Source organism: Phragmites australis, chromosome 15 (assembly GCF_958298935.1).
Source record: "Phragmites australis chromosome 15, lpPhrAust1.1, whole genome shotgun sequence".
NCBI classification, from domain to species: Eukaryota; Viridiplantae; Streptophyta; class Magnoliopsida; order Poales; family Poaceae; genus Phragmites; species Phragmites australis.
Window position 1 is genome coordinate 29,510,466 of NC_084935.1, and position 68,642 is coordinate 29,579,107.

The 68,642-nt window shown below is 43.1% G+C and overlaps 7 protein-coding genes across 13 annotated transcripts in view; 3 read left to right on the forward strand and 4 right to left on the reverse strand.

The window, feature by feature from the left end:
- The first annotated feature begins 9,114 nt into the window (after window positions 1-9,114).
- Window positions 9,115-21,982, forward strand: LOC133892296 (mitogen-activated protein kinase kinase kinase 5-like). The gene is made up of 11 exons (XM_062332979.1): window positions 9,115-9,809; window positions 10,641-11,291; window positions 11,372-11,459; window positions 11,847-11,909; window positions 11,986-12,149; window positions 12,235-12,310; window positions 19,374-19,433; window positions 19,946-20,065; window positions 20,769-20,978; window positions 21,089-21,162; window positions 21,259-21,982. The coding sequence occupies exons 1-11, from the start codon at window positions 9,115-9,117 to the stop codon at window positions 21,470-21,472; spliced, it is 2,415 nt and encodes an 804-aa protein (XP_062188963.1). The 3' UTR covers window positions 21,473-21,982.
- A 7,460-nt stretch (window positions 21,983-29,442) lies between these two features.
- LOC133893518 (uncharacterized) lies at window positions 29,443-33,435 on the reverse strand. The gene is made up of 7 exons (XM_062334545.1): window positions 33,168-33,435; window positions 32,972-33,067; window positions 32,203-32,243; window positions 31,207-31,318; window positions 30,701-30,781; window positions 29,924-30,130; window positions 29,443-29,705 (listed from the first exon to the last, which is right to left on the reverse strand). The coding sequence occupies exons 1-6, from the start codon at window positions 33,375-33,377 to the stop codon at window positions 30,065-30,067; spliced, it is 606 nt and encodes a 201-aa protein (XP_062190529.1). The 5' UTR covers window positions 33,378-33,435; the 3' UTR covers window positions 29,443-29,705; window positions 29,924-30,064.
- A 9,276-nt stretch (window positions 33,436-42,711) lies between these two features.
- LOC133892399 (pentatricopeptide repeat-containing protein At3g06430, chloroplastic-like) lies at window positions 42,712-47,668 on the forward strand. 5 transcript variants are annotated; one of them, XM_062333146.1, is made up of 4 exons: window positions 42,712-43,414; window positions 43,583-46,044; window positions 46,879-47,064; window positions 47,144-47,668. In XM_062333146.1, exons 1-2 carry the CDS (start codon window positions 42,923-42,925, stop codon window positions 44,690-44,692), a joined length of 1,602 nt encoding a protein of 533 aa, XP_062189130.1. In that variant the 5' UTR covers window positions 42,712-42,922; the 3' UTR covers window positions 44,693-46,044; window positions 46,879-47,064; window positions 47,144-47,668. The 5 variants fall into 5 exon arrangements, with proteins under 5 accessions (XP_062189130.1, XP_062189133.1, XP_062189131.1 ...); XM_062333149.1 differs by having other exon boundaries at window positions 43,583-45,197; window positions 45,899-46,044; window positions 46,879-47,668; XM_062333147.1 differs by having other exon boundaries at window positions 46,869-47,668.
- A 1,380-nt stretch (window positions 47,669-49,048) lies between these two features.
- On the reverse strand, window positions 49,049-51,807 carry LOC133892470 (uncharacterized). Of its 2 annotated transcripts, XM_062333278.1 has the most exons (3): window positions 51,692-51,807; window positions 49,877-51,096; window positions 49,049-49,784 (listed from the first exon to the last, which is right to left on the reverse strand). In XM_062333278.1, exons 1-3 carry the CDS (start codon window positions 51,718-51,720, stop codon window positions 49,747-49,749), a joined length of 1,287 nt encoding a protein of 428 aa, XP_062189262.1. In that variant the 5' UTR covers window positions 51,721-51,807; the 3' UTR covers window positions 49,049-49,746. The 2 variants fall into 2 exon arrangements, with proteins under 2 accessions (XP_062189262.1, XP_062189261.1); XM_062333277.1 differs by having other exon boundaries at window positions 49,049-51,096.
- On the reverse strand, window positions 50,997-54,304 carry LOC133892471 (uncharacterized). Of its 2 annotated transcripts, XR_009904380.1 has the most exons (3): window positions 53,107-54,304; window positions 52,476-52,601; window positions 50,997-52,133 (listed from the first exon to the last, which is right to left on the reverse strand). XR_009904380.1 is itself a non-coding variant. In XM_062333279.1 (2 exons), the coding sequence occupies exons 1-2, from the start codon at window positions 54,176-54,178 to the stop codon at window positions 52,546-52,548; spliced, it is 1,128 nt and encodes a 375-aa protein (XP_062189263.1). In that variant the 5' UTR covers window positions 54,179-54,304; the 3' UTR covers window positions 52,251-52,545. The 2 variants fall into 2 exon arrangements, 1 of the variants encoding a protein (XP_062189263.1); XM_062333279.1 differs by lacking the exon at window positions 50,997-52,133 and having other exon boundaries at window positions 52,251-52,601.
- Window positions 54,305-55,922: 1,618 nt separating this feature from the next.
- Window positions 55,923-58,091, reverse strand: LOC133892866 (putative disease resistance protein RGA3). The gene has a single exon (XM_062333848.1). It carries the CDS (start codon window positions 57,969-57,971, stop codon window positions 56,487-56,489), a length of 1,485 nt encoding a protein of 494 aa, XP_062189832.1. The 5' UTR covers window positions 57,972-58,091; the 3' UTR covers window positions 55,923-56,486.
- A 9,446-nt stretch (window positions 58,092-67,537) lies between these two features.
- LOC133891960 (putative disease resistance RPP13-like protein 1) overlaps window positions 67,538-68,642 on the forward strand; it is a 2,742-nt gene continuing 1,637 nt past the window's right edge. Inside the window, exons 1-2 of the mRNA XM_062332682.1 lie at window positions 67,538-67,744; window positions 68,532-68,642. The exon at window positions 68,532-68,642 is cut by the window's right edge and continues 1,637 nt beyond it. Coding sequence (XP_062188666.1) covers window positions 68,555-68,642 — 88 coding nt within the window. The 5' untranslated portion in view covers window positions 67,538-67,744; window positions 68,532-68,554. The remainder of the gene's footprint in view (window positions 67,745-68,531) is intronic.

Consider the following 68,642-nt stretch of genomic DNA (forward strand, 5'->3'; position numbering starts at 1 on the left):
GGATATATATTATTTATTTGTTCTATAGTCGGTTAAAATAGTTTTAATTAGGACCAACTCACCTTACCTCTTAGACTATTCGACCCTTCCATTCGAAAAAATTAAAATTCTGACCTCACGAAACAACTTACTCTGAAGTGCCCACATACGTCCATCTCAATGCCAGCCTAATAGCTGCACACAAGCCATGTATATTGCAGCTAATCAATTGGATTAGCACAGAAAAATGTCTTACGACATGCTACTAAATCAAGGAACATGGCTGCATTCCTCTTGAACTTGGCCCTCTTCACATCCATGTTTATCACATAGGGAACCTTATCAATTCCCTTCACAAGCAAGAAGCCTGCCCTTATCCTAAACTATTTATACTAAACAATGTTTTGACCTAGAAAGAAGAAGGTTAGCTTATGTCTTAATAATTGTGGACCATCCCCAACCCAACCTAAAACATTATAATAAGTTTTTTCAAAATCTATTGACTTTGCACAATGTCACCAAGAACCAAGTCCAGAAGCACTACTGCACCTGGTCTGACGAAAAAGAGCCATTTTTCTCCTTGTTAGTTCAAGTAGGCAGAAAGAAAGGCATGCACTACTGTTTCAGACTTCTTTTGATCTTCTCGTTGGAAAGGGCTTTTGGCTTTTGCAGGCCGGAAAACGCCATCAAATCTCCACGGCACACACCGGAAAAAGAGCAGCACAAAATGGGCAGCACTGCGCTTTACCAGTTTATCCTGTCTGATCTGCAAGTGCTGTGCAGATATTTACCTACTCTGACGATCTCATGCCTTTCTACTTTCTATCTGATTCTGGTCCCCAGTGTTTCTGTTCTGGCACAAACTTTCCCATGCATACATGTAGGATGTAGCTGCTGCACCATAGTCCATAGTTAGGCTAGAATTGTAGCTGCATGCACCATAGAGTTGAAAACAGCAGCAGCAATGTCAACACGCCTTTGAGAAATGCGCCCACGGATCGATCAAACTCTATCAGAAACGTGCATGTTTCTTTCAAGAAAAAAAAGAAGGGAACCGATTCACAAAACGTTTCAGTAAACGTTGCAGGGATAGAGTAGCCTGACTTTATATGGATGAATGGGGTTCAGGAAATAGTGGCAGGCAGAGTGATGCCTGTGTGCTGGAGCAGATGGTGACTGAAGATAGCTAGCTGGCAACCTATATGCCATGGAATTTGAGCCTTCTTTTCAATTATCATGCATGGCACAAGGAGCTAGCAGTAGAGCATTTGTAGCTTGAGTTCAGTTGTTCAGATGCTGGAATGCCAAATTCAGAAATTGACACGTACGGCTGAAGAACAGAATCAGCTAGTGCAGCTTGCTTCAAGAACCGGAGCCTGCTAAATTTGATGCTCTGCTTTACTGAACCCAACTTGAGAGACTGAACCTGTTCTGCAAGTCATTTTCGCCATAAAAATGGGCAAGGAGAATCTGGAGCACTGCAAATAGTAACAGAACAGAACCATCACAATTCACAAGTTAATCGAGGAAACAACATATAATCAGGAAGCAGTGTGCTGGAATTGCTATGGACGGCCATATCGTGGAACACCTGTACGGCGGGAGCGGCTTCACCGGTCACTTGCAGGCTGCAATTGGAAGTGATCGATTTTTCACTGGTTTGTGTTTTCCTCTTTCTTTTTTTTTGTGATGATAGGTACTGCATCATGATTCACGTTCCAGAGCTCGATCAATTTGGGAATTTGGAATCTGCCCCAATCTCTAGTGACATGGACGGCAACTAGAATCCATCCGCTGCTCACAGCGACCCGATCGCGACACCCTGATCATGATCTCAACTCCAATTTTATGGCGTCTTCGTTTGGCCATGTTCCCTTCCATTCCAATATGCAGATGCATTGCTCTCCAACGAGAGAGAGAGAGAGAGAGAGAGACGGAGCCCACTTCACGTGGGAGACAGCACCACTTTGTGCTCCTCTGACCATGACTGCATATGAGTGAAAATGGCAGGCCGGGAACGCCAAACGCAGACTAATCTAGATTTTAATGATAAACAATTATGTAGAAGAAGACATAATATCGAGAAAAAAACTTCTCTATTATTTATTTGTGTTTTACAATAGAGAATTCACCCATGTATTTATATACCAAAACTCTTAAGAGATAAAATCAACTACAAGAGATAAAGACCTATGCCAACAAGACTAAACTCTAAGAGATCGAAACGAACCCACATTCTATTATAAATTTTTAGATTTTCTAACACTCCCATTTGGCCTCTTCTCGTGAAATACATGTCTCATCAAAAACCTCTAAAAAATCCGATGGACAAAATTAAGAGAAAAAAAAAACATAGTTTATGATATGATCATATGAATTGCCTCATTAAAAATCTTAACATGAGAAACTTCAGAAAAACTCATTTAAGAAAAAAAATAGTACAATCCACCTAAATGCTTCATATAATCTTCGTAATCAACTTCAAGTACTTAATCTTCTTGATTAAGATTTAATTCTTTGTGTCAGTACTATATGAAAATTCTCCCTCTAAAATATATAGCTCTCTAACCCTCATCATCCCAATATTACAGACACATTTTTTAAAACTAAATGTAATGAGAGACTTATGAATAAATCTACTAGATTTTCACATAATTTGATATGTATTATATTTATTTCAATCATTTTATGCAATTCATGAGCATAAGATAACTTAGAATTAATATGCTTCGTTAAGTTTGTTTTCACATATACTAATTGCACTTGTGTAATACATGTAGTATTATCTTTATAAATAATAGTGGGGTTATTAATAGTATTCAAGCTACATGACTGTTAGATATGATTGATCGCTCTTTTAAGCCACGTGTATTCTCGTGCGGCTTCATATGAAGTTATTATTTTTGAGTGGTTCGTCAAAATAGATAAAAGACTTTGCTTTGATAATTTTCAGGATATTACGGCTCCACCACATCGGAAAACATAATCAGTCTGTGATTTTGTTTTATACGTGTCTAATAAATACCTGTCATCTGTATATCCAAACAGACTTAGATCTTGATCCTTTTTGTAGAATAAACTCAAATCTTTGCTACCTTGCAAGTAAGGCAGAATATACTTCACGCCCTTACAATATTTTTTAGTAGGTTCTGCACTGTATCATGCAAATAGATTCACTGCAAATGCTATATTTGGCATAGCGTAATTAGCCAGATATATTAGCGCACCTATTGCACTTAATTATAGAAATTCTGGTCCCAATACTTCCTCCTTCTCTTTTCTAGGACTATAGGGATTTTAATCTTCTTGTAATGACCTTCTGACCATGGAGATTTTAGCAGGAAATAATTTTTTAAAACCAAACCGCTCTAACACTTTCTGAGTGTAGTTTGATTGATGTACAAAAATTTCATCTGTCATGTGCTTTAGCTGCAAGTCTAAGTAAAACTTGATTTTACCTAAATCTTTCATTTCAAATTCAAACTTCAAGTACGAGCTTGCTTCCTTTATTTCTTCTTCTGTACCGATAATATTCATATTATCTATATATACAGATATTATGCAAAATTCATCATAGGACCTTCTTATGAATACACAATAACAATCCGTGTTATTTGTGTAGCCTCATTTTTCAAAAAAATCACTCAAACGATTGTACCACATTCTACCTGACTATTCAACTCATATAATGACTTCTTCAATTATACGTTATAAAGGTATCTATTTCTTTTCTCCTGATTCGGCAATGGTATTCCTTCAGATACCTTCATATAAATATTCGAATCAAGACTCCCATAAAGATATACAGCTACATATCCATCAATTTTATTTTCAATTCTAGGTTGACTGCCATTGAGATTAAATATCTAAAGGTAATACCACCCATGACCGGGGAATATGTTTCTTCATAATCAACGCCTGATCGTTGAGTGAAACCTTGTGCAACTAGTCGTGCTTTGTACCTCATAATTTTATTTCTTTCATTTGTCTTATGAACAAAACCCACTTATATTTTACTAGTTTGATGTAGAAAGGTGTGCAACATACTGGCCTAAAAACGTCTCTTTTGTTCAGTGACAACAATTCAACTATTATTGTCTTCTGTCAGTCTTTCTAATATGATCTCATTCTACATTCAGTGAGCGATGTAGGCTTAGAGTCATGATCTATAACTATGATAATTTTATTTGTGAAATATATATCAACTATTGTGGTTGCTCTGTTCTAAGATTTCTCTGAATTCACATAATTTATTGCTATCTCATCATGGGTTGTACTTTCTGGTGCTTCTATATCTTGCCCTTCATTATTTTTTACTGTAGGAGCAAGGTCCTTCAGTTTACCAGCATCAATTTCAGCGCGCGTATTTTTGCTAGGTTCTTGCTGCGTGGGAAGATTCAAATCTGGTATGCCTACTTCCTTAGGTTTCATACCATCATTAGGTCTCAATTGGCTCCCTTTCTTTTTTCTTTGCGGCATTTCTATGATCGGTTGTGACGTTTCCAGCTATTTGGGACTTAAGGAACCGGATTTCTTATCCTTTTATTATTTTTTGGAGCTCTTAGGACAAGATAAAGGGTACATTCTTTAGTTACTTTCACCCTCTCCGATGCATTGTGTGCAGGCACATGCAACTTAGTCACACTCTTCAAATCACAAAAATAATTAGGCAGATCGTTTTCTAATTTTTGCAAATCGATAAATTTTCTGTACTTCATCATTTGCTTCACTAGTGCGAGGATTATGTGCTATAATTTCTTTAGCTTGTCAAATAATATCCTGATATTTTTCATCTAAGGGTATATTTTCTCACCCTAATGGTAGAAAATTCTTTTTATCAAAAATGCAATCAGCGAAGCGGGCCGTATGCAAATTTACAGTTGTTGGTTCTAAATATCGGATTATGGATATAGTCTCATAACCGATATATATTCTAACTTTTCGTAAAGTTCCCATAACTGTTCACTGTGGTAGTGGTATTGACACATAAATCATACATCCAAATTTGCGTAAATAAGAAATTTTCAGAATTACCCCTTGCACTAGTTGCATAGGTGAATGGATGTTATAGGAGAATGATCTATAATTAATAAGAGCTGCTGCATTTAAATGCATAATAGACAATTTAAACTATAACAATAATAGTATAGAAATAATAATAACAAAATTAAATACTGCATAATTGCTAAAATAGAAGCAAAATTTGAATTCTAGAGGTACTTTTATGCAAGAAAAAAGTATTTTCGGGGTTTATATGCAAAACTGTATGATTTATGTAATTTCTAGAAACCACATGATCTAATATGCAAAATCAAGACCTCTGTATAACATTTAGAACAACTAGGGGCCTAAATACAAAAGAAATAGAGACTATGCTCAATTAATAGAACATCTGGGGGGCTAAGCGTAAAATTTTAGATTTTTATTTCCACCTGTTTCTTCCTTTATTGGGCCGTCCTGCTGGCATTTGGGCCGGTCTAGCCCATTCCGGCCCACGCACCTTATATACATAGGGCAACTCAGGTTTGGAAACCCTAGCTGCCACCCAGTTAGGTGGTTTGCCCGACGGTGGCAGTCAAACCCAAGGCGGTGCAGTGGCCATCGCCCAATGGCCAATGCACGACCGGTGTGAGACGTCCTGGCATGGATGCGCCCGGGCGCAACCCACGGCCAGTGCTCCTGTGCGGCCATCGATCGATGCAACTGCCGGTGCGCCCAGCACCGGCGAGCAGTGGCGATCAACGGTCGCGACGGCTACTGCTTAGATGGCGATGTCTAACAAAGGATCCTCCCCCAGAGTAACCTCACCCTCAAGACGGCCGGCATAGCTCGGCAACCACCTAGTCGAAGGCCAGCGTAGTGGCCATCGGCCAGTCGGGCGCTGCGACGCACCGACCTGCCGGCACGACATCCATCAACGGTGATGTGATGCTCCCTCTGATGGCCTTGGTGGTTGGGGGAAGTAATAGCAATGTGGCACACGGCGACACCGCTTCAGATGGCGTAGAGGTATTGTGCCCCCTTTTTCTGTTTTTTTATCTATGATATGTGGCGGTGGCCTTCAAGCCATCACATTCTGTGCGGAGGACGGTCGCCAGTTTTTGGTCGGTGGCGTGGTGATGGCTGTGAGCCCCACTAGATTAGCTACGTAGTCATATTATTCATATTGCTATTCACACTGTTGTTTATTGTGATTTACAGATCTGACGCAAAATAGTAGTAGCAAGAAGACATTCCAAACCGATTGTCCCTTACAATGAACCAGACGATCCGATTCCCCTAACAACATGTAGATGTCAGTGTAGTTCGATCACAAGCAGATTCATTCTGCTAGCTTGGTCTCTAGCAAAGTTTCGTGCTGATAACGTATTGAGAAACCTCTATTACCGGGTATGGTCTAGAGATTCTAATGATAAACAATCACACAAAAAGAGACACAATGTAGAGAAAAATCTTTCTCTATTATTCATTCGTGTACTATAATGTGGATTTCACCTCTTATTTATATATAAAATCTCTAAAAGATAGAATTAATCTCTAAGAAATAAAAGACCTACGTCAACAAAACCAAACTCTAGAAGACAGAGACAGACCTATATTATGTTGTAAAATTACATATTTCCTAACAGCGATAACTATCTGTTCATCCGCGACACCGGACTCTTTCCGCCGAGCAAATTCGCAACCGACAGCGACTCGCCGCATACACCCTCCACGGAGCATGTCACTGTTCACTGTTTCCCCTGCTGCGCAGTTCCATTCCATGGCTGCTGCAATTACGGATCAGAACAGAACATAATAGAACAGAACAGAAGGTGTCGCTTGCATGGTTGCATGCAGCACAGAAAATGGCGAAGAACAGGAGCATCATTTCATTTTTTAAAGAGGAACCGGGTCTGTATTTCATTGAAGAAACATAAATATTACAAACCACCAGTTATAAAGGAGCCCATGTAGAAAATCAAAATTACAACATAGTCCCTGAGAGGTCCTGATCTTCTGTTTCATCTCTGAACCATCCAACCATACACGACACCAGTTCGCTGGAGCTGGATGTAGAACCACACTGAGAAAGGAGTCATAAATTGTGCGCTCAACTGGTGAGGAAGCTTCAATTAGCAGGACAAGAGACGGCTAGTCACAAATAAGCATTGATAACGCTGAACGTATAGGCTTTGCGAATTGACTAACGATACCCCACTAAACAAGAAGCAAACATGCATCTTCAACTTCAACATCATTGCCGCAACCCACGTCGGCAATCAAATCTGCGAGGGAGCATGTTCCAAAACGAGAAAGAAACACTAACAACCTGTCCTCCCTAGACTATGATAAACTACAAACCTTTCAAAGTTGTCGCCGGAGACTCCACCGAGAAAGAAGAAGACATCATAAACAGCTTAGAGGAACAAAAGCTGGCCAAAAATCATTAACTATAACTCCACCGAAAACCTAACTCGAAACTGCTCAAAACACCAATAGATCTAGATACTAAAAACTAGATTATAAATTACAAATACTACTAACGAACGGGGTGGGTCACCCTCCTCCTCTGACGCCCGATGGCCGACGAAAGTGAGGGGGCTGGCCGAATCGGTGGCGAGGAGCTTGTTCCGCTGGAGTCTCCTTTTGGTAGCGTCTGACCGAAACGAAAGGAAGTATCATTTCATTTGAGAGGAAACTGCAGAGATGGATCAGTTAATTGTGCCCAACGCCATGGCCCATCGGGCCTCGAAAAGCAGAGTTTCAGAGTTTGAGCCCAGGTGTCAACGCAGGCCCAGTGGCATCCTGCTAAAGTTTCATGTAAAGAAGAGTAAGCCCATTTAACTGATCCATTTTAAAAAGGTGTGCCTGCAAGTTTAAAAAATGATTTCCAGAAACTAGCAGAGTGGTAGTTTAAAACATAGAAGCACCTTTTTTTTTTAAGAAAATGAAACTTGTTCCATCTTCTACCTCATGTGATCCAAACATATACTTTTACTAGTTTTTTCCCGTGCTTTGCACACGGCGGGAAACGTGGCGGGATGCGGGACGCTGCACGAGTGGGAGGGCATAGGAGCGCACGTGGAGGCATGGGACGCGGGCCCACGCCGGAGACACAAGCGCGTGGGACGGAGGGACGGTAGACCACGCATGATGATAAGGAATTAACAAATATTTTAAGTAGAAGAGATTAATCTATGAGTTAGTAGTTTTACTACTAGTAGTTCAAACGTAATGTAACACCAATTTAGATTTCTGAAGCCTGATTTTTTGTTGGTAGTTGATTAATTTTAACAAACTCGAGGCATCATGGATGTTCATACACGAGAAGTTGTTGTCTCAATTTAAAATCTTAGTTCCTAACGCTGTTCGCAAGTCGCAACAGTATGGGATATAAATTTAAACAAGGGTAGGAGAAATCATTGATGGTTTCATAAGCTAATGTTCTGTGAAATCTTGACATTCGAGACTATGGAATCTAAATATCTAACATGCGAAGATATGTTGCTATGGAGCATCGACATTGGCCAATGCAGTAGTTATTAAACCAGTGTAGTTCAAGTGAAATGCATTCTTGGGTGAGGGACTGGGAGATCTCCGAGGAGGCTTGGCTCGTTTCACTTAAAGAGAAGGGCGGAAAAGGCAGATGCAGAGGAACGGGGCTCATCTATTTCTCTTCTTCTTCTTTCTATTCTTTTTTCTTCTTACTCTCCATCATTAATGATAAAAAATTATTATGAGAGTTTTCATTGGCTACAAAGCAATAGGGGGTTGAAGCCCCTGGATCCACCGTGAGACCATCAAGAAAAGCTGATGGTTTCTTGGTCAAGATCATGGGATCTATAATGAACAGAACCGTCCACTCGTGTGTTTACCTACCCTTTTTTGTAAGTTTAAATTTTTTTTCTGAATTTTTTTTTAACTCTATATATAGTTGTGAAAGCTTTGAAAATTGTAATTTTATATGAAGTACTTTTAACGACAAATCTAGTGTTATATAATGTCTGGTCTTGACAGTTTGAAAATCAACAACGAAATTCTGGAGTAATTGTTAAAATGTTTGACCAGAAATTAAGAGAAAATGGACGGTGGGAGTAGACGGGTTTGACTGGTTGGACTTTCTTCTAATATAAGATTTTCTTGCTCCCTGAAATGTCAACCCAGATTAACGGAACCCGCGAAACCAACGACCACCTCACAAAACGACAAAAAAGAAAGAAAAGGCACCCCAAATGGAGGAGGTCGTCGCCGTCGTCGTCGTCGTCGTCGCCGTCCTCGCTGCTCCTCTCCGCGTCGAATGTCATTAACCCTACGCATACGGCTAGGGTTTCCTCCCCCTCCTCCTCGCCCTCCGTGACGATGCCGTCGTGGTGGAAGCGCTCCAAGTCCGCCTTCCACCGCTCCGTCGTCGCCCCATCCTCTACCCCGGCGTCCCCCGCGCGGGCGTCCACCTCGCGCGCCCAGCCCGGACGCGGGGGCCGAGTAGAGTATCGGGACCTCCTCGCGCCGCCGCGGCTCACGCGGCAGCGGAAGCTGCGCCACGTCGACGACATCGATGTCGGGCTCGGCGACCTCGGCCTCGACGTCGCGTCGTCCTCGCCCCCGCCGCACAAGGGCCGCGTCTCCGCGTCCGAGGCTGTGGGGCCCCCGAGGTCCACCCCGATCTCGAGGTCCGCGAGCTCCAGGGAGGCCGTAGCCCCGCCGCCGAGGTCGGCGTCGTCGCCCGTGCTGCACCCGCTGCCGCTGCCGTCGCCCAGACCGGCGGACTTGGAGACGCAGGAGCCGCCCGGGGTCGCCGACGGGTGGGGCGAGAAAACGACGCCGGCACCGTCCTTGCACGCTCCGAGGTGACGTGATTGCCTCAAAACTCCTATTTTGCCTAACTTGTTCTGAATTAAATCTCTCGTGAATCTCTGATTGAATGTGAAATGGACATGATTCGACCGCTTAGAAATTGTATAAGGTAGCTTTGACTGTTATCAGATAAATTTAGCCCGTTCGTGACGATGTTTGGGGATGCAGACGTGTAGGAAGTGCAACATTTTGTAGTGAATTTGCCATCTGGACATTGGACTACGGCAATATACTAGCATAGCTCCTGCGTGATTTAGCACACACACACTATATCAACCAGGTTAGGATCGTTCTGGTGAATCATACATTCAAAGGGAATTGGAATGCATTTTCAAATTGTATGGGAATTGTGAGATGGATGAATGATTGAGGTAACATGCCAGATTGTGTATACCGGAAGGTAAGAAAAGGAAGGGTGACAAATCAATTACTATTTATTAAGGCAAAATTCGTGTTTTTAGTTATTTGAGTTACTAGTCGGCTAAAGTGCATCTGAGATGGTATTATTGCTCTCGAAAAATCGGCTTAGCTCAGTTGCACACAAGGAACCCTTGTGGATCAGGGAGTATGGTGATGTAATAAAAATTTGTTGGTGGTTAGATTAGACTACGGTAACTAGCAAAACAGTTGTGTCGCCTTATATCCTTTTGCTGACAGGTCCTTTTCCTTTTCTTGTATAATCTGTGCAATTCTTTGTATAGATTGTTGGAACACATAGATTCTATCTTTTTGAAGATGCTGCATACGTCCTTAAAGTGCAGCTATAGCTAAACTTGCATTCTCTTTAAGTTATTTCGTGATCCTTGCAAGTCCTGTTCTTACAGGGTGACAAGCCAGATCGTGCAAAAGTTTCCTGAACATAATGAATTGTACCCAAATGGAACAAAGCGGGCTACCTCTGGTCACCACAGGAATGCATTTCGTGAAAAGTTTCAGGATAAGAGTTCAGCTGAAACAATGAACTTTCGGTTGAACATTCCTGCTAAAAGTGCTCCAAGCAGTGCCTTTTCAAGTCCTCAATGCAGTCCTCGAAGATTGAGCAATGCTGATTTCTCATCTACCGTGCCATCTACTCAAGGTCCCCACGCATGGTCGGCTCCATCTATCCGCTCTATGGATTTTATGGGAGCTTCATCCCCTCGAACTTCACCTGAAAAATATATAGGGGGTCCAGAGCGATCTCCTTGCTATAGTGCATTGAGAAGTCCTATTCTTATGCCAAGAAATACCAGTGCCCCTCCATCACCTATGCACTCTAAATTATTCCCAGAAAACCATATTTCACGCACTGAAGGGAATGGGAGTATCAATTTTCACCCATTGCCACTCCCTCCTGGTGCTCTAAGCCCAATGCAAACAACATTTAGTAACCAGCCTGCTCCAAAAGTTGAAATGCCCTCAGTGGCAGGTCAGTGGCAAAAAGGAAAACTTCTTGGTAGTGGTACATTTGGTTGTGTATACGAAGCTACCAATAGGTATGACAGTACATTTGGTTATCACTGTGACCGGGCACTTCATGTTAAACTGACTGTTATTTTAATCCTTTTACTTGTAGGCACACTGGAGCTCTGTGTGCAATGAAAGAGGTCAACATAATTCCCGATGATGCTAAATCTGCTGAGTCCTTGAAGCAATTAGAGCAGGTTATTACATTTGACAGTGTATCCTAAAGAAAACACATGCTGGTCATTTGCAAAAATAAGGAATATTTATATTTTGTTATCTATGCTTTTTGTTTCTCTATTTGAGTAATTTTCTATGTTATTATTCCTGTTGAATGTTTTTATGCCAATAAATAGATTAAATAGCTGCTTGTGTTCATCGACTCTTTTAACTATTACTACTACATAAATCAGTAGCATGTCATATCCAGAGCACTCCAGTTATACCATCTCTATGAGTATGTCATGTTAATTCTCATAGTAAGTTGTAACAATCGGTTATTACAGGCCTTTTCTCATCTGTTATTCTTGATGACCCATATGCAAGTTTTACAGTTGCCTTTGTTGACTTACTTTCATATGTTTCAGGAAATAAAGTTCCTAAGCCAATTCAAGCATAAAAACATAGTGCAGTATTATGGCAGTGACATTGTAAGTTCACCATTGTAATCTGGGTTAAGTAATTCTGCTTGTTAATTCGTATTGTAACCTATGAGGGATCTTGCAGATTGAAGATCGCTTCTACATTTACCTGGAATACATCCATCCAGGTTCAATTAATAAGTATGTTAAACAGCATTACGGAGCAATGACAGAATCAGTTGTCCGCAACTTCACACGTCATATTCTTAGGGGTCTAGCATTTTTGCATGGCCAAAAGATTATGCATAGGTGTGCCTTTCAGTTCACTTTTTGCATATACTTTTGCAATTAATTTCACTTTATTCATGTAATGTAAATGAATCTGCACTTGCAGGGATATCAAAGGAGCAAACCTGCTTGTTGATGTTCATGGTGTAGTCAAATTGGCTGATTTTGGAATGGCCAAGCATGTGAGTATAGCATCATATGGAGTTTGCTTTTTTTTTGGTATGGCACTGTACTGTGTCTATCCATTTTAAGGGTACATTTGCCACAAATTTTTGGAATGGCTGAACACCATCTGAAGCAATCATGTAGTATTTTTCTGATCTTGACTACAGTAGGGCAGAAAACCCCACCTGAACATTCTATTTTAAAACAGAAATATAAAGACTGTTTCAGGGAGAATTTAGGAAATAGCAAATAGAGAGGGGTGGTTATTAGACAAAATTGGACAGCATTCATTAGAGTTTATTGCATTGCCATGTATATTAGTATCTTGCCTAGATTAGCCCTCTAATTGAGGCTCCTATAAAACTTCCTAATCTTGGGCCTTGACTAACTATATATGACATGCCATCCTGGCCTAATAGTTGTGTGGTGATTGCACCAAATCCCTTCCTTCTACAGAGGTGATACAGTGAAGCCAGACTATCATTATTAGAGTGGGGAAGTTGTTCGATTGCCATAGTACTAAGTGCTATTGTTGTTGGAATATAAGACACTTTTATGTTTAATTTAATCCATAAATAATTCATGAGCAGAAACTGATAAACTGATATGATCATATTATCAGAGCATAATCTAGATATGTGTACAAAAGCACATCAAATGACTAGATCTACTATACTCGAAATTAGAAATCGCAGAAAATAAAATACGAGTAACATGATTTTTACGTACTCGTCCTGCGCTGTGGAGGTTGCTGAAGATGCTAGTTGCACCGTGTTGATGGCACGATCGATCCTGCTGACGATGCGTCGAAATTGTTGACGATGACAGCAGCAGCGTCCAAGCGACCAGGAAGACGAGCCGTGGTGAAGAATTTGAGCAGTCGTGCGGAGCGCTTCCTAAAAACCTTATTTGCCCTCTCCCAGTGCAAGATCTCAAGAGCGAGTGTTTTGGAGACCTGCTCTCCCGGTTGCCGGTGCACGCCGACTCCAGGATGGAGTAGACTACAACGGCAGCACAACAGAAAGAGAAAAAGGCAAAAACCACAACTTTTATATAGAGTCACATAATGAGAGCGTTCCCAATTTTAAAGCTACTCTCAATTAGCAGTTTATGTTTTCGTGTACCCAAAGAGGTGGGGGGTCTTGCATATATATAGGGGGAAACCCCCCACCTCCACCTCCATTAGTAATATGGTACTAATAGAGAGCGGGTCTCAACATGGATCACCTCTCCACAATATGGGCCTTTGAGATTTATTAAGAATTATTACATGGACCGGTTCCAATAATTCTAAAAATCCCCCATCAGATCTCAAAGTCCCATTGAGAGTTACCAGTTTCCCACTGTTATTTGATATACCAGTGTTTCAGTGGAGACTGTTAAGTTGAACATCCACTTAGAACATCAAACTACACTCATTCACAACTTGAACAATGGATTATGCCTTGAATTGCAAGTTTTGTGCAAACAAGTTTCACTTAAAACCATAACTGATACTTGGCTGCCAGTAGACTACCCCGCGGGTGGAGCATATAAGTCATACTCCATGGTCTCTTCATGAGTTTACTAGAGATCACCCAAATCTCATAGACTGCGACCAACAGTCAGACTCATATAGGTGTGTTCCTTCAAGAATGCCCTGTAGATCAGCATCTTTGCTACTTAAAGCCAACAAAACACATTAAGGCATTAGCCAACCTGCCTTACAGATCTCTGAGAGTATTGCATCTTTACTCGAGTGGGTCAAACAACAAAGGTACTCTCCTCCAGTTAGAACAATAGCTTGTTCTTCCCAGATCCTAATTCACGGGATCTCTGATTACATAGGTTGGGTTACCACTATGGTATAACTCAAATAGGTCTCATACCCATCTCCTTCGATGCATTATCTATCACATTCCGTGATAGTTCCTTTGTAAAGGGACCTGTCAGGTTCTTAGCTGTTTGGACATAATCCAAAGTTATCACTCCAGAGTTTCTCAATTTCCTGATAGACTTCAATCATCTCTTTACGTGCCTTGAGGACTTGTCATTATCTTTAGAACTGTTTACTTTGATAATAATCGTCTGATTATCACAGTTTATAAGGATAGCCGGTACCGGTTTCTCAACCACAGGTAAGTCCATTAACAACTCACACAGTCATTCTACCTCAACAGTGGATGTGTCTAATGCAGTGAGTTCTGCTTCCATAGTTGGCCTCGTCAAAATGGTCTATTTGCAAGATCTCTATGACACAGCAGCACCACCTAGAGTGAATACATATCCATTTGTGACGTAAATCTTATCAGCATCAGATATCCAGTTTGAATCACTATAACCCTCTAGTACCGATAGGTACCCGGAATAGTAAAGACCATAACTCATAGTACCAAGCAAATAGCGCATAACTCGTTCAAGCGCACACCAATGTTCATCACCCGGGTTAGAAGTAAAGCGACTCAATTTACTCACAGCAAATGAGATGTCAGGCCTTGTAGTACCAGTTAGGTACATGAGTGATCAAATAATCTGAGAGTATCTCAGTTGGTCCCTATCACTTTTCTTATTCTTTCGAAATATCACACTAGGATCATAAGGTGTTGGAGAAGTCTTGTTATCCTGGTAACCAAAGCGGCTCAAAACATTCTCAAAATAATAAGATTGTGTAAGAGTAATCTCATTCTCTCCTTTGATTAACTTGATGTTTAAGATTACATCAACTTTACCTAGATCTTTCATATCAAAATTTTGAGATAAGAAAGACTTGATCTCATTAACCACGTCAAGGTTTGTTCCAAATATCAGTATGTCATCAACATACAAGCACAATATAACTCTCTCACCCCCACTATGGTGATAGTACACACATTTATCTGCCTCATTGATCGAAAATCTGCAGATATTAAAGTTCTGTCGAACTTCTTATGCCATTGTTTAGGAGCTTGTTTAAGACCATACAAGAACTTCAACAACTTACACACCATACCTTCTTGACCTTTTACTACAAACCCATCGGCATGCTCCATATAAATTTTCTCGTCCAACTCTCCATTAAGGAAAGCTGTCTTAACGTCCATCTGATGAAAGATGAGACCATGTGAGGTAGCCAAGGAAAGTAGCACTCGGATAGTAGTCAATCTCGCAACAGGTGAATAAGTGTCAAAAAAGTCTTCACCTTTCTTTTGAGTATAACCCTTGACCACAAACCGAGACTTATACTTTTCAATAGTACCGTCGGGCCTAAGCTTCTTTTCGAACACTCACTTGCAACCCACATGTTTGCATCCATAAGGTTTTGTGACCTCCCAAGTTTCGTTTGCGAGGATGGATTCCATTTCGCTCCGTACAGCCTCCTTCCAATAGTCTGCATCTGGAGATACAAACACTTCTGAGATAGACTTGAGAGTGTCATCCACAAGGTACACAGTGAAATCATCACCAAAAGATTTTGCAATCCTTTGTCTCTTACTCCTCCTAGGAGCTTCACTGTCATACTCCTCAGGATCTTGCTCATGTATTTGTTCAATAATCTCAAGAGGTGAAGGAGGTTCAGAGATTATCTCAGAAGATAGTCTAGACATGCTATGTAAATCTTTCATAGGAAATATGAGCTCAAAAAATATTGCATCACGAGACTCCATCATTGTATCTACATGCACGTCAGGTACCTCAGATTTAACCACTAAAAACCTATAAGCAATGCTCCGATGAGCATATCCCAGAAAGACACAATCCACTGTTTTAGATCCGAGTTTACGCTTTTTAGTTATTGGTACATTGACTTTCGCCAAGCATCCCCAAGTGCGCAAATAAGAAAGTGATGGTTTTCTCCTTTCCTATTCTTCATATGAGGTTTTCTCCTTATCCTTGAGAGAAACTCTATTCAGGACATGACATGAAATCAACAGGACCTCCCCCACCATGCCTTAGATAATGCTGCAGTGTCTAACATGGTATTAACCAAGTTAGTCAATGTGCAATTCTTCCTTTTAGCAACCCCGTTTGATTGGAGTGAATAGGGAGGTGTTATCTCATGAATAATCTCATATTTCCCACAGAATAAATCAAAATCAATAGAGAAATACTCTCCACCACAATCCGACCTAATTCTTTTGATCTTTCTCTCTAGTTGATTCTCAACTTCTGTCTTATAGATTTTAAAGTGATCTAGAGCCTCATCTTTCGTTTTCAATAAATAAATATAGCAATATCTAATCGTATCATCAATCAAAGTCATGAAATATCTTTTTCCACCATTCATCAACACACCATTCATTTCACACAAATCTGAATATATGAGTTCTATAGGTACCAAATTTCTCTTCTCGGCGGCCCTGTGAGACTTACGAGGTTGTTTTGATTACACACAACTATAACACTTAGAACCTTTGACCATGGAAAAATTTGGAATTAAACTCATGCTGAAAAGTCGAGTCATAGAACCAAAATTCAAATGACATAACCGCGAATGCCAAACACTAGCATCATTATTAGCATTGCCACAAATATGATTCACAGACTTCTTACTGAAATCAGAAAGGGAAAAATGGAACAGGCCTCCGCGCTCATAACCTTTACCAATATATTGGTCATGCTTTGACACTACTACTTTATTGGACTCTAACACCACCTTAAATCCGTCTCTACAAAGAAGGAAGCCGCTAACTAGATTTTTGTTTATTGTAGGGACATGCTGCACGATCTTTCCCAAAGTAAACTTCAGATCTACCGTGCCAATACTACGAACAAAATTATGTGACCCATTCCCCATTAGGACGGAAGAATCATAGACAACCTGATAAGATGAGAACATTGAGATATCAGCACACACATGAATATTGGTTCATGTATCAATCCACCAATTAGTAGACTGAAATACTGAAAACACTAAGGGTAATTTTTCATACACTGCAGCTCTGTTTCCAGCTTCGCCAATCGTCACCATATTAGTAATCTTTGAGTTCTGCTTTTGTGGAGCCTTTCTTCCCTTGCGGTCTGGACAATCCTTGGCGAAATGTCCCATCTCACCACACACAAAGCAAGACAGTTTTGTTGTGTTCATCTTCTTTTTCTTGAAGGTGGTAGTTTTGTTTGGCTTATTAGCTTTCCTTTTGTTCTGGTTGTGAAAGGGCTTTTGCACCATATTGGCGTTAGTCTGTCCCTTGCCTCCTTTTAGACTCACATCCTTAGCCCGAGCTTTCTCCTCAACATCAAGAGATACGATTAAACTCTCAACAGTAATTTCTTGTCTCCTGTGCTTTAGAACAGTGGCAAAGTATTTCTACGAAGGTGGTAACTTGCCAACGATGCCTCCAGCCACAAACTTGTCGGGTACATTGATCTTGAGAAGTTTGAGTTCCTTCACGATGCACTGAACCTCATGAGCCAGCTCGACTACAGAGTGATTTTCAACCATCTTGTAGTCATGATACTGCTTTATAATATACAGTTCACTTCATGCATCTGATGCACCGAATTTAGTATTCAGTGTATCCGACAGCTCCTTCGCGCTTTGTATGTGCATATACACATCACAAAGACGGTCACCAAGAACGCTAAGAATGCATCCTACAAAGAGTCTATTGGCATTCGTGAACGTCTTTTCCTGCTCAGCAGTAATGGTTTCTTCCGGCTTGCCCTTAGTCACCCAGTAGACATTCATAGCCGTCAGCCACAGAGTGACCTTAACTTGCCATCTTTTGAAGTGCACACCAGAAAACTTATATGGCCTCAGTGCATCGATAAAACCAGCCATTGATAAATCTAAGTGCCTACAATAAGCTTTTTGGATTGTTGGAATATAAGATACTTTTATGTTTAATTTAATCCATAAATAATTCATGAGCAGAAACTGATAAACTGATATGATCCATAAATAAAGAGCATAATCTAGACATGTGTACGAAAGCACAACAAATGACTAGATCTACTATACTCAAATTAGAAATCGCAGGAAATAAAATACGAGTAACATGATTTTTACATACTCGTCCTGCGCTGTGGAGGTTGCTGAAGATGCTAGTTGCACCGTGTTGATGGCACGATCGATCCTGCTGACGACGTGCCAAAATTGTTGACGATGACAGTGGACAGCGCCTAAGCGACCAGGAAGACGAACCGTGGTGAAGAACTTGAGCAGTCGCGCGGAACGCTTCTCAAAAACCTTATTCGTCCTCTCCCAGTGCAAGATCTCAAGAGCGAGGGATTCAAAGACATGCTCTCCTGGTTGCCGGTGCACGCCGACGTCGGGATGGAGTAGACTACAATGGCAGCACAACAGAAAGAGAAAGAGACAAAAACCGTAACTCTTATATAGACTCATATAATGAGAGCGTTCCTAATTTTAGGGTTACTCTCAATTAGCAGTCTATGTTTTCGTATACCCAAAGAGGTAGGGGGTCCTTGTATATATATAGGGGGAAAACCCCCTACCTCCACCTCCATTAGCAATATAGTACTAATAGAGAGCGGGTCTCAACATGGATCACCTCTCCACAATATGGGCCTTTGAGATTTATTAAAAATTATTACATAAACCGGTTCCAATAATTCTAACAATCCCCTATCAAATCTCAAAATCTCATAGAGAATTATCAGTTTTCCGCTGTTATTTGATAAAACAGTGTTTCAGTGGAGACTGTTAAGTTGAACATCCACCTAGAACATCAAGCTACACTCATTCACAACTTGAACAATGGACTATGTCTTGAATTGCAAGTTTTGTGCAAACAAGTTTCACTTAAAACCATAACTGATACTTTGCTGCTAGTAGATTACCCCGCGGGTGGAGCATATAAGTCATACTCCATGATCTCTTCATGAGTTTACTAGAGATCACCTAAATCTCATAGACTGCGACTAATAGTCAAATTCATATATGTGTGTTTTTTCAAGAATGTCCTGTAGGTCAGCATGTTTGCTACTTAAAGCCCCAATAATTCTAACAATTGTGTTATCCACATGAACTTAATTAGGAAAAGGGGTACTCCAACCCACGATACTAGCATGCTTTGCTGGTGAAATGCTTAAAAACAATTGAAAACAGTTTGCATATATCCTATCTTCTATGTACTATTGACATTATTTCTCTTTTATCAGTTAGGTACTGCAGCCCCTAATCTTTCATTGAAGGGAACACCATACTGGATGGCTCCAGAGGTATGCCTAGATATTCCTTGTTTCGCTGCCAACTTCAATGTTATCAAGTTCAAAGTTTTCAATATATAAGGTGTAAGGTGTAAGGTGTAAAAAAGGCTCTAGATCTGTATGAAGTTGTATATATGATGCATTCTTCTTTGAACTTGCATTGTTTTCTACATAGGTGGTCAATTAAAGTGAGAGGTTGCTGCTTCTTCTCAAGTGATGTATTTACTGAAACTGCAAAGTAAATTATCCAAAGAATATGCCAATTACCTCAACAGCACTTCATTTCACTAATTTTTTATGAGGAAGATTTTTTTTTACGAAGCTTCATTTCACTATTCACGACTGCAAAGACCGTTTTTTAGATGAAAATAACTTTAGGTCCTTAGTGGAAGTCAAATTGTCTTGTTACAAACGAGCCTATTACAGTAGTGTGTTCCATGTGTGAATTTCATATTAAAGGTAGTTAACATGCTTGTTGCTATAAAAATGTTTTGTTGAAATTTAGTTTGTTTCTTCTTCTGCAGATGGTTCAGGCTACACTGATGAAAGATGTAGGCTATGATCTTGCTGTTGATATATGGAGTCTTGGTTGCACCATCATAGAGATGTTTGATGGAAAGCCTCCTTGGAGTGATCTTGAAGGGGTATGAAGCATTCATCTTTACAGTAAAATTCTAGCATGCTTGTCATACGCAGGCTGCAGCGGTATGGATACCATTCACATGAACAGAACCTCAAGATGTTGTAGCACGCACATTGACCACACCAACAGTTGGATGGCCGCATCTTAGAGATAAGATTAGTTAGATTATGGCGTTGGGATAAGATTAGTTGTTCAACGAGCAGATCATTTATTTAAATAGAAGGGGCCAAATTATTTCCATTAAGCAAGAAGAAAAAACTAAGTCTTTCTTTATAAAAGTCAATCATCCCATATTTCTCCTAAGGCTCTCTCCTTCAGCCATGCCATCCCGGCACTTTTTCCTGCACAATACTGCAGTATTTACCCCATAATGATCTATGAATCCTCAGCCAACCAAAATTGATGGTCTGGAAGCAAAATTTGTCTTACGTACATGCACGTCATGCTTATAGCTCTATACATGTTTACAAAATAGATGTAGCCATATGATTGCTCAAAGGATTCGTGAAACTATCATGTCAGTGAACACCTGGCATTCTTTGACAAAAGGGTTCAGTGTTAGACAAATTTTGAGTATTGAAATTTGAAGTTTTCATTCTCATACTGTCCTTGCATGCTTTCATTTGTCATTGGTACTCTTGGACTCTACATCACAAAATTTTGTTCTAAAGCACTGTTTGATAATACCTTTTTATGTACTACAGCCAGCTGCAATGTTTAAGGTTTTACATAAAGACCCACCAATCCCTGAAAATTTATCCCATGAGGGCAAAGATTTTCTGCGATGCTGTTTCAAGAGGAATCCAGGAGAGAGGCCAACAGCAAATGAGTTGTTGGACCATCCATTTATCCGCAATTCAAATCATTACAACAAACATGGTTCGATACATTCATTTGCAGGAATTAAAGTCAATGTAAGTGAATCTTTTCTTACGTCCCTTGTCAACTCCCCACAGCCAAAAAAAAAAGGTTGTGAAAAAGATCCTGAGATTGATGTTCATATGATGTCATTGTTATTCGACAGGAAAATGGACACAGTTCAAGAGACAAACCTTCCTCAAAGAGTGATCCATGCTCGAAAGGAAGAAATACCACTGGGTGAGTAGATTCATTTCATTTGCAAGTGTGCTGAAAAGATCTGTTAGATTTTTATTTGCTAGATATTGACATACATTGAATTCTTTTTATTGCCAGTGAACCAAGCAATTCTAGGCCTTCTGAAGCATCAACTCTTCTATTGACCCCACTAACAATCCAGGCAGTTACTCCTAATTTTTCCCCTCGGCCTTTAGGTTTAGCCCCCAATTATGGTTCAACAGCAAATTTTGGAAACACCATATATTTTCCATCGGCAAACCCTCAGCCTAGTCCATTGCCAAGGCCTAACGGCAAGGAGGTTCTGTTCTAAACATTTGCAGTGCTGCATGCCATGTCAAGTGCCATTTCTATCAGTCGCGGCTTGCATTGCAGGATATTGTGCAGCTTGGACATCGTGCTTTATATGGATCAGCTCCGCGCCTGTGCATAATGTGGTTGTCAAGGACACTGTAACCCGGAAGAGCTGGGATAAGTCATGTGATGGAAGGCATCCAAGTTTGTAACTACGGTGTTCACCTGCAGGATGCAACCCTCATCTTAACTTCTAACCATTTTGAGCCATGGTAAAACTATGTGAATCTGCAAACTTACCGGGTTCTTATAAAAGAGCAGCAACAAGAAGGCTATCATCCTGTCAAGACTCGCAGTTTGGTGGCAACTGAATTCTGCTGAATTGAGCTGGATCCATGAAAGCATATATCTACATTGTCCCCAGAAATTGTTGATGTTTTTTTTTTGTGCGTAACGTAGAATTAGGACAAGCTGTAGATAAAACTGAAAGTTCCCATCTTTTTCAACCAATAGGAATTAGTTGTAGTTCTATGTTGTTGTCGCTGCTCCCATGTAATCGTATTTTCACTGTTTTTTAGGAAAATACAGTAGGGGTCTAGGAGAATCCCCTACTGTGATATATATACTATCTCCGTTTTTTAATACTTGTCTCTTTTATCAAACACGCATTTAAAGATAATATTAATTTTAAATAGGAAATGACAAAATTGCTTTTAGGAACTAACCTAAATATTCTAGAACTCACAATAAATGAATGGTAAGAGATACTATTTTGTAAGGATAAAATTGAAAACTACATCTTAAAAAACCTGAAGTGACAAGTATTTGAAAACAAATAAAGTGGTCAAAAGTGACAAGTATTAAAAATGGATGGGGTGTGTGTGTGTCTATATATATATATATATATATATATATACATACATATATATATATATAATGTGTCTAAGCGCACTGTAGTTCACTGTTGCATTATCTCTCAGTTACGATCCAAAAAACAGTTTAGTTACGATCCACAAAATAGATCAGTTGTTATAAATATATATGGTCGTAATTATACTCAGTTATGATCTAAAAACAGTATAGTTATGATCCATAAAATATGTCAGTTACTAAAAAAATAGTACCAGGTTATAATTGTATAACAATTCAAAAACTTCATCAAAATATAGTCTTTATAGATCTTATTGTGTTAAGTGTATTTTTTTTCCAACAATATGCTTTAAATGGGTAAAAATTGGGTTTATGGTTCTTAAGATATTACATTTTAACGATTCGAATCAACAAAAAGAATCTCCATTGTATACTCTGGTGGGTGAAGTTTGATGTGTGTGTGGCATCAGCGGATTGGCTTTCTTGGTTTGTTGACTCACGGAAGGTTCAGCTGGCTCGATCGGCCATAGTGGCGCAACGTAAGTTTGTTCTGCGTCTAGACGCAGAATAAACTTATCGTGTATATATAACTGTGAAAATAACAATACTTAACGGAAATATCTGTGTACATAACTGATTTAATTTGCCTTTTTATTGGAAAGATTTTATTTGAGTTCTTACATGCCGTGAAAATGTGAGTACAAGGTAAAATGGCAATAGCAAACAGACTTACTGGGTAGGTTATCCGAACAAAATTGATTCCCACTCTTCAAATGCCAGCATTGGGATCAAGCCTATCAAAAGAAGGCTTAAACCCATATGTAAGAAACAAAATATGAAGCAGTTTAATCCATATAAAAATTTTCTAAGGATCTGCTAGCATTTCGATGTTCTCATGCAATACAGTTCGTTCCAAGCAGAAAACACTAACTATGAGTAGTGCTTAAAGTGACAAACTTGTGCCAGTCTTCTGGTGCATACATCACCTTACTAAAATTCCGATAGATGTATAATTTCAGGTATATGCCTATCCTAGAGAAGTTTTGGAACACGGCCTTGCTTTCAGCGATTGGATAATAGAAAGTTACTGTCATCTTGCAGCCTCGTGGCTCTAAACTTTTTAGAATCCGTGCGTCGTGCTTAAGGATAAGGTACCCACTTAAGCCTCTCGATTGCTTTGTAGTTGCTTCCGATGTTGAAGGAACGCATATTTGGAAGCTATGCTCCTCAATGTATTGATCGTGAAGTACAGTGATACATATTCTGATACATAGTTACCGTTCATGTCTCTGCAAGCGGCGAAGACATGCGAGCACATGATATAGTGCAGTTTTGGCATTTGCATGTACACTTCATCTCGTGAGGTCCAATTTGATATTGTTGCACGGTGTCTCCCAAGCTATACGCTGAAGCATACCTGCGGCGGCACATGACCTCGATTTCATTATTGGTCAGGTCATAGATCCTAGTCCGATGAAAGTGTGCCTTGTTCCTCCTTCTTGATATGATTTTCTCCAACTTAAGTATGAACCACGTGCTGCACTCCATAACAGCTATACCACGATCTCTAAAGTAGTCCATAGTTCTATAAAATGTGACCTCAATGATAGCACATAATGGAAGACCCCTTACACCCTTTAGAATATTGTTGAACACATCCGTTGTGTTCAGTTATCATGATGGTATATCTAACATGAGAGACAATAATTTTAGAAGGGATATTTGCATAAAAAAGGGTAGAATACGATCATTAAAATGCTATGTGCTAACTTGGCACTGTAAGTATCTTAGATTAGGGCCCAACGCTCTGTTGGTTTTCCCGCTATCCATTGGCTAAACGTAGCACGTGAATGGCTAATGATAGTTTGAACCCCCACCATTTGTGTCCGTAAATAGTCCTCCTGTGCTTCCTGCTATGCTATTATCTTGCAAGTGGTCTCATTTAACTCTCTCCATATCTCGCTGAACTTCGTCTACTAGTTCTGAAGACACAACTTTTTGAACTTCTTTACAAGAGCCTTGTTGTGGTACCTTGTGTATAGGCTCGCGCCCAAGTGTCGCATGCACGACCTTCTCTCCACATGAGGCCATACAATGGAGTAGTTTGTGCTGTCATACAGCACGTCCAATGCATGCAGAAGGTCCTTATTGCGGTCTGAGATGATGCAAACTCATTCCCTATTGGTCGCGACACATGTCCTCACCAAGGTGAGGAACCACATCCAGCTATCATTGTTCTCACTCTCAACCATTGCAAACGCGAGAGGAATAATCTGATTGTTTGCATCCGTTGTCATCACTATCATAAGATTGTCATGGTACTTACCACTAAGAAATATGGCATCTACGTATACAATCGGCTTGCAATGTCTGAAAGCTTTGATGCACTATCCAAAGGATCAGAAAAACCTAATGAGGTATCGATCAGTGGTGCTGTATGATCCATCCTCCAGCTTGATCGGCTCATCCGTCATGGCCCACTGAGTCCCTAGATTCGTCATGCAATCTTCTGCAGCAGCCTCAGAGCATAGTTGTAAGACTTTTTGAAGCTTCCAAACAGTATCTTCAATGCATTATGCTTCGCTTGCCATGCAGTGTGGTAATTGATCAGCATACCCATCTTAGTATGCACCTTCTCCATAATGAATTTTAGCGACAAACATATGTTCGTGCCAACAAGGGTGATGATGAGTTGAGCAATGAATCTCGCATCAACGGTGTGGCTCACATTCCTAATAGCCTTTTCACTGCAAGTATGTGGGGTGTGCCTACTGAGCACAAAATACTTTTCATATTTTGGCTTCTGTGCTCGTACGAAGTAAGGACAATTCAGATGCTTGATACACCTAACCTCATACTCTGTACGGTTAGACCGGCCGCACTTGTGGTCGCTTCGTTTTATTATAGCATAGTTGCTAACGAAGTGGACGACCACCTCCCTGTTCCGAAACTATTGTCCAACCTGGATGTCGCTATTCTGGTATCCCCAGTTGGATAGGGTGTTATACTCAACGACGGCACAATCCAGCAGCCCACCACCACGAAAGTACTGGATCGCCAACATCGGATCATCTTTGTCAGCAGCTTCTTCATCCCCGCTACCACCAGCTTCGTCATCCATGCATTTCATATCTATCTTAGAAGGGTACACTCCAACTCCCTCTGTACCGAAACTTCCCTCCCCGACATGCCCTCCCTCCTCTTCATGCATCACAACTAGCCTAAACCTTCCACGCTAATCACTGCATCACCTTGCACCAATCGTGGCACTATGTTTACGTACACCCCTATTTCAAAGTTCTCCTCTAATACCTTGCGTGAGTACAAAGTCCATGTGTTGTTCCTTCTTATCTCGAACAACGTATGAACAATGACCGAACTATTTGGAACAAGACGTGACCGCACACCCTCTAGGACAATATTATATAACTGTTGGTTCACTAAAAGGCTCATAACATGTGATTTCAGGCCATCTAGATTAATAGGTACCTCAACCGTACTCTCTATATACTAGCAGTTCTAAATTAATACGAGCCTCTCGTGCAAAACAGCAGGACGTTCTCCATAATAAATATAGATAGTCATAGCGTATATGCTAAACAAACGTGCATGTAATAAATATTGATGTTCTATTCTATTGATGTTCATTAGATATTGGCGTAATTTATCCATACAGATAGCTAATCTTAGAATTTTGTACTGAAGGATTGGCTCAGATTACTGTTGAAGCTGCTATTAAATGTGTTTTTTTTTACAGTGAAACTATGTGAAATGACCCCACAACAAGCTGCTCTTAACTATGTTGTAAGAAATATGTGACCTTTTGATTAATTATATAACTCTAATAACTCTGATTAAATTACGTAAATACTCTAATCTTATACTGGTTAATGACATACATACAATTATACTAAATGAATAATCTAATCACACTGGTTAAACTAAGTCAATAATATAATTACACTGACTAATTAAATTCATATAATCAAACTATTCAAATAATCTAAATACTCTAATTTATCAACTTAATATAATTTAACAAATATAATTTAACAGATTAATCAATCTACTTACTATAATTACTATTACTAATCTAAGTATTAATTACATACATAATCTAAGTACTCTAATTTATTAACTTAATATAATTTATCAAATCTAATTGATCAGCTTAAATATCTACTTACTCTGATTATTATTTCTAATCTATATTAATTACCTACATAATCTAAGTACTTACTATAACTGATCCCGCGCTGTTGTTCCGCCTCTCCTTGCAATGCTGCTCCTCCTCTCCTTGTGATGTTGCTTCTCGCCTCGTGCTGCGCTGATCGCCTCTGCTGCTCCTCCTCACTCCTCATTTTATAGCAGGCTGCAAGCGACGCACTGAAAGCACTGACAGCAACAAAACAATGCACCGATGCGCAAAAGAAAGCAACATGCATGCATGCTGACCATTCACGCCGAAAGCAAAGCACTGAAGCGACGTCGACACGACAAAAGCAGGACGTGATCGCATACACCGAAGTGACAGGCCATATTCGGCACACGAGGTGCTGAATATGTCACTATAGCCCATATTCGGCACCTCGTGTGCCAAATACACCTAATATTCGGTATATGATGTGCCAAATATGGGCTAAAGTGCCATATTTGGCACCTCGTGTGCCGAATATGGCCGGGCTTGCTTTTTTCGGCGTACAGTATACAGAAAGTCAGTTTTCGGTAAATAAGGTACTGAATATGAATGCTAAAATTGTAAATACGATGATATATTGTCTATTTTGGCAAATACGATCGCGTATGTTGTCTAATATTTGATTTTTGCCCATTATAAGGGATGAAGGGAAGGACTATTTTGTAGTTTGTCTTTCTCTTAGGGTCCTCCCTCAAGGGGGGAAAATGGAATCATATTCATGGAGTGATATGTCGAGGCTGTTTGGTTGTTACGTTATCACGTTGTGGTCGACGGCGACACAATATTTCTCCGACCGGATTTCTCCATCTCTAGACTTAGAGAGGCACACAGGGCGGGGCGGCGAGACGATAGAGATGTCACCAGAGACAGAAAAAGGCTGGTGGGAGGTAGGGGCAAGCACGTGAGACAGGGATGATTGGAAGTTGAAGATGCATGAAGGCTGTTGGATCTCCCTCCAACAAACGACACGTGTCGACCGAAATAAAAGCCAAAAAAATGTTACTGAAAGTTTGCATCTCCCTTATATTATTTCGAGTTAAAAATCTCATACCAAGCGTGTGTGTTCTTCTAGGGTGCATAAAAATGGAAAGAACCAGTAGTCAGCCCACCCACCCCGTCATCCCGGAACTTGATTAAAAGCCAAAAAATAAAAATGTTAGATAGTCTCGTTATTTTCTAAGTATCGGTGTCAAACTAACACCTAGAATGGAGATACTCAAAGATCAGGTCAAGTTTTGTGATGGGAAATGATCTCACCGACCCCTTTGGATTTTGAGTCGAAGATTTCTACAGATACCGCAAACTAACAAGACTTACAGCTGTCGTGAATCTGCCGTGTTGCAAGAACCCTTTAGCAAGCTGAAGGCACCCTTCGGATTCTCGGTGCCACAGGGACAGTTCTGATAGCTGTGACGAGTGAAGCCTTCGTCGGGGCTTCGGAGCTCAACACAAGGGCTTCGCTCGACGTCACGAGGGAGTCAATCAAATGGACGTCGAAGATGTTGCCGAGCAGATACCTTCCGGAGTCCAAGTGAAGGGGGTGACCCAAGTCCGACATGAAGACAGAGGAAGAGGCGAAGGCATGGTCGAGGGAGGACCGCTGCTAGTGACCGAAGACCATAAATGACAAGATTGTAAATAATCTAGATGTACTCAGGATAGTACTGTATTGTCCGCGAATATGGCGAAAATGTGACAGTTAGAGGGGCAATCTTATAAACTGTAATAAGGGATGGTTGGTTACAGCCTATAAATAAGGCGTAAATGTATTGTCAGGACAGACGATATTAATTTCAGTAAAAGCTCACCCACTTTGTGTACATTTCCTTCTAGCATTCGAATTTTTCCGAGGTCCAAAGGCTAGTCACTCTGTTGGTAACGCAAGTTCTCAACATTGTGCAAAAAAAAAAAAATGCTATATTGCTTTCTGTCACTTTCTTAGTTGAGTATTTAGATAAACATAAATAGCTTTACCTCCAAGTCACTATGGGCATATAACACCAGCAACAATCTTCTTATACCAGTGCACATCCTGAGCACATGAAATGAGCTGGCTCCAAAAGCATGCCCTTCGTTGATTACCATCAGGGTCAAGAACGCAATACGAGGGAGCATCGTTATGTCTTCCATCAAATATTGCAAGATACTTATGTCCTGTTGATTCATAAGAAGTCACAAAAAAAAAAATCACATGTAAAGGTCAGGACTCAAGGAGGGGAAAAAGGAGTAAAATACACCAGAGGTACAACAACTTGCATAGTGGGTGCAAGTAGGTCATAGATCTTGCAAAATGCTGCATTTTCGTCACAAAAGTAGTTTTGAGTGTGCATGGGGTGACATGTACCAACTGATCGATGGCTGGTGACATGGTGAGTGCCATATAAGGCGGAAGTATTATATTTGATGACGCGAGGTAGCTAAAAGGCGTCGCCTGAATTGGGAATCAGGGCAGTAATTGTGGACAAAAACTTGTTCGCTTGATGCACATAATGGCAACACCATCCATCTCATCTCAGGTCGATGAGGAAGTAATCTCTTAATCGTAGACACATGAATATTTGCCCCTGGATCAGTACTAGGAGCTAGCATGAGTATGGCCCTCCACTCGAGCAACACCAGCTGAAATGTGGTTGATTCATTTGAGGGAGGCAAAGCAGTTGAACAGTTCTAATTCTTTGCATCCATTTGAAGGAGTGGTTCGCAAGGACGGGCAGCGCGGCGAGGAAACGACATCGCCCACGTCACATGGGCCGTGGAAACGACATGGGATACATTCTTCTTTCTGGGCCTCGTCGACCCTGCCCTGCACACTGCACCGTTGAACGAATTCCAACTCGATTCAATCTCAATTTTTCCGACAAGGATTGCTACTCTTGCACTAAGCAGAAACAAAAACACAAGTGCACACTGCAGAAATCAAATAGTAGAATTCATAAGTATGAAAAAGGACTTCCTAGAATTTATCCGTCAAAATGAAGTTGCTTGAATTCATGAACAAGAACCTACTCTTAAACACAATTCAGGAGAATTATTCAGCAACACATACGAGACAGACGTACACGACGTAAGCATACTACATCACATACATGCCGTAATCTAACTGAAACAATATTCTCCTAGACGATGAATGAACGCAATGCCCTAAAGCCGAAAAACCACAGTTCAGCTGAAAACCAGAAGAAAGCTGCAAGATCCGTTCATTAAAAGCATAATGTTAGCAAGAGAAATATGTGTAATCAAGAATAGGACAAGAGAAATATGTGTAATCAAGAATAGGATCCAATGCGATATCAACTGAAACGCTAGAAAATCTCGAATGCAAAGCCATATGTAGCATCCAGATATCAAGTTTAGAATCTGATAACTTGATTAAAAAAACAATTAGCAAGGATTCATACTTACGGAGAGGAACTAAACAAGATACACTTCGACAGAAGTGGCTATTGGATGAACGAAAGATGGCCATGACCAAGAAGTATGCTATCAGCAGGAAAGCAATTTATCTACACTGTATGAGAGATGTTAGATCGTTGTGATCAGACTTCAGACCATCTCAGATCGCTCAGCATTTAACAGTGCCTCAAGTTCTTCTCTCCGTTTCTCAAGCTTCTGAAATACCATGCAGTCAATGAGGAAATGAGGAGTGATAAACAGGTAACGATGGAATATGGGACAAAAAAACTATGCTTGTATCATTTAAGCTGTAGCCTTTACATCGAAACTAAAAGAAGAAATTTTGGCAAGATACTGTTCAGTAGACAATTGCCTGGCTCTGACCGTACAGCTTGGAATAATTATAATTTGGTATCTACCTTTAACAAACATAAACTTCACGAAACAGCGTCATCAACTGTTTTTGAGCTTGAACAGGGGTCACCATTTTAAAATGCCGGGTTTCTCTATTTCTAATATGCTAAACTTTGTTTTCAGCTACAGATTCTCCCGAACAGTATATGGGAAGCAAAAACAAGCAGGAAAAGAGGAATCTTATGGGACTGTTATGCATTAAATGTACACTAACCGAAGATCCAACCAAGCCACACAGAATAAATCCAAGCATGAGCTACAGAAAATATGTCTTGCAAACTGAGAAAACCATGGGTCAAGACACAGAAAAGCCCAGTCCCATGGTTCGATTCTGTTACTACTAAAAGTAGGAACCAACTATCAAGTACTCACCTGCAGATCCTTGACTGCTTGCTCCCATGATGTCGCTTTCTGCTGCCGAGAACGTTTTAACACACCAATGCACAATATCCCCTACATATTCAAAGCTTTTGCGCATGTTAAAGATATTTATGATGATGCAATATAAATACAAGGTAATGTTGCTCATTTGTTCCATTGCACATCACAAGATCATACTTTGCTGTGATGCACACGCTTGGTTAGGGACAACTTTGTGATAGTATTAGAGGCCATAACCATGCTAATTTTGGTAAGCAAAACTCCAGGCCATACTTCAAGCATTCAACTGGTTCATATGCTATGCAGCCAATCATTAAGGTTGGGTAGTTACTGGGCTAATTTTCCCAAATAAAAGATGACTGAAAATTATAAGGCATCAGTGTCCTACGAGATTTAATATCCAGCCATCTGACAGTGTTGTGTTTAAATTTCAGAATCAGAAAGGCAGTTACACAGTGTGTAAACACAAAAGAACACCCAAAATTCTCTAAACTTACCGAGATTACGTAGACAGCTCCACATGCAAGAAGCATATAGCTGGCAATCTCCTGGAGCAAAATTAGATCATTCCTTTCAACATTTGGGTATGCCTTCGTCATGACAGCAACACTGCCAGGAACCAAGGGTAAAAGGAACTCAACAGAGGAATAGACATGTAATACATTTCAACATGTGCAAGAATAATTAATAGGATTGTGGATTGTTCCCACATGACCCAGTTTTTGTGACACTGCTCGCAGCAAAGAAACTTAAAATTATAATGTTCATGATATCAGCACTTATGGTGCAGGAGGTGCAAGTGCTGTGAATGTGAAGAGGTCAATCTGGTCAATACCAGCTGGATAACAAGAGCTTTACTCGAGGTTCATGGTCTGAACTCTAAATTGCAAAATTTTCATACCATTATTCTAAATATTCAATCCTTTATCTGATTAGAGCGGAAAGGACCCACAGAATTCTTATTCTTATAACGCGATTTTAATCTATTCCACAATCTACAAATTGATTACCTATTTCTAAATGTGTACACTTAATATTATTCTTGCATCTATAATTACCCTGTTTGAAACTGTGTTATATTTTAGAAAACCTAGATAGGTCTAGAAGAGACATCTCCAGCAAAGCCAGGATGGTATTCCACGTTTGATTAACCAGAAAGTATTCTCGCAACACTAACATAGACAAGATGTCTGAACATGTGAGGACCACAATGCACTGACAAAAGAATAGAACTGTATGTAACTGATCGACATCGATACAGCACTGATATGGCATAAGAGAATCGCAATGTAATGTATGAAGATTAGAGTTGCTCATAGCTGACCTTGATACAGCGCTACTATGGCATAAGCATATCATCATCCAATTTTAGTCCAGGTTTATAAAGAAAGCAAGTTTTGGTTTGTCATGGTAAGCAGCTAAATTTTTTAGCACTAAATTTTGGAAACATAATTGAAGGGAAACAGAAATATACGCTCATCCAGAATACTTACAAGATCTGTAGCATTCCTCTTGCAGGCCAGTATTCAAATATCTGGTCACATAAAGAGTAGAAACATCACTATATCAACAAGACAATAAAATTATCAAATGCTAATGTAACCTTACAGAATAGTGGATCCACAGTCCAAATTGCATGATATTTAATTCACGTGTAGAACAAAGGGCAGTCCAATAAAATTTACCGATTGAAACAGTTAAAGGCCAACATGATAGTAATTACAACAGAAAGAACAAATCACCACCTACATTTATGAAACTATCTGTATTGTTAAACACAACAATCGCCTATATCCAAGTGAAATATCGGCACCCACATGCCAGAAGTCCAGACCAAACAAATAATTGTGTGGGGTGAACAGCATAAGCTTGACTTGGAGGCTGAACCCAAATTAATCAGATCGTGCACTGCACATATAAATCAGATGTGTCCATAAAACAGCTGAAATTGGACAACACAGACATTTACTTACTAACATATATGTGCATTGACCACTAAGGAAACTCAATGGAAAAGAAATGCTCGTATCAGATACAATAACAAACCAACCAGCCGATAGGAAGCTCACCCCAGTCTACTAAGTGGCCCAATTAATCAAATTTCATAGTATAATGTATCACATAACATTCCATAATCAATCAGACAGTGACCAATTGTCCGATAACTCTATAAGCTCATCGCTTCAAAAGCAACCACACACCCTATTTGCAACATATCACAATTCACAATCCAAATCGAGCGAAATGGCGGAGGAAGCAAACCTTCCAGAACTTGATGATGAATCCCCACTCGGTCTCGAGGATGCCCACGAACAGCGAGAACACCACCGCGTAGCACCGGAAGATGCCCCCAAATATCTGAGACCCAAGAACAAACGCATCCCCCAAATCAGCTCGTCACCACGCAAATAAGCCCCTTGAGCCTCAGGCGCTTATGAATGGGGGCGAAGCGGCTTACATCGGAGCCGGCGCGGAAGGACTGTACGGCGGAGAGCACGTTGACGGCGACGCAGAGGAGCGCGGTGGCGGCCGTGACGACGCTGAAGCAGCGGCAGACGATGAGGAGCGGGTCGGAGCCGGCGCGCGGCCGCGGCGCGTCCCCGCCGCCGCCGGCCTGCGGAGACGAGGAGGACCCGGGCGCCGACGACGCGGAGGCCCCATTCGCCATGGTTAGGGTTAGGGCTCGCGATGCTTCGTCGCGGTGTCAATGTTTTTGAATTGCGAAGTTAGGGCTCCTCAATAACTAGTATATAATTTTTATATACTAGTTATTTTTATAATTTAATTAAATATTAGTTAAAATTTATAAATTTTGATTTTTTTTAAAGAAATATGTCTACTATTTTTAAACGGTAGAAATCTTTCTAATAGATTGAGGAGAGTTCATCTGTTTTGAACCTGTGATGTGCCCAGGGCTTGGCTGATTTAGAATTTGAAAGGCGTGTTTAATTGCGTCCCGTTTCTGAAGAGAGAATGAATTCAGAGTGACGTGCTTGAAGAAAATCCTGCAGAGTTTTCAGTGCAGTGCAGCTCATTGATCTATGATATAGTTCCATTTTCCCCCATGAGTGATGAACTTGTTCTTTCAATATGGTATGCTTGTTCATGAACGGCACAAGCTTAGCCACCCTTGCATTCTGAAGAAACCTGCAAAGCACAGCGGAACAAAAAGGATCTAGCAAAAGGTACATTTGTTGCCCGACGCCAGGGAAACTTGCAACTTGTTCTTATGTGACTTGATTGTTTATGTATACTTGCCTAACTACCAGTCAACCATTCCAGGGGCAGCTGCTGTTCTTTACTTCCATCTCTGCAAAAGCAGAGACATTTTTTTTCCCTAGAACACGCAAAAACAAAGGCACCATATCCGAGCGATACATATCTTGGTGTAAAATGTTGAAATCAAATCTGGTCACATGGCTACTCTTCAGTTGTAATACACTTTTTCTGTCTGACACATCACAAGTTCTGCTGTGCTTTGTCTTTGGTGCCTTTGTTAACTGTCTTGTTAACACTAATATAACCAACTGCTAAAACCTGAGACTTAAAACGGACATTTCAGCCAGGCTCGTCTGGTATTAGGATAAAATGGACTGAAGTGTTACATAGACATATGCTCTAGAAACAAGACGAGGAAGAAAAAAGAACCCGAAATTTAGGAGGAAGACACATAACTGATTTGCAGTGCAGATTGCAGAGTGCCTCTCAGTTGGCAATGTAAAGGACATGTGCATTTGATTTGGCTGCTGCAGACTTGAAGCTTGCCTTACCTGTACCTGCCCTGAATCTCAATTTGCTTGAGATGGACCTGGTGCTCAGGCCGGAAGGTGAAGCACAAGGGTGACAGTTGCGGTCTGGCAGAGATAAAATCCAACCGATTCTTTGCAGCGGCGGCGTTGTTTGGTATATCGGCGAAGGAGTGGTTAATTTGCAGTTGAAAATCAAACAGGGATTCATTACAGAGACAAAGCTCAGAGATGATCAAGACATCGTACGTATGGCACAAGACATCTCTATCCCCGACCACCACGGCGCTACTCGGAGCACAACGCCGTGTGAGGGGCAGCCGAGGTGGCTGAGACATTTTCATACATCAAGGGCACAATTTATAATTAACTATGCTACCACATTCAAATATAGCCAAGTTATATTAGGGGTAGTATGTATTAAGGTGATACAGTACTTCACTAGTTCCATTGTTTGGTTTTTCGTTGTGACAGGTAATGGGGTGTCTCGTAGGGCAGGCCCCGCGTAGCTAAATGACAGTCGGTAGTTGGAGTCTATTAGATCACAACTTCATCCTGCGAGCAAAGTGGGGCTCAGACGACCAACACCCTAATCGATAAAAGCAATCTTGCGATCAGCCTATGCTGGTCGTAGGTTGGGTACTCACATAATCCGTCAAATCATATTAAATATTGTTCACTCAAATTTTTTCTTTCTCTAGTCACCTTCTTTCGACGTGTATGATCAAGAGCAAACGTAAAGTTAGTGTGACCTATCCCATAGCATTTATTGCTACGAGACAGTCTCGCAGGCGAACGTGACGACACTCTACAAACATGACAGGGCATGCACGACGACTAGGGCAGGATATGTGTGCATGCCCCCGTAATGATGGCTTAGAAGTTATTGGCTTCGTTAGGAGTAGATCATATGGTCTATTTGTATACTCTCTTTTTCTCAAGTTATATAATAGGAAGGATCTAGTTTGAAAGAATTTTTGTAACAAGTTTATCCAGTTCATAAGAAAATATATATAACATAGAGATGTTATTTCACAGGAGGTATGAATCTAAATGATTCTATGTGTTCTTGTGTCCCTTGGATCTAACCGAAAAAATATAGATCAATACATCAATCGACTGGTATACTCAAATTTATTACTGAAAAAAGATTTCATTTTTCATTTTTTTTTTTAGAAAAAGGAAACCTTTTGATTCTACAACGGGGGTGCGACCAGGTTGTGATGGGGCCATAGAGGTAGGAGCCAGAATAAGCTGCTGAAATCTTCAACCGCGAGTCCGCGAGCTATCATCTGGATGGAGGATATTTTTTCTGTCTTTACCTGACTCTGATATATAGGAGTTTGATCAAGGTTGTCAGAACCTTTGTAGATTATAGTTTCGAAGGTTTTGTTAGAAGTTGAAGGTTGTCAGAGCCTTTGTAAAAGTTGCTTTCTAATGGCTTTTGTGCCGAGTTGGAGTTCTGTAACTTGCTGTGACAGTTCCAGTATGCTTAACTTGCTGTGACATCCGTGCTATTCGCATACGCACACAGTGGGGGGTCTGAGGTCGTGCTGCTTTTTTGCAAGAGGATGGTGGCAGCCGTACTGTAGCAGGACGCACTGATCAAGTTTAACATCACTATGTGAAAAAAAAGTCCATATAGAACGTGTGATTATTATTATAGGCGACGGATCATGTACTCGTTATCTTAAATGTGTCACTGATAACAAATCATAAGTGACGGGTCGCTGTTACGACCTGTCACTAAAGTACGTCTCTTATTGCCAGAGTGAAAGACATAAGTGACGAGTAACATATATTATAATACAAGTGACGGATAGCGTCTTCACTCATCACTTATGTCTTTATATAAGTGACGGGTGAAGATGTTACCCGTCACTTATGTGTAGTTTGCCCTGGAGGATTGTCATATTTTTTGGCTGCATCCTAGAGCATAGCCAGAATTTGGCAATCGTATTGTCCCTGCAAACAACAATAATATATTCAAATCTATATCGACAAACACACATATATAAACTCTCTTCATCATAGAATTGCAAAAGGTTATAAAGTTCAAATCAATTCATTACAGAATCACAAAGGTTATAAAGTTCCAATCAATTCATTACAGAATCATAAAGGTTATAAAGTTCCAATCAATTCATTACAGAATCGCAAATGTTACAAAGTTCCAATCAATTCATATTACATAAGACCTCACAACATAGAGTTTCTATAATGTAACTTACCGTGTGGGCTGATGACTTCAGATAGTACAAACACGGTGATCCATTGTCGAATCTCCGGGAGTGCACCACCATAAAAAAGAAACTGAAAAATCATGCATAATTTGACACGTAACCAATATCATGTTATCATAGAATTAAACTAATTACTGAGATTAGTTATGAATAATATTGTATTGAACTTACATTGGGAGATTTGATATCCTTTTCTCATAGTGTGATGAGCATGTTCCACGCAACATAGAATCCGCATGTGTTGCTAGGTGGTTGTTGGTGACACTGCTAAAAATAAAATTTACTGTTAAATAAAAAGAAAAAAGCAGCAATAAAGAGAATTTGATAATCTGTTTGGTAGCATTTATTGCGAACCCAATCTTATGTGTTAGTCTATAGCCGTCTTTCGTGTTGTAGTTAGGTTCAGCTCGAAGGTACTTGTCAAAAATCCTGTATAAAGAGGGATCAATTAGAGAATGTTTGAATGTTAGAAAAGTTAAATATGTAAATTAAGCTAGGCAGAACTTACACATCAAGAAGTCCTTTTACAGCGTTGTAATCACGCTCTCTAAGTTTGTCTTTTCGTTCTACTAGTCTTGATGAGTCGAGGTACCACACCAAGTTCTACTTAAGGCAAATGGCTAGTAAGGCCCAATGACCATTGGCGTTATGGGCGCCCAACAGGTAGTCCATTTTGGAATGATGTTGCATTGCCCTGACCATATAGTCCATATCGTAGTCGAGGTGAAGTTGAATGGTCGAGATTGTAATGACCTTAGGGTCAAGAAATCTGATGGGCTCGTTGTTCTTTTTTGTTTCCTTCATCAAGTGTCTCTATATAAGAATACAGTTAGATTCAAGACTTAGTGGTATTAATTAATAAATGTCCAGTTTCAAGGGACTTATAATGTGAAGATCCGTAATAACGTTATGTCCAAGGAATCAAGGTTGAAGAGGTCGTATAAGTCATTAAAATCCACAAAGATTAGATGTCTTTAGTTAAAAAGTGTCATCGCTTGTACTATACGACTATGGATTGAGCATTAGTGTCTTTAAAAGTTTGCATGTAGTAATTATACAGGTTGACACATGCTTATCCCGCTCTTGTTAGGTCATCTACCATCATCAAAGGTTTCCCATATTGGAATTTCGTGTTGCCACTAGTCCACGCTGCTCCAATATTTGTGGACTTCTTCACTGGTACAATGACCTTTGATATCTTCAGCACGTGCTTCTTAGAACCTTTCTTCTTGGCTCCTTTTTCTTTTTTCTTTGGGCTCTTTGGGGGAGACTGAATTGGAGTTAGAGCGAGACCTCCTGTAGCGAAAATGACCATATTAGACCATGATTGTGATTTTGGTGATTAATGACAACATAGTCATTGGGACTAATATGCTTGTCAAGAATATATGTTAACAGGTCTCATAGATATAATACATGAAGAAGCCATCGAAGCCAGGACAAAGTTTGGACTAAATTGGACAAGTCCCAGGAAAATGATCTCACCGGATAGTCCAATGCTTAGGACTTTGTACACACCGGAGTATTCCTCCTGGTGTGTTATACTCACCGGATGGTCCAGTGATGGGAGCAGAAGCACATCGGAGTATTTAACAGAAGGGTTGATCTTCGAAGAAAACTAAAGTTAAGTACACTAGATGATCTGGTGTTAGAAGAGTAAGTACACCGAAGCATTTAACAGAAGCTGTGCAAATTAGGGAAGGAAAGATTTTAACATACTAGATAGTTCGGTGATAAAGTAGCTAGCACACCGGAGTGTTTTTCAGGAAGATATCAAAATAGATCAAGGTCAACACACCGGAAGGTCTGATGATCAGAGAGTTTACATATTGGACTAATTGCACAGAGAAGAAGTGGCTCAATTTGGCGTAAGACAACACACCAGATAGTCCGGTGATGAAAATGAATGATACACTGAACCGGTGTTCAAAATATATTTGAGTGGAGTTTCAACGGTTAGTATCTACTAATGTATAAACCGGATGGTCCGGTGCTTGTATTGTTGTTGTCACCGGATCATTTGGTGTTCACAGTAAAGTTGAGGGAACAATGATGAAACGCCCCGGGTTATCCCCGGTGCTTAAAATCATTATTATACCAGTCCCTAGATCAGCCGCTGGTAAATAAGAGTCTTACAACAGGTATTATCAATGCCATACAACACGAGGAATGGTGAGCATAATCCACCATCCTAGTAAAACATGTAGCACTAAGCCCAAGTGCATTATTATAAGGGTCCACGACAACAGAGTACACAGTAGAGGCAGCATCAGAATCAAGCTACTCCACAGGCAGCTTAGGTGCGGACGCGACCAAGTCTACTCATCTTCCTTACCGTCTGCCTCGGTGAAATCCGGATCGTCCTCTGAAAGCACAAGCAAGGATGAGTACAAAAGTACTCAACAAGTCTCAACCCTTGCCCTACGGCAGGGGTATGAATATATACATAAATGGATAACAAGGATAAGCTGTAAGGTTGAATTTTGCAGAAAGCTAAGTTTTACACATGCATGGTTCATTTTATATAAAAGCGGTTTATGAAAATGACAACAGTAATAAAAATGGGTTGTCCAAGTTTTATTGTTACTGGACACTCCGTCCACGGCAACCCACGGCACACAGCCGGACCTATATTCCAAAACAGGGCACACCTTGCCCACTCACTCACAAGGAGAACACACGTAACCCATGCTAGTTGCTGCGACCGAACTATAGTTTGTCCATGACCGTGGACATGGCTATTCAAATAGTTTTACCTCTGCAGAGTTGTACACTTTACCCACAAGCTGAGCTCGACAACAATCCACCGCCGTGGAAGCGCAGCTCAACAAAGCCATTACCCACCACAGCATCATCACATTAACCATCTACGGGGGCTAACCAGGGGTTCATGACCTTTAGCTAGGCCTCCAACTGGGTCGTCAAGTCTGCACCTCTTGCACCTGCTCCATGGTTCCCCGCTGCACAACTGCCTCCAGACAATTGTAGACTAGCTAGGGGATTTAGACTAAGCCCTGCCCATACAGGGTCGAGTGGTTGTACTGTATAGACTAGGTAGGATGTCACATCAATTCGGTCCTTAAACGAGCCAATACAAGCATCACCTCATGGAGCCTACCACACGAACATCACTCCTCCCGAAGCCTGTCACACCGACAGCACTCCGACTCCCTAGGCATTCCCGAAGGAACCCTGGTTTGCCCTAGCTCTAACCTAAACTCAGGTATTATCTTTGTCATTTGACAGGGTTCTACCCAACAATTATTCACACAACACCAACACCAAATTTTACACCTTTGAAAAGCTATTTGTAATTAGGCATGAAGCAACAGTAAAGAGTATCATCCTAAGCATGCTAATAACAAGGTGATCACCCAAGCATAAGTAATTTCGCTAAGGCGGGATCCTAGGTTTACCAAGATTAAGCATACAGGATAATTACAAGAGGCTGGCTAAACTACATTAGGTTATAACTAAACCAACAGTTTTAAAAATATGCCAACTAGTAAATACTTCATGCAACATTTAGGTATAAAACGGCTGCTACGGGTCGTGTTGATAAAACTGGGACCAATATGATCAAAGAGAAAATGGATTGAGACTTGCCTTCATTGAAGTCCTCGAGGGGGTCCTGCTCGAACTCCTGAATTCCTGGCACCACCTCCTCCTCCTCCTCCTCAACGAACTCTCCGGCTTCTAAACACGACAAACAACAAAGCAACACTCAATTAAATATAAATAAAATATAAATGAATTTGGAATAATTATGAAAATGGTATGAAAAGGTAGAGCTTGGATTTAGAAGAATATTGGTGGAGGAATTGTCAAAATTGGACTTAAAACGGAGGAGTTATGGGCTTTGAAGTTAATTGGTGGAATAAATCAGGAAAAAGGAAAAATGATAGAATATTCCCGGAATATTCATCGGAATTTCTGATTTTTTTGGAAAAAGAGAAAGTTACTGTGCACGGTGGGCTTGCTGCTATATTGGGATTGGTTATTGGGCCGACCTTCTGGGCCGAAGCAGTCCACGGTGGTCCGACGGGAAGCTGACGGCCGAGCTAACAGCGTTAGCCGGCCGGGCCCACTTGTCGGATTAATACACAGAGAGGGGGAGAGACGGGAGGGCGACGGTGTCGATCGGTGCGGTGACAGTCCACTAGAGCGGTCCGGGACGGCGGAGCCGGGGGTTCCACTATGGCGCGCTCGCCGGTGCCTCGCCGGAATGGGGCTCCCGGCCACCAATCTCGTCGGTGAGACCACCGGGAAGGAGAGGGAAGCATGGGGAGTCCATTTTGAGGCTTTCCGAGCTGTGGTGATGGACGAAGAAAGGTTGACGGCGAGTCACCATAGGCTCGGCTCGGGAAGCTCGGCGAAAGGCTTGGTGGAGGCCTTGGAGCAGGAGGTGAGGGTGGTGAAGGGTGGCGGTAGGGCATGTGGTGCTGTGTGACCGAGAATGGCGGCAATTGGGTCTCGGTCGAGGGAGACCGATGATGGGGGAAAAAGCTTGGTGGAGGGAGAGAGCAACAGGGGCAGTGAGAGTAGAGAGAGGTAGAGAGAGGGAGGCTTACCTCAAGAGCTCAGTGAGCGGCGGTGAGGAGAGGCAGAGCTCGAGCGGGGCTATATATAGGCGGGGGAATCCGGGTGCTCGACGGGGAAAAAGGACGGCGGCTCCACGGCTCGGCATGAATGCGGTCGTAGGCGCGTAACTCGGCTCTGGCGAGCTCATACACGCGTGCCTGGGTGCAGAGAAGGGGGGCATGGGGTGGGCGGTCGACACGACAGTTCGGAGGTGACTGGTGCCGGCTTTATCCGTGCGAGGTCGGAGGACGTCCAGCGGCCGGTTTTCCTGGGCACGGTCGCCGATGGGCTGCGGGATGTGACAAGCTAGGCAGGGGAGGACGACACGGCGGCGAGGCGTGCGCTCCGTGCGGCAGAGAGGGGGGGTCGTATGCGTATGCGGCCAGCGAGCTCCCACGCGCGTGCGTACTGCGGTCACGGTGCTGTCCCGGGGAAGAAGAAGGGCACACGGGTCAGGCTGGCACTGCGCGGGTGGAAAGGGAAGAGAAGGGAGCCGGGTGGGCCGGAGGGAGAGAAGAGAGAAGGCGGCCCAGGGAGAGAAAAAGAAAACAGGCTGAAAAGAAAGGTAGCGGGCCGAATGGATGGAAAGAAGGTTGGGCCCATGGGAAGGGAAAGGGTTTGAGGTTTTGGGATTTTTGGAAAAATTTGAGATGGTTTTGAATTGGTTTGAAAGAATTTGTTTGAATAACTTTTGAAATTCGATGTGGCCAAACATTGGGATGTTACAAATGACTAGTTGACGAGTTTGAGGCTTATATGCCCATCCACTCAGTTATTTGAAGGTACTGGAGTTCAAAGAACCTCATGCACATCTGAGAAGACATCCAAGCTATCTAAGTGTTTAAAGTGTTCATCCAAGTGCTAGATGCCCTGCGAGGTTGAAAAGACAGTTAGCGAACCTTGGGGCGCAACAGGGCCAAGCTAGCGATGACGCGCCGTGGCGGTGCTCATCGGAGCTCGACATGGCTATCCTGCGGGGACGGAGCGGCGTCGAGGGGCGGCGGAGAAGGATCCTCATGCTCCTGCGAAACTAGTGGCAACCTTAGACGAGCCGGGGAGGGCTCGGCTACGGTGTGTGATGAAGCTTCGAGCTGTAGTGGCCTCGGCGATGGTGATGAGCGGGTGAGAAACAACAGAGAGGGGTGGCAAGGTTGGGGGTGGGTTTTATAGGAGTGCAAGGAGGACGAGTCATTGCGGAGTTGTGGGGCGTGACATGGGGCGAGTGGCGAAGGTTTTGGCCGGTGGTTAGGAGCGTGGTTGCAACACGATGACGAGAAAAGGAGTGCACGCGAGCCCGAGCCATCAACAAGATGAAGAGAGGGAGGAACTGGGCTGGGCCACAGGGAGATGGGCTGGCAGAGAACGGAGCGGGCGCCACAGACTCGGAGGCAGAGCCGCCATATTCTTACACTGACCCGTGGGCCCAATAAGTCAGAGGTGCCACTCATTCCTATCGACCCTTCTTATCTCCTCCTCCTCTCTCTGTTCATCCTATCTCCCTCACCTCTGCATCTCTCTACCCCTTCTTCCTCGGTGATCGAGAGCGGCGCCGCGGTGGAGTTCCAGGCCCAACTCTGATTTCCTCTCGGTTGCCAACTGCACCTCTCTCTCTCTCTTGAATCTGGCACACGCCTGCTCTGCTCATGAGCCTGCCGCCGGCCTATACCCCTTCCCGTTGTCCTTTTTCTACTCTCTTCTCCGACTCCCGAATGTCGCCGCCGCCGCTTCTTCTCCATCCGGGCCTGGGGATGCCGCGGTGGGGGCTAACCGGGAGAGGGGAGGTGGGGGTGTCGTCGTCCACCGGCAGATATGGCGGCGGCCCCACCCCGCCACAAGGGAAGCACTGGAAGGCGGGGGACTTCCCGGGGACCGTCGACGCCCCCAATCCACCCACCCCGCCACAAGGGAAGCGCGGGCCCTCGGAGTCATCCCAACTCTCGGATCGGAAGAGGCACTGGAAGGCGGGGGAGTTCCCGGAGACCGCAGCCGCCACCAATTCAAGAACGTCAAGGATTCCCCTCAAGAACGTGAAGAAGCGGCTGGACGCCCGCGCGGAGGCCAAGGCGTGGGCGTGCACCGTCACCGAGGCTCTCGCCGACCGCATCCACTCCAAGAACTGGCATGAGGCGCTCCAGGTAGACACCTCCCATTAGATTTCCCTTGCATTGCTCCGTCGTCTCCAACAACCAACAACTCCCCTAAAATGAATAACTAGTTGCAATGCTTCTTTTTTCTTCTTTTTTTGAGATAAGGAACTCGTTGCAATGCTGATGCTGATGCCAATAGTAAATTGGTACTTGCAGGTCTTTGAGATGCTCCAGGAGCAGCCTTTCTACCATCCCAAAGAGGGCACCTACATGAAGCTCATCGTGCTGCTTGGCAGATCAGGCCAGCCCTCCCGAGCGCACCAACTCTTCAACGAGATGCTGCACCAAGGATGCCCACCCACCCCCGAGCTCTACACCGCCTTGATCGGAGCCTACTGCCGCAGCTGCCTACTGGATGAGGCGCTCCAGCTCCTCACTGACATGAAGGCCTCCCCGCTGTGCCAGCCTGACGTCTACACCTACAGCACCATCATCAAGGCCTGTGTCGACGCCTCCAGATTTGACCTCGTCGATGCTATGTACAAAGACATGGCTGAGCGCTTTATAGCACCCAACACGGTCACGCAGAACATTGTTCTCAGCGGCTACGGAAAGGCTGGACGGTTGGATGACATGGAGAGAGTGCTTTCTGACATGCTAGACAGCACAACCTGCAAACCGGACGTCTGGACCATGAACATTATCTTAAGCCTATTTGGCAACACTGGACAGGTTGAATCCATGGAGAAATGGTACGAGAAATTCCGAAGCTATGGGATCGAACCGGAGACTCGTACACTGAACATCCTCATTGGCGCCTATGGGAAGAAGCGCATGTACGACAAGATGTCTGCGGTCATGGAGTACATGCGCAAGCTAGCATTCCCATGGACCACTGCCACATACAACAACGTGATTGAGGCATTTGCTGATGCCGGTGATGACAAAAACATGGAACACACATTTAACCAGATGCGCTCCGAGGGGATGAAGCCAGATACAAAGACCTTCTGTTGTCTAATAAATGGGTTTAGCAAAGCAGGCCTTTTCCATAAGGTGGTGGGAATGGTTAAGCTTGCTGAGAGGCTTGATGTGCCCGCAAATACATCTTTCCACAATGCTATTCTTGCTGCATGCGCAAAAGCAGATGATCTGATGGAGATGGAGAGGGTCTTCAGGCACATGAAGCATAAGCAGTGTGCTCCGGATGCCGAGACATACTCTATCTTGGTGGAAGCTTATCGGAAGGAAGGAATGACCGACAAGATTTACGCTTTGCATCAGGAGAACCCAACTTTGGTTCTGACTGATCTTGTCATGGTGTAACTGACCCGTTGACTGAATAATGGTTCAGACATGTTTAAGCATGGCTGCATTGATGGAAAAGTTCCTTACTGTCCACGTTTGGAATTGCTAATGCTGCCAAGCTGAGTGGCAGCCATTCTCCAACTTCATTTCTTGTCTGTTTGCCCGCAGAGTTAGTATGTATATCTCCTGGCAACTTTATTTTTGCAAACTCTATGTGGCTTCACTATATCAAGTCACTTAGGGCATGTTTGGTTGGGCTGATGCTTTTTGGCTTTTGGCTGAAAAACTACTTTTCTGGCTTTTGGTTTCTGGTTTCTGGCTTTTTGCTATTAATTTTTGCAACAAATTTTTAGCTTCTCAAGATGATTCTGGCCAACTTGAGATGCTTTGAACTTACCACAGAACTGCTCAACGGTAACATTTTTGTATGTTTCTCCACTATGGCTCCCACATTGCTGTTGATCCTTTTTTGGCAAGATCTATACATATGTTTGGAAGAATGAAGAATTCCTAGTTTCTGATGGTAAAATTTTCAAGTACCCTACTCTGTACCAGATTTCCTTAAATTATACCGAATGGCTACAGATTTGGTAGTTTTCATGATGTTTTTGCAAACTTATTGCTATGACTTCTTGTAAGTTGCTCATACGGTGAAACTTAGAACATGTGTCTACAAAAGGGTAGGCATTAAGTTTTCTCTAGCACCTTTAATGTGTAGTTTAGCTATTATGCGTATTTCACCAACCAATATGCTAAGGCAGCAGGTAAAATTTGATTTGCCAGATTGGAAAAGAAAAATTGTGCATTGCTGCATAAAAAGGAAGACTTGATTAGAGTTTACCAGAGCTAGAGAGGCTCAGATTGCATTTTTTTAAGGAGGCATAAGGTTTTGGTGGTTGAGGTCACGGACTCATGTGTCAAGGCTCCATTTGTCCTGTACTTCTCTTATGGATAAGTAGCAGTATGATGGCTTATCGGAACTGCTAGAGCTGTTGGTGCTTGTTTTTGCATAATCACTTCTGTAGTACTCAAAGTTGCAGATTAAAATAATTTTAAATACCCCTTGAAGAAAGAAATCCTGACATTCCTTTCCTTTCGAGGCACTTAAATCCACATGATTCAAAGAAACACATAATGCAACTCTTAAATCCATGGTACACAATTTTTCCTTCAGCCATCAATTAACATCATCAAAAGTTCATAAGTCTCTGATGCTGGTTGAAGGAATGAGACCTGAACGGCAGACTCTGAGATATGAGCCAGCTGTTGGAGGCAAGAAACATTTTGGAAGGTGGTTAAACTATCCAACTCAGTTGATATTTCATCCATGAAGAGCGCTTTTCACGGTCCTACTATCATCGCTCCAGATGGTAAGACAAAATTTGCAGAAAAGGATCAAGCATCCACAATTGAATCAATTTATTTTAGTTCTCTTATATATACCAATTGAGTTTGGGATTATAGAAAAATGAATATATCACTTTCAGAATTATATCCTTTTTTCTTCGGAAAAGATCATGATGATTGTATACCTTAATTACGGTGACTTACATGGTTTTCATCGAAAAGGTAGTTTGCAATACACCTTGCCCCATATTGTTAGATAGTACATGTTAATAAAGGAGTTAATGAAATAAAAACATCAACAGAACCAAATAGCAATGGAAATGAAATGGTGTATAGCATTCCATTGGCAATTATAGGCTTTGTCAATTAATTGTAGTATTTTTTTCCTTTGGGATTATAGTAAATGATTTTTTCGTATTGTAGTATTTTAATTCAATCCCTACAGAACTGTAGCTGGGGTAATATAACATCTCCTCGAATAATTCTAGATATTGTAGAATGTAGAATCACCTGTTGCGAGTCTCTTCTTTTCACCGCTGAAACACATCTTCTCATTTCATCTCCCATCATTATGTCAGCGCATTGTCAAGTCCCATGATTTGTAGGGCAATAAAGAGTTATGCACAGCGATTTTTTCTTTTTCAGGGTATCGTGAGCTTACTTTCTTGGGCAATAGTTACCTTCATAATATAGTCTGTTTGCATACTCCTTTCTAAAGCTTCACCAGATATCGCCTATAAAATATGTAGCTTGACTGTAACACGTTAAGGAATGAAGTAGAATCTGTGCACATGATATGTTTTTTAGATAATCAATAAGAGAGAACCCTACTGATAAATTATTTTAGTTAATTTCAGTGTCGCGTCCCGGTATGGTCAAAATTGCATTATGATGCGCACACTTGGAAAAGCAGCATAATAAGGGAGGCTAGTGATTACCTTCATATACATGTCTACATCGGGGTCAGGGGTACTGCCAGCCTCCTTGTAATCACCTCCTTCATCAGTAGTGGGATTGGGTAACTAAATTTGCCTGAAATGAAGGTACTTATTTGTTCAGACAATTTGGTTGATGTGCCGAGTTACCTGCCCTGTTGCCAACACCCTGAAATATTTCTTGCAGAGATCAAGTCGAGGGTCTCTCTGACAATCATCTCAGGGACATGAAGGTCATACTGACATGAGGGTAGTTTTGCCGCAGCCTGGGGGTCCCAGGAGGAGGAGCGTAAGCCTCGAAGGATTCACCATGCCACTGAAGTTGCCGAGGATGCGGATCCGTGACCTTGAGTGTTGCCCCTAACAAGGATAATATGTTTCCGGCAACTGGTGCACCCGGGCTCCTGGCAGTCAGTGCTTCCACCGAGATTCAAGCCTGACGTTGGGGGAAATCATATATGGACATTCTTGTGTATTTTGCAGATGTCACTGACGCAAGGTGGGTGGTGTTTGTATATAGAACACTCTTGTTTTCACAATCCAGTCTTTCATTGCAAGGTAATGTTGAGGACTAGAGGTAGAGTAGGCTAATGCAGCAGGGGTCACTGATGCTGAAGATCGAGTTGCCGGCACCGTAACAAGTGTTCGCGCGAGATGTGTCAGGCTACAGATTAATGAACTTGCTAGCAATTTAAGCCACAGATTAGAGGTCGCAGGGGTCTGGAACATGCTCCTCAGTTATTCCTGATGCTTCAGAATGCATCCACATATGGTAGAGCGTTTTCATGCTAATGCTGTTCTTAGTCCATGGTATTAGTCTCGATCGATGCAGTGATTTCAAATGATTTTTTTTAGATAAAGGTGGATTTTCCACCCGAGGTGCATTAGGCACCCCTGCCGGTGCCTGGGTTTGAGGCCAGGACCACCGGCTTGGGCAAATGATGAACTATATAACGCCATGTGGTTCCTTGTGCCTAATAACGCCATGTGGTTCCTAGTCCTCAACATGAACTAATATTCAAGTCTTGGTGTAAGATGGATGGGACTGTTGTTGCATGCTCCAAGTTGGTAAGAACAACCAGTGTCGCAAGTTACAAATTGCGTTGTGAAGAACATGGCAAAAATGCAACTGGTCAAGTGAGTACTCAGTAGCATGTATCATCATCCTTTTTTTTCCAGATCAACAATGCCGATAGACAACAAAATCTAGATCCGGTAAACCAGATATATATACATGACAACTTAAAAACATCATCTCCTTCCATTGTGAAAGAGCATTAGCACTTTTGCCACACATAAATTCTGAAGCATCAGAAAGAACAAGCAGGGTAGGTTGAGAAGTAACACAGCACCGACTGTTCTGAAGCTTTAATCTGTACCTTAAACCGAAAAAAGCTAAATCTACAGTCCGAAAGATGGACTCATGACCCTAGTAGCGCAGATGCTGAAAGTGACTGGAATCTGCTGACTAGAATTGGACTCATGACCCTAGTAGCGCAGATGCACAGGTAAGCCATAAACGCATGCATATTCTGACGTACAAATTCCAGCCCAGAGATGCACGATTAATAGTGTACTTGTCCAGCATCTCATCAGTGCACATTACACAACAAAGAGTTTGCCGCACAACACGACTAAATTGTCAGAAATGACAGACCTACTTCGTTGACCAGCACAGGTCCGGTACAATGCGTTGGGTTCACTGATCATGTCAAAAGTTTCAGGCTCTTCCATGATGCATCAAAGGAAGCTGTATGTTCCAGTTTCTCGTCACACGTTACGAGTCGTCCGGTGATGACGAACGACCTATCATCAGGGCCGTACCTAAGAATTTGAGGCCCCAGTGCTAATCGCAAAATGAGGCCTACATTTGAGAAATACCGATAACCAACATATATTTCTATTTTATCTCATGGAGCTGCCTATCATTACAAATTTATCTCATGGTGCTGCAAGTTTTCTGAGTAGTCAGTGTGATTTAGCACCTGCTGATCCATGAAAACGAAGACGATTAAATTACAATCTCAGATGAAAGAAGTCCGAAAAATCCCAATGCTTCCATGCAAGTACACACAACAGAGCAAGCATCATATCAAATCAAACTGCTGCAATTAGCACAGTACATGTACTTCAAAGATTTGAGTACCTATACAGCTACAATCATAGGAAACCGATCAGTTCAACAAACTCAATATCTCTTTCCAACTGTTTTTGTCTAGTGATTGGTAGGATGCCCAATCTTCTTAAAACATAAGGCTCTCCTTGCCTTGCAACAAGGAGCTGATAAGTTGATCCATCTCCATTTGGCAAACACGATCAGGAGGCTCTGTCGCCAAAATGCCCTGCAGGGTTGAACTGAAAACATAAAGAAAACGCAAGTCTGAAAGCCCAGACTGAGGCTTCTATCTGGAGTGAAACCAACGATTATATCTCATGAAAATCTATGCCTCAGCGTCATGCATTATTCTGTTGACAAACACTTTACATATGATAAGGTAGTAGTACAGTCTGACTGTGTTGTAACTTTCAATATCCTATCAAATAGTGTGTCTATGCTGACACCTATTGAAACATATAAAGATTTATACTCCTATGTAAGCCTGATAATGGCAGAATTAAGAAAGTGTAACTCCATTGTCCATAGAACGCTTCCTCTTGGCAGCTGTAGTTTTCCGCTCAGCAACCTCACATGTATAGACATGGCTATAGTAGGGCGGTATCCGAGACCTCCATGCTAGGGCCTCAAATTTCCCATGAGGCTTAACGCTTCCATACATCACATCTTCAAATCTAATCTTTGGAACCTCCTCTTGAGAAGAGCGTTAACACTGAAAATAAATCAGGAAATCTTCAGAAGGTGTAGCCATTCTCCCAAGCTGTGCAGGTCTACTTTGGTTCATAAGATCAAGTGGATGCTCACCAAATTTGGAGACATGTTTCTGGATAAGCCCTCTCAAGAAGGCCAGAACCTTGCACCAAAAGTGAATGTCAAAGTTGTCCCTCAGCAAACGACCAGTGACGTTTGCGCCAATGAGGGAACCTTTCTGCATCCTGGCTATCTCCATGGCCAGGTGCGCATGCCTCGGGTGCATCTTGGGATCCATGCTTCCAAATGTAAGTGTCTTGAAGAAATACCAGTATGCCTCATGGGACAGATACCTCAGAGTTAGAGCCCGTGTTGTTCCAAACTTTATGATCTTGTGAGACCGGCTTGTGACTATGATTTTACTACCGCTTTGCATGCTCCATTTAGAAGCAGAATACAGCCTATTCCATGCATCTTCATTGAGGTCTCCAATTAACTCAACAACAACTAGCAATCTCCCATCTTTGTTCGAGCTTGACACACGACTTTGATCTTTCATCGCACATCCTTCTCTGAGAGTAGCTAGCTCGTCATCAGTAAAATCATGGTTGTGCAAGAACAAGATTTCTGAGAAATGATCGCGGACTCTTACATCCTTACAAACATGAGCAACAAGGGTGCTCTTGCCAACTTTGCTGGGACCAACAATTGGCAGGACCTCCAGTTCTTCAGTACCGCAAGTGTGTCTGTGCAACAGGAAGTTGATGACAAGTTGTGTTTCCATCTGGCGGCCAAACATGCACTTGCTCAACAGGAGATACATGCTGTAAGGCTCTCGGTACATGCAGGGATAGCTCGCCAAGAACAGGACCAGCTCTTTCGAATCAAGGATCCTGAAGTTCAAGCAGTCAAGCATCGCTTGCATTTCTTCCAAAATCCGTGTACTTGTTCCACTGGACAAACGGAAATCTTTGAACGAACTAATTTTGGAGAATAGTGAAGGGTGACTCACGATCTGATCTTCGGTCTCCTCTTTGTCTTGAGATTGGTATCTGAAGGTGTCGAGTGTGTAAAAGCCTCGGTGCATGGTGTTTCTCAGCAAGTCCAGCTGCTGGAGCATAGCTCGGTTTGTAATGTGCCGCCCCATGGCCTCATCGACAATGACCTGCGCCCGGAGGAGAGCCCTTTGCAGGCTGTCCTCCACGGGCAGCGCTGGTGGCTTGGAGCACTTGTTGATGATGAAATTTATGGATCTATTGGTCAGCTCGCCCAGTACTGCAGAAAGGAAATTATCCATTTGGAGGCCCTCTCTCTCACTCCTCCGGAAGACAACGCTGAAGATAGGCAAGACAACACACAGTAAGTTTGATGTCTCTGAAACTCTTTGTATTCTATGTTTCTCGTCAAAACTCCAATGAGAACAAGGACATATGAGAATAATTGAACTCAAGGAAAGCAAGCACGTATAAGAACAACTAATCTGAGAGAGTCAATAGTCCATTCACATGTTTGACCTTTGGGACAGCTGTCTCTATCTTTGTTGACAATTACTACCAGTACTAGACTACTAGCTAGCTGAGAACAGGTACAGCTCTTGACTGTTGACTCCTGAGCCTTTGCTTAATGGTCCACTGAGCCATCACCATCTATGATCTATGTAATTTCTCTGTAAGAGCACATGTGATATGAAGGTCAGAGAAATCAGATTGTAAGATCAGAGGCCGATGTATGTTCCATATATCAGCCAGGAACTGTGTTAACCGGTGTCCCCTGTTACACTTTGGACAGACTGAACACGAGTTGCCTCTAGGCAACAGATTTTGCACCACAAATTTTCAACAAAGGAAATAATTCTCTTGTGTTAGCTGATATCGTTAGCGGTAAAATGTTAAATGTTATTTCAAGAGGATAGTGCTCTGCAAATATTACCTGAGCATTAAGGAATAAGGATAGCACATGCTCCAACAATATCTGAAAACCTGAATAATGTATCTTGCATCCTCCGTCGTGCCGACACTGCTGCTGAAGAGAGCAGTGACGGTTCTCTAACCGACATACAGAATATGAACTATTAAAAAACTAATACACATGTATGGTGTACAGATGTTTCTCAACCTTTCATATCCACAATGTTAATGTCAATCGGTCAGCTATCCTTTCAACCTTTCCATGCGTTTTCTTCTGTAAGTGAACTACTAAAAATATCAGCGTTCAATAAACACAGCTAAGACCCGTTCCTAGCTAGGAATTTTGAAGGATTTCTGTAGGAATTGTACTCATTCATGAGAAATTCATATATTCCATATGGGGCCTGAATGTTTTCACAAACTGGTGCTTGCTGAAAGGAATGTTTGAGAGCATTGAGCACCTCCTGGTTATTGAAGATGGCAAAACACACATCAGGGATTATTTCCTTTCTTTCCTCAGTTCTCATGTTCAAGTCACAAGATACTGAACCAAACTAAAATTGCAGAAGTAGCATGACAAATATGAAATTTTAGTTTTATTGATCATAGATAATTTTACACGAGGGGAACTATATTCATTCTAGGCTTTCATTGCAAGCTAAAATTCAGGAGTACACGTAGAGTAGGCTAATGCAGGGGTTACCAGTGTACAGACAAAGCAATATTCACACTAACAAGTTTTAGAGATGATCCCTTAAACAAAACATAGAACCCCTGAAGACTAACAAATTAAGAACATGACTAACCACACTGATGCTAAAGGGTTGTCCTGATTTCCCCTGGACCGAGAAACCCGCACATAAGCACCTTATTTTATCAAGCACTTGAGGCACCCGCTTTTGGTCCCTCGTCTGTAGAGGCCACTCCCAATGCTGCAGAAATACACAAATTTTGGAAATAGCATCAGCTGATCGAGAACCGATTTGTTCTCAGTGAACATTTGTTTCTAACCAGACACAAAAGCCAACATGTTGCTGGCTAACCAAACAGGCCACCAGGCAACAACCACACTTGATCATTGAGACAAAATGGACTCAAAACTTGAGAAAGAATACCTCTCTTTGTGTGGCACTGATATCATCTATGTTGCCGGGGGGGGGGGGGGGGGAGTATTCTAATTTATCTCCTGCTTAGTACTTTACTAGCCCTGCCTAAACTAAGATAAGTTTTCAAAACGCCATCATCTGTCCACAACAGGCGTAATAGATGAAAAAATGGCATGCCTAGCCAATTTGAAGCATGGTCCAAACTTAGATAGGAGTAGCGCAGTTTTTTTAATTAGATTGAGATATTTCACTATACTACTTCATTATTCTTGATCACAGATAAGCAAAGCTGTACCCAGTTAAAGACATACAGAACGAATGAGACTAGTACCTGGAGTGTGGAAGCTCATGTAGGGGAAAATGCCAGAGAAGCCACTGTCCCTGCACACCTTTGTGACCTGGCTAGACTTTAGATCAATGGTGAAGATTCCATCACCTGTCCGCACAAAATAAATACCAATGCCATCCACAAAGCTAACCACATCAGAAAAGGTTGAGAGGGCATCAACAGGGAGCAGCATCTCGAGCTCAATGACTCTGCTCTGCACCCAATGCGATTCTCCTTGAGGATGAGCCTCCCTCGACCACAGGTAGATGGTGGACTTATCTGCTGTGGCGAATCCGAGCCCGCCATCATCCCTAGTACTGAGCACAATGCGCTGCCCATAGAAGCGTAGTGGTGGCAGGTCAATCACTGCCATTTCATGTGTGCCCAAATTGTACTCGAGGATTCTGGTGCCCATCTGAAATACGAAGTAGAGTGCATTCCCCGCAAGAGCACTGGGCGTGAAATCGACGCTGTCATGGGGATGCTGAGCAGATGTCGGCTCGCTCCACGCACCACCCTCCGATGAGTAGACGTAACCGAACATGTCTTTCTGATTGGTGCCCACGACGACCACGAGGAAGTGTCCGCGGTGGCAGTCGAGGTGGTCGCAGGCGCCGCCGCCGGCGCAGAGCACCGCCGCGTTCCAGCTGTACGGGTACACGGAAGACGGCGGCAACGGGGGCACCTCCCTGCGCTCGTCCGTTGTTGGGTCCCAGATGATGAGGCTACTCTCGAAAGGGTTGTAGCCGCAGTCCCAGTGGAGGAGGACGCGGCCGTGGCGGGCGTCGATCACGCGCCAGTTGCGGCGGCCGGCATGGGGCAGGCGGAAGGTGGAGGTGGAGATGAAGCGGAAACCTGACCCGATGTTGCCGAGGAAGCCGAGCATGGGGGGCGCGCGGTGGAGCTCGCGGAACCTGCGGCGGAAGCCGGGGCCGGAGACGAGGCCGCACCAGCGCTCGCAGACGAGGGCGGCGCGGACGAGCAGCGCGGGGTCGTCCGGCGGGACGCGGAGGAGGACCTCTTCGACGAGCTCGTCCATTAGCGCCGCCGGTGGCGGCGGATCCGGCGGATCCATGCTGCTTGCTTGGTCGGCGGAGCAAGATCCCTTTGTCAGTCAACGCTTGGTATCTGGAGCGGATTTTACAGGTGGGTCCACGAGAGCAGCGTAATTGGCGATCTGCCTTCGATCCTGGCCGCACCCTTTAGATCCAACGATCCAGATGACGTAGAGCCCGGACAGTAAACGACACACCGACCGGTGGCTCCTCGCTCGGCGTCGTCTCGTCGGAAACCACACGGTCGTGTGGAAGCGCCGCATTTCCACCGGAGATCGTCTCCACGGTCGTGGCCACCTCCTTGGAGAATCCGCCCTTGCCTCTCCATCTCTCCTTCCCACACTGCGCTTGGTGGCAACCCTTTTTCGCGCCCACGCGCCGGGGAACGAAGGCCCCGCCCAGACCCGTAGTCACCGCCCCCTCGGCGTCGAGGTCCGCCAGCCTGTCTCCGGCCAAGGTAAGCTCTACCCCTTGGAGTGCCTGGCCAATGGTGGCGACGGCGTCCGCCATTTCCCTGTCCGGGGGCCCGTCGATCACCTGCAGGGGTTTCTCGGACAAAAGGTCAAGATCACCGCCAAGGTCTCCCACCCAGCTCGCCGCGGCGTCTCCGGCGGCCACCTTCCCCAGCGCCGCGCTCTCGATCCCTCGCCCGCACCTCGTTGGCCGGCAGCATGCATCTCCGCTGCGTGCATGCGTTTCCCACCACATCGCTGAGACACCCTCACCTTCTCCTGCCTCCGGCCGTGGCCGTGGCTTCAGCTTCCCCCCTGTCCGGCACCAACACGGTAAACCGCGCCATCAATTGGAAGAGTTGAAGGAATGAATATCCAGGCTTCCACTGCGAGCTAATAGAGAGAGCTTATTGCCGCACAGAGCACCGCCGCGTTCCAGCTGTGAAGATCCAGCAACCCCGAAAGCATGGGCAGCTGTCGCCGATCGTCCGTGATTTGGGTCCCAGATGGCGACGGCGAAATTCTTCAAGCGATCGTACCCCACGTGCCTACTGTGGAGGAGGAGGACGTCGACTGTGCGCCAGTTGTTGCTGATGGCGCAGTGCGGCGCGGAAGGAGGTGGTCGGGACGAAGCCGGAAAAGCAACCGACGTAGCACAAGAGGAAACCGAGAATGGGCGGCAGCGGAGGGTGAGGATTATTGTTCTAGAGAAAACCTTCTTTTCTTTTCTTTTCTTTTCAGATCGATCGACTTGGAGAAACGTTTGGTATGGCCATGAATGAGAATACGAGCTTTGCTTATTTACTGAATTCGTGATCCAAAATACTCCAAGGTACAAACTCACACGATACATCCATGTGTTTACAGTACAAAAAGATAGCTACGTTATGTATGCCACTGGCATTAATTTTTGGCGTATCAATTTCGTGAATCGTAAATTACTCCCCGAGCGCAAAGGCAGTGGCATCGAAGCTGTCGAGAGGCCGGTGCCAGTCTTGAAGGTGACCTTCTCCGGCGAGGCCTCGGGAACATAGACCTCGACGACGCTGAGCCAGAGCATCAGCTCCTTGGTCTTGACGCCGGTGATCTTCCTCAGCTTGCCCTTCTCGACGAACGCTGAGCCAGAATACACATAACATTATGACATATGTACGCATGGAACTACAAGATTGACCGTTTCTCTTTGATCATATCCATCCGAGTTTGAATTGGACCAATTCAGTCGAGTAGTCAAACTCCTCTTTGAAAAAGCTGACTAGTCAAACAATGCACACAGCACTCGATCACGCCCCAGCAGAGTGAGCAGATAGCTACTGATTAAGTTGCCTCAATTTGTGGGTGAAGGTCATGTAATTTTGCTGTAACCATTAAATAAATTTTAGCATCTTGCACATTTTAGCATCCAGCAGAGAGAGCTTACAAAGAACACTAGGGAAATCACACCCGTACGGAGACAATGGAATTACACACTCAGATGAAAGATAGCAAGATCAAGTAATACAAGTACACACAGGGAAACAGAGCAGGCATCATATTGAATCAACCTGCTGCACTATCATAGTACAGGTACTTGAAAGATAGAAAGATCAAGTAAATACAGCTACAATCACATGAAAGCGAAACCATTCAGTTCACCTAACTCAATATCTCTTCCCAAATCTATCTGGACCAGTGATTGGTAGGAATCTGAATCCTCTTAAACCATGAGGTTCTGCTTGCCTTGCAACAAGAAGCTGATAACTTTGCATATGACAATGTAGTAGTACAGTATCACAATGTTGTAACTTGCGACATCCTATCATGACTATGCAGTAACTTGTGACACCCTATCAAACATATTCAGATATCCTCCTATATAAGATAGATAATGACAAAACTAACAAAGTGCAACTCCATTTTTCATAGAACGCTTCCTCTTGGCAGCTGTAGTTTTTAGCTCTATAATCTTACAATTACAGACATAACTATAGTAGGGGGGTATCCGAGACTTCCATACTAGGACCTCAACATTCCCATTAGGCTTAACGCTTCCATACATAATATCTTGGATTCTTATCTTCGGAAACTCCTCTTCTGAAGAGCACTGATACTGATAAGAAACCATGAAATCTTCGGAAGGTTTTGCTATTCTTCCAAGACGTGCGGGTCTATTTTGGTTCAGAAGATCAAATGGATGCTCACCAAATTTGGAGAGAGATTTTTGGATGAACCCTCTCAAGAAGGTCAGAACCTTGGACCAATAGTGGATGTCAAAGTTGTCCCTCAGCAAACCAGAGGTGACGTTTGCGCCATTGAAGGAACCATTCAGCATCTTGGCTATCTCCATGGCCAGGTGCGCGAGCCTCGGGTGCATCTCAGGATCGATGCTTCCAAATGTAAGTGTCTTGAAGAAATACCAGTAAGCCTCATGGGATAGATACTTCAGAGTTAAAGCTCGTGTTGTTCCAAACTTTACTATCTTATCAGACCGGCTTGTGACTATGATTTTACTACCACTTGGCAGACACCGTTTAGAAGCAGAATACAACCTACTCCATGAATCTTCATTGATATCCCCAACTAACTCAACAACAACTAGCAATCTCTCGTCTTTGTTCGAGTCCGAAACACGATTATTATGTTTCACTGCACATCCTTCTCCGAAAGTAGCTAGCTCATCATCTGTAAAGCCACCGCCACTCAAGAACAAGATTTGTGAGAAACGATCCCGGATTCTTTCATCCTTGCAAACATGAGCGACAAGGGTGCTCTTGCCGACTTTGCCGGGACCGACAATTGGCAGGACCTCCAATTCTTCAGCACCATGAGGTTGTGTTTGCAACAAGAAGTTGACGACAAGTGCTGCTTCCATCTGGCGGCCATACATGCAGTTGCCTAGCAGGAGATGCATGCTATAAGGATGGCAGTACAGGCGAGGGTAGCTCGTCAAGAACGCGACCAACTCTTCCATATCATGGATCATGGAGCTCAAATAGTCAAACAACTCTTGCAGTTGTTCCAAAATCTGCGTTTTTCTACTGGAGAAACAGAAACCCTTCAGAGAATTTACTTTAGACAGAGACGAAGAGTGACTCACGACCTGATCTTTGGCGTCCTCCTTGTCATGAGATTGGTATCTGAAGGTGTCAAGCACGTAATATCCTCGGTACATGGCGCATCTCAGCATGTCCAGCTGGAGGAGCATAGCTTGGTTTGTGATGTGCCGCCCCATGGCCTCGTCGACAATGACCTGTGCTCGGAGCAGGACCCTGCGGAGGCGATCCTCCACCTCCAACGTCGTCGGCTTGGAGCTTCTGCTGATGAAGAAATTTATGGATCTAGTACTCAGCTCACTCAGAACTGCAGAAACGAAAATCTCCATTTGGGGACTTTCTCCTCAGGAAGATAACGCAGCAGGTGGAGAGAATGAACACTCAGCTGTAGAATGGCATGAGATGTCGCTGTGTACGACTCCAAGGAGAGCAAGGACGTATTAAGAACAACTCAGAGAGAGAGAGAGAGAGATGACTAGTTAAAGTCATGCAAAAGATCTGTCCAGTCCAATAGTCGATGCACGCGATGTTTCATGTTTGACCTTTGGAACTCCTTTTGTCTTCGCCGGATTGGTCTGATTGACTTTTTCTCTCCCTCGTTGTGAACAAATACTACACTTTGAACAGGTACAGCTCTTGACTCTCCGGTTTTTGCTTAGTGCGCCATTACCATCTATGTAACTTCTCTGCAAAGCTGGCTTGCAACATGCAGTTCTTCAATTCCATATTCTCACCAGGACAGACTTGATCAAATACTGCTTCACTTTTCACATAATGAAAAGCATATGCTGCCCCTGCCTTCGCTTGTAACACTCCACCCCAAAATCCGCTTACCATCCAGCCTCCACGTGGGACTAATCCCACCATACTAACAACTGGGCTGGGGTCACGGTTTGAAAATGCAACGTTTATTGAGTGGTTATCATGATTACCGAGCTTACCTAGCCGCACCGATTTCATAATGTAACCGGTTACCAAATTTGAATTCAAAAAATTCAAATCAAATTTGAAAAAAATAAAAAAAAAAAATCTAGAAAAAATTTCATAAAAAACTAGAAGCAATTCTAAGACCATATGTGAAAGAAATTTTCAAAAAATATTATTTGCATCACAAAATATATGCTCAAACATTGATAGTTCGAAAAAGGCTAAAAAGATGCCAAAATGGATCGAATGCACAATGCAAACGGCTTGTTTTGGCCCACCTCAATGGGATAAGAGCACCGGAGGTCTTCTCCTCGTTGTGTAGTACCCTCGTGTCATTTCACATAAAAATCCCCACCTTTGTCACCCGGCCGTCCAGATCCGCAGCGTTGCCGTGCAAATCCAGCGGAGACAACGCACGTATCAGGCGAGAAGGGTCGGTTATCAACCGCATTGGAGCTGTAGTTGGTTTTGTTCAATGTTTACTCGCTGTTGGAATTTGTGGAGTGCTAATAGGATGATATATGTTGTTTTGCAGTAATCGATAACAGATAGAGATGTGGTGTGACAGCACGGGGACAACTTGGCTCTGGGGTTTAGGTGCAATTGCTGCAAGAAGGAAAACAAAGGTGATGGTGCCACAAGGTTGAAAGAACATTTGGCAGAGCGCGGAACAAATGTTATAAGTTGCGATAGGGTGCCTCCAGATATGTGTGGTTACTTCAGGCATAAGCTTGATAGGGCAAGAGATAATAGGAAGTGAAGGTCTGAGGAGAGGCTTCGGAGGCGAGAGGCTCCATGTAGATTTGACAAGCGATAATGATGAGACAGAAGAGAAATAAGTGCAACGTGTCATGGCTTAGTCTAGGGAGGAGGAGGTGTCGAGCATATAATAGCCTCGGTGCATGGCATCTCTCAGCATGCCCAGCTGCTGGAACATGGCTCGGTTTGTGATGTGCCGTCCCATTGCCTCGTCGATGATGGCCTGCGCCTAGATCAGAACCCTGTAGAGGCGATCCTCCACGTCTAGCACCGGTGGCTTGGAGCGTTTGTTGATGAAGAAACTTATAGATCTGGTGGTCAGCTCACCCAGGATTGCAGAAAGGAGGATCTCCATTTGGGGACTCTCTCCTCAGGAAGACAACACAGCAGGTGGAGGAGAGAATGAACAGTTAGCTGTGGAATGGAATGAGATGTCTCTGAGTCAAAACTCCAAGGAAAGCAAGGATGTATTAAGAACAATTCATAGAGAAAGAGAGAGAGAGATACTTGTTCAAAGTCATGCAAAAGGTCAGTCCAGTCTAATGGTCCATGCACGCGATGTTTGACCTTTGCGCCTCCTTTTGCCTACTCCATATTGTCCTGATCGACTTCTTGTTAACGAATACCACTAATAGCTGAGGGCAGGTACAGCTCTTGAGTCTTGAGCCTTTGAGTAATTCAAAACCATCGCCACCTGCACAGCAATACAAGTTTTCTACAGTTTCATCAATTCCTTATTCTCCCACGCTTGTAGTCTTGAAACACAAAGACGATAATATATTAAGGAGAGACTTGATCAACTACTTCTTAAGTGTTTTCAAATGATGAAAAGCACAGCCTGCTCCTCCCTTCTCCACAGTCCACACATTTGCACTGCCTTCTTGTGAAGAGTCGAGCCTGAAATATGGAGATGCTGCTGTCTATTACTTCAGGAGAACTAGCCATAATGACTCGAAACTTGCCAGGCATTTTCCCTACTTATGTGCGGTTTCTTCTGGCGTTCTGACCAGCCCTGAGCACTAACTAATCCATGAAAGTTAAGATGTACCTGTCAAAAATGGTAGCTATTCTGACTAGTAAAACATTAGAAACTGCGTTAACTGAAACATTGTTTTTGGCTTTTACCAGCTAAAAACCATGTAGACTGTGAATTAGTTTACTTGTAACAAAGGTCAGAAGAGGAATATTTTGAATTAGTTTACTTGTGATATCTAATGCTTTGTACATGAGAATCAACCATTTTGTGATTATGTTGTTCCTTAAAAAGCAGGAACTGTAGATTGTTACTGTACAGCGTACGTTATGTGTGCAGTTTCTTTACTACTTTCTTTCCTATGCTCTTCACTAAGTTAATATAATTGCTTGCTTTAATATATATATATATTTTTTTTTTTTTGTTTGTGCTCTGAAAGCATGCATTCAGGCATTGAGTAGGCCTTTACGTTACTTTATTTTTACATTTTCCTATCATGAAAGTATGGATTATTTGAACATGTATGCTTGACAACTAACTGAAGTCAAACAGACATTTGTTCTTGTCTTTGTATCTGAGTATCTGACAGAAAAACAAGTAGCAGTATAGTACAAAGGTATTTGACATTTACAAGCTACTGCCTCCAACCTCCCATGTATCCTAGCAACAGATGTTCTTTGACAGTAACCAAAAAAATCAAGCAGTCATCAGTGAAATTATGGCATCTGAAATGCATTGAGATTCTTTTTCAACTACCATATACCAATTCGGTAAATTAGATGGGTCGACAAGAATTAACGATGAAGTAGATTGCAATGAAACGCAGAGTAATGCTTCAAATTGGAGTTCAGAGTACGGATGAATACCTGGAGGTGGAAATGTGGGGGACGCGGCTGGTTCTTGCGGGGCGACGACGAGCGGAGGCGACCGAAAGCGCTTGGCCGAGCGCGTCTCCGTATCCTCCCGGACCGCGGCAGACTACTTCGGTGGTCGCTGTGGTTGGATCCCTCGCCGTCTCTCGCCCACTGCGCTCTCGGCTCGCCGGCGCTGCTGCGGCAGCATCTCCAAGGCCGTGCGCGAGGTCGAAGGCCGCCGCTGAGCACGTGAATTTTACGTCGGTGAGCGCGGTATGCTTGGTGGCGGGGTGTCCTGACCAGAAGCAGAAGACAGGAGGAACGGCCAGGATATCTCGGTACCGCTTCGGACGGACAACGGACGGCTGTGGCTTAATTCATTTTGCCGGACCGTTAACAGTTACTTGGCGCACGCTTTACTCTTCTTTTCTGTTCTTATCAGCTAATCAGCTGTATTACCGTTAATCCTTGATTTGCTTAAGTATGCTTATGTGTAATCGGATTGGAGTGTTATAACCAGCCGAATGAGAGAGGGGGAAGAACATTCCAGACATATACACTCCTTAGTCCGGTCATGGTAGTTCTTCGGGATTTCCCCAATTTTCTTCCAAATTTGATTCGTTCTTCGATTGAATCCCTATACAACTAGACGTGTCTGACATGGGGCAAGCGGGGTCGCCAGCTGTAGTGCGACCTCACCGGGTGGTATGTCGCCGGCGGGGAATACTAATCCAGATCGTGACTAATAATCACGGTCCAAATATTTGCATTGACCCCTCTAATATGGACCGGAATTAATAATTGTGATCCAGATATTTGCATATAGCCCTCTAATTTGGATAGAACTTTTGCAAAGTGCCCCCAGCTTGGCGCGCGCGCGCTCTCTCTCTCTCTCTCACCTTGTCGCTCATCCTTCGGCCCGCACACTGACAGACGCCGCCGTCCCGGCCAGAAGCACAAAGCCCCGCCTGAACCCACTCATCGCTCCGATTTGGCCCTAGCACTGGCTATGCGAACTTTCGAATCGCCGGGGCCCTGAGAGTCAACCACGCCATAGGTGAGGGTGAGATGCAGTGAGGACCCGAACCGCTCACCGGAGTTTCGAGTCCGAGGGCAAGGAAGACGAAAGGAGCTACCTTGGTCTGTTGCTCGCACTTGACTGCCTGCTTGTTCCATCTTCTCTCCATCTCCAGCCAGCATCAGGCGGGTGGTATGACTCCATAGACGCCATGTTTGACATTACCTGGTAGTTGTTCAGAACTTTAGATCGATCGACCTTGTTTTCTCCTTCGTACCAAATTAATATATGTGCTAGCTGAGACTGAGGTTGCTACGCCTACGACCATGCTGAGCAGGCCAGGTACATGCAGCTATTTAGTCTCTTGTTGCAACGGGAGGTTCTCCAATAGCCAGACCGACATCAATGGAGGCGGTTGTCTCTGCGATCATTCACGGGTGAGCCTGCCGGTGAATGGACCGGTGAATGGAGGGACGGCGCCATACATGCTGAGACACGAGATGTACGACACGCTGACATGTCCAGATGCGGCCAGAACACCAATTTAGACGGTGAAGTGAGCCATTCCTTTGCCATATCGTCTCAATGCAATCCTGCCAAGCGCGTCTGTTTGATCCGTAGTCGCAGACTCGCCGCAGTGGTCAGCGTGGGAGAACACTGCAGCAAATTCTTGAGAGCCTAGAAACCATATCATAGCTAGCTGATGTGAAGGATGAGTTCGTTAGCTATAGGTTCTTGACTGCATGTCCTCACTTGGGGCCGCCAGATGTATAGCATGCATGTACATGATCTTTGATAAAAGTGCATGTTCGGCCACCCTTGTCACGTACATTGGGTAAATTGTGCCCTAGCGAGTACCAATAGAGGCCGGTGGAGTGGTACACATCAGCCAGCGAGATCCAATAGACGATCGCAAATTCGCAATTAGCCAAAGCTCCAAGGACGATGAGGAACAGACGATTAGACGATGGGCCTTGAGTCGTTGTCTCCAGTAGAGGCTCCAGGCACATATTTTCCAGGCTGGGTTCAACTCAACAAACGGTTATATTTAACTGGGCTTGGGCTTCACTTTATTTGCATATTGGACCTGAGCAACCGAACTGCTGAGTTCTACTTATAAAATGTTCACGAGTGAAAAAAAAGGTGATGCAAACCTTAGACCCAATTGGGAGGGAGACATGAAAATAACAAAGGAGTAGGCCTGTTTAAGGGTTCGCGGCCGGTCCCTCCCCACACATCACCGGCATCGTCGCTGTCGTTGAGAGGGTGGGGGACCCATCTTTTTCTATGAATAATTTTAGATTTCTTAAGATTCTTTTGTGTCCTTTTCTAGATTAAGTTGTTCTAGTTTTTCTCTCCTATGATTTTTTCGTTGAATTTCTCTTACTTGTAATGGGTTCTATCGAACTAACTCACTCAGATGACAATATCGACGCCTATGTTAAATATCGATTCCTAGTTGAGATGGTTATTAATAAATTCCCTATAGTTTTCTTTCGATGAACGACATTGCTACCAAGGTGCAAGCCCTATCTATCCATGAAGATAATTGAAAGTCTACTTCTTGCATCCGTGATTGTCGGCAATCATGTTGTCATTTCAAGATCTCAGGTCTTGAACGAGGAATATCAAGAAGTTCGGCAAGTTCATCGTCTAAAGGACTTGATGGTAGCAAATTGTTCATCTAGGATCTTCAATGTAATAGTTAGGTACTCATGTACTTGCTTGCATTATTATTAACATTGTTAGAGGGTCTTTCTCCCTTAAAAAAATGCTCATGAGGATGCGGGCCATGTAGCAATTAACCATGGAAGATTAGTGTTGGGAAAAAAAAAGGCCCCGAACAGAGCGCAGCGTGAGCTCCTTTCACCGAAGTGAAAGGGCTCAAGCTTGGGGGTGACTAAATGCTTGAGGAGAGGGAGAGAGAGCTAGGGGGCTGCCTGAAGAATGAGCCAAAAAAGGGGTCCCTTGTACCCGCCCCTTGAGGGCTTATTTGTAGAGAGAATGGGTAGGGAAAATTACCAGCTTGCCCCTAAGATTATGTTACAATTATGTACATATGAAGCAATTTTGACACGTTCTTACTTTTATTTGTGCTATACTAATCTGAGAATTATAGTCACCATAGTGTGCCACCGTACGACATGGGGGTATCCATGGGTTAGGGCATTTTTTCCCAACAACACCCCCTCATTTGCTGGCTCCAAGGTCCTACGGGGCAAGTGGATGCACAGAGAACTAGCTCCATACCCCCTCTAAGTTAGGATATCCCAAGTAGATTTCCGTCCTTGTAGCGTGGATGGGTTCAGCTAGGAGCGTCGACCGTAAGGTTCACTGGGGTCACATGCTTTGGTCCCGGTGGAGGAACCTGAAGCCAGTGGCTAGCATGACGGTGATGAGGCCCGACGGGGTAGTGCAATCTAGAGCTCTGTGGTAGGTACCAGAAATAAAGCCAACGGAGAAAGAGGCTCAACAGAGGCAAGGTCATCTAGAGCCCGATAGCATGGGCCAGACGTGGAGCCAGCGGAGAGGCAGAGGGGTGAAGTCTCGTGACCCCCTCGGAGACTTCCACAAGCGATGACAGTGAGGCTCGCTGGAGATGGCTCGGCCTGGAGCCCCACGGTGGTGGTCAAAGGCAAAGTCAACGATGGAGCCGAGGAGTGGCGTGGCACCGCGACCCCTTCGGTGGTTGCCACGAGTGGCGGCAGTGAGGCTCGATAGAGGTGACGCGGTCCGAAGCCCCGTAGTGGTGGCCGAAGGCAAATTCGATGGTGGAGCCGTGGGATGGCATGGCATCGCGACCCCCTCAGAGGTTGCCGCGAGTGGCGGTGATGAGGCTCGATGGAGGCGATGTGGTCTGGAGCCCCACGGCGGTGGCAGGAGGTGAAATCAAAGGTGGAGTTGAGGGGTGGCATGGAAATCTGTGAAAGTACAACACAAGGTATTCCTATCCTATATATTCAGTTGTTGTCACGCGCAAGGGAGACCTTTTATAGTACCTTGGACTCCTAGAAGGGTGTGGGAGTAAATCAGGTGAATGCGGAAGATTGACAGTTGATCTGAGCTGATGATCATCATCTTGTGTTCTGAAAATCATAAATATATGTTCAGTCACGTGTACAAGTGTATATCTGTCATTTCTGAAAGCTAGAACCTGATATTTGTGTAAGATGGTATTGGAATTAGTACATGATCCTAGGCTCATGTCGCGATCATTCAATTTCCTTTCAAGACTTGAACCATCAAATCCTCCAAGTCTAGATTAGTCGTTTTCACTCATGTTTAGACGTGTTTACATAAAAAATTTCAAAAGACCATATTGTTTTTGAAGTAATGTCCAATACCCTAATCGTATTAGGACATGGAATTGTGTGCTACGAGGTAGGGATATATCCCTATATATCAAATATATTCAGATGTCGCGCGCAAGAGAGTACCTTCGACTCCCTCCTGGAAGGGTGTGGGAGTAAATCAGATCGATGCAGAAGATTTCCAGCTAATCATCCTGTGTTCTGTAACCATATATACTATATGTTCAGCCACTTGTAGGAGTGTATTTATTTGTCATTTCTGGAAGGTAGAACCTGATATTTCGTGTAAGCTAGTACTGGAACTGGTACATGATGATCCCAGACTCAGCTCGTTTCTTGAGTTCTATCTAGATCATTCGGTCTTCTTCGGAAGACTTGGACCTCGTCAAGTTTTCCGAGTCTAAAGCTGCTTCCACACATGTTTAATTAGACGTGCATGCTTGAAAAAGTTGAAAACACATTAGAAAAGGTGACCAGTACCCTAATCATATTAGAGCTTTGAGATGTCGATGGAGCCTGCCGACCTACAGGAGGATCGATGGATAGAATATACCGGAGTATATATGTTGACGAAGACACGGCAACGCGCCACGAGCAAAAGACGACAGGAGAAGACGGCGACCGGCGAGACTTCTCGCCATGAAGGCGTGTGGCTCGGGCTCCACCCATGCATGCGTAGTCAAGACGTTTGGGATCCAACGCGGGGAATAAAACTTTCGATGGGCCATGACCAGGATGACAATTATACCTAATTACCTGTTGGATAAATATCCTAATAGAGTTAGTATGTTACATATTTGATATCTGCGAGCACGTTCGCAGGTGAAAAACACTACCTGATGGGTATACTACTAGCACACCATCATGTGCCCATGCACAGTAGCATGCACGTATACAAGATCCAACATTGTAGCCGGTTAGTTGCGTACATAGCTAAGGTGGTTAGTTGTTTATGTCAATCTTGTACATATATTTAACCCACAGTATGGTAATGAATCAAGGTGTGTTGCATTCCATCTCGTCTCTCAACTCTACATATATGAGTACGGGTATAGGTAAATCTTACCAGTGGTCGTGACACCCATTTACATGTCTATACTCCTTATCAGATGAGTCCAGACCAACTCTAATCCCTAATCGCCCATTCGCCCATTCGGCCAAATCCCCGCCGCCACACCCAGCCCCAGGTCCAACTCCCAATCCATGGCCTCTCTCAAACCCTGCCCACCGCCGCTGTCTCTCGAGCTCCACGCCACCCACCCCAGACCCCCCTGGCCGCTGCCCAGACCCAGCTCCCCGCCTGCCGCCCATGTATTTTCATTTTGTTGTTGTTTTCTCCCCCAAATATGTTGTGTGTAATTCAATGAATTATATTTTGTAGTTTGTTCAACTAGTGCAGTAAATCTAACTCTAAATGCCAGAAATGTTGTTGTTTGTTCAAGTAGCAAGTACCATCTAACCTCCTCTTATATTTTGTTGTTTGTTCAACTATTCAGAAGCTCCTTTGTGTAATAGACTAATTAATAATAGATGGAAACAATGATGTGGAAAACCTTTCTACATATGGTATTGTCTATCACAGGGGCGGACCGACGTTGAGGCTTGTGGGTGCACAGGACACCGGGTGATTTTTCGTTTTTCAGTGATACATCGTATGTATCAGGTCTTTAGGACACCCTCTAGCTTAACAAATGGAACATCCAAATCTCTAGACTAATAAGTAGGACACCCGATTATTTTTGTTCTGGGTCCGCCACTGATCCATCACAATTGTTCCTAGTTGTACTGTATGAACCATTAAGTTAATTTCTTTTGTGATTTGTGTTCTGATTCTGGCTGTTTGTTGTAGTGTTGTGATTCTAGCTCAAAGTCTGGCGATAGGTAAACGAGTATGCATGTGAGCGATGGGTATCCACGAACAACGGGTTTGTTTTCAACTCTTCGTCTGTGAGTGTTCACGAGTATGGCCACAGGCGTGAAAAACTAACAGATGCAAGTAGTAGAAGTACTACTTGTGTCCGTCATGCACGATTACCATCTATAGCCCTGGCTAGCTACTTTTGACTTCATTTGGTTAAAAAGGAATCGATTTCTCTCTCTTTAATTCCTTCTCTGTATACAAGGCTATATATAGAAGCCAAGAGGGGACAGATGCCTTCAAGCGCACAAGGCGAAGAAGCAGCCGGTGTCTACGACGGGAGCTCCGGACGGCGTTTCCTGGCGGGTGGTGGCCGTTGTCTGCTATCTTTTGCATGCATGCGTACGTGTCTTCTTGTGTTTTCCCGCTCTTCAAATTGAAAGCTTTGATTCCAAATTGAAAGCTTTTGAATCTAAAAAATAAGAAGTCAAAACTTTGTAGCATGTTTTGAATCTGGTTTAAAGGTTCGTAACTACAAAGTTTTTGGTTGCGCAGTTGGGAGCCCCGAATACAAACTGAAATTTAAGTTCGTATTTTTTAGAGTCCGTAAATTCCATTTTTAAAGATTTAATCCGGATAGGAACTTCTATTTTTTTTTAAAAAAAGGTCTCTGTGTAGATTTGATATTTTTTAAGGAAATGTGTAGATTTGCTGTATAAGGCCGGGACTTGGGCGATCTGGTGCGAATCCGGCCGAATTATCTTGGCCCCATTAATTACTCCAACGACAGTGGTCGTCCACCTCTCGTCCTCTCGTTTGAGTCAAATTTGATTATATGTCCTAATACAAAATTTTATTAGAAACTAATTCTTGTGGGAGATATGAATAAAGGATGAGCATCTTTGAAGATGAACTTTTCAGCTCATTTAATTCTTGGCGAAAAGCAACAGACTTACACGGTCTTCTCTCTATGATTGCTTCGAATTCCACACCCCTCTCCAAAACATTCTTTTTTTTTTTCTTGCGCTGAGGTCTTCTTTAAAGACCTTTTAATAAAGTGCAAACCCGAGTTCGAATTTTGGACCGGTGAAAATGCACCCTTGTGTCTTACCGGTGAGCCACATGCTCTTTTGCACTTCTTCAAAACATTCAGACTAGCTCACTTCTCTCATCGGCTGTTGCTGACCAGGAGAGCCGAGGTGATTAGACAGTATGGCGATGTTTCTATCTGCAATTTGGAGTGACCTCACCAGCAGGTCCATATCTTTCCTGATGCAAAGATACCAGGAAAGATTCTCGA

Excerpts from the sequence above, each read along its gene's own strand:
- LOC133892296 (XM_062332979.1), top strand. The coding sequence starts at position 9,115 with ATGTCAACCCAGATTAACGGAACCCGCGAAACCAACGACCACCTCACA. Across the intron at positions 11,460-11,846 it reads CCTTGAAGCAATTAGAGCAG|GAAATAAAGTTCCTAAGCCA; the intron begins GTTATTACATTT and ends CATATGTTTCAG. Across the intron at positions 21,163-21,258 it reads AAAGGAAGAAATACCACTGG|TGAACCAAGCAATTCTAGGC; the intron begins GTGAGTAGATTC and ends TTTTATTGCCAG.
- LOC133893518 (XM_062334545.1), bottom strand. The coding sequence starts at position 33,377 with ATGGCGAATGGGGCCTCCGCGTCGTCGGCGCCCGGGTCCTCCTCGTCT. Across the intron at positions 33,068-33,167 it reads CCTTCCGCGCCGGCTCCGAT|ATATTTGGGGGCATCTTCCG; the intron begins GTAAGCCGCTTC and ends CTTGGGTCTCAG. Across the intron at positions 30,782-31,206 it reads GAGCTGTCTACGTAATCTCG|GGGATATTGTGCATTGGTGT; the intron begins GTAAGTTTAGAG and ends TTGAATATGTAG.
- LOC133892399 (XM_062333147.1), top strand. The coding sequence starts at position 42,923 with ATGAGCCTGCCGCCGGCCTATACCCCTTCCCGTTGTCCTTTTTCTACT. Across the intron at positions 43,415-43,582 it reads ACTGGCATGAGGCGCTCCAG|GTCTTTGAGATGCTCCAGGA; the intron begins GTAGACACCTCC and ends TGGTACTTGCAG.
- LOC133892470 (XM_062333277.1), bottom strand. The coding sequence starts at position 51,720 with ATGTGCTATCCTTATTCCTTAATGCTCAG. Across the intron at positions 51,097-51,691 it reads CCTTATTCCTTAATGCTCAG|CGTTGTCTTCCGGAGGAGTG; the intron begins GTAATATTTGCA and ends GCCTATCTTCAG.
- LOC133892471 (XM_062333279.1), bottom strand. The coding sequence starts at position 54,178 with ATGGATCCGCCGGATCCGCCGCCACCGGCGGCGCTAATGGACGAGCTC. Across the intron at positions 52,602-53,106 it reads CATGAGCTTCCACACTCCAG|CATTGGGAGTGGCCTCTACA; the intron begins GTACTAGTCTCA and ends GTATTTCTGCAG.
- LOC133892866 (XM_062333848.1), bottom strand. The coding sequence starts at position 57,971 with ATGGAGATTTTCGTTTCTGCAGTTCTGAGTGAGCTGAGTACTAGATCC.